Genomic DNA, 71,461 nt, shown 5'->3' with positions numbered 1-71,461 from the left:
TTGCTATGAACTTTTCCATTTTGATATATGGGGTCCCTTTTCTATTCCCTCTGTCCATGGACATAAGTACTTTATTACTGCACTTGATGACCATAGTAGATTTACTTGGATCATTCTTTGTAAAGCTAAATCTGAAGTTACTACTCTTGTCCAACAATTCTTAACAATGATAGAAAATCAGTACAATTGTCATGTTAAAATTGTTAGAACAGATAATGGACCTGAATTCCTTATGCCAGACTTTTATGCTTCTAAGGGTATTGAACATCAAACTTCATGTGTTGAAACACCTCAGCAAAATGGGCGTGTTGAGAGAAAGCACCAGCACATTTTGAATGTGGGAAGGGCTTTACTCTTTCAATCTAAACTGCCTAAACAATATTGGTCTTATGCAGTTTTGCAGGCCACTTACATCATAAATAGAGTCTCTACTCCTTTGTTACACAATAAATCTCCTTATTTCATTAGATTTAATCATGATCCTGATCTAAATGAATTGAAATTTTTTGGTTCATTATGTTTTGCTTCCACCCTTTCAAATCATAGAACCAAATTTGATAGTAGAGCTAGAAAAGCAGTTTACTTGGGACACAAGTCAGGTGTCAAAGGAGCAGTTTTGTTTGATCTTCATACCAAATCCATTTTTATTTCAAGAAATGTAACATATCATAAACACATTTTACCTTATCAAAACCATACTCCACCTTTCCAATGGACTTATCATTCTATTCATTCCTCCACTGATGACATTCCTGCATCAGATACCATTGACAATACTATCACTCCTTCTGCTCCTGTTTTTGATGATGACTTTCTTGTTACCACCCAAAGCCATCCATCTAACTCTGATATACACACCACACCAAATATTCCTGATTCTCCATCCTCACCATCTCCTCCATCTTCTCCTTCTTCTCCATCTCCTCCACCTCTCCCTATCATTAGGAAATCTACAAGATTGAGATCTCAACCTGGTCACTTGAATGATTATGTATGCAATCTCTCTGATGCTCATTCCAAATCATCATCTCAAGGTATGCTTTATCCTATTTCAGACTTTCATTCTTGTGCTAACCTCTCTACTTCCCATACCAAATTTGTTTTGTCTGTTAATAATGACATTGAACCTAGTACTTACAAACAAGCTAGTTTGCAAGATTGTTGGGTTCAAGCAATGAATGCAGAACTTCATGCCTTACAACAGAACAAAACCTGGATCATTGTTGATGCACCACCCAATGTAAAGCCTATAGGAAGCAAATGGGTTTATAAGGTGAAGCATAAGGCAGATGGATCCATAGAGAGGTACAAAGCACGTCTTGTAGCTAAAGGATACACACAGGTTGAAGGTATTGACTTTTTTGAGACATTTTCACCTGTTGCTAAGATCACCACTGTGAGGACTTTGATAGCTTTAGCTGCCATTCAGTCTTGGCACTTGCATCAGCTGGATGTCAATAATGCATTCTTTCATGGAGAGTTGCAAGAAGAAGTTTACATGTCCATTCCTCAAGGTGTTACTACTTCAAGGCCAAATCAAGTTTGTAAGTTGCTGAAATCCCTATATGGTCTAAAACAGGCCAGCAGGAAGTGGTATGAGAAACTTACTGGTGTTTTACTAGCTCAAGGTTATGTGCAGTCTAGTTCAGATCATTCATTATTTACACTTTCCAAAGATTCTAGTTTCACTGCTCTTTTGGTTTATGTGGATGATATCATTTTGGCTGGTGATTCACTTGATGAATTCACCCACATAAAACAGTTATTGGATGATCTATTCAAAATTAAGGACCTTGGCCAGTTGAAGTATTTCCTTGGCATTGAAGTAGCACATTCCAATCAAGGTATCACTCTTTGTCAACGAAAGTATTGCCTTGATTTGCTACAAGACACTGGCTTGCTTGGAGCTAAGCCTGCAAAGACACCACTTGATCCTTCTGTCAAGCTGCATCAAGATACATCTCCCCCATATGCAGATATTGCTAGTTATAGAAGATTGGTTGGGAAATTGCTGTATTTGACTACAACAAGGCCAGACATTGCTTTTGTCACTCAGCAACTTAGCCAATTTTTGACTTCACCTACACAAGTTCACTATGATACAGCTTGCAGAGTGATCAAATACCTCAAAGGCTCACCTGGTCGAGGATTGTTCTTTAGCAGGTCTTCAAAATTGCAATTGCTTGGCTTTACTGATGATGACTGGGCCGGTTGCCTTGACACACGACGTTCCACCTCAGGTTATTGTTTCTTTCTTGGCTCCTCCTTGATTTCATGGCGTGCCAAGAAGCAACACACTATTGCTCGCAGCTCCTCAGAAGCAGAATATCGTGCCTTGTCCTTTGCTGCTTGTGAGCTTCAATGGCTTGCTTACTTGCTCAAGGATTTAAGAGTGTCCTGTGTCAAGCCTCCTGTGCTGTATTATGACAACCAGAGTGCACTTCACATTGCAGCCAATCCGGTTTTTCATGAGCGCACCAAACATCTTGAGATTGACTGTCACTTTGTTAGAGAAAAATTGCAGCAGGATGTTTTCAAATTGCTTCCAATTCACACCAAATCTCAACTTGCAGATTTCTTTACCAAGCCTCTTCCGCCCAAATCGTTTCATTCCTTCATTTCCAAGCTCAACATGATTGACATTTACCATGTTTAGCTTGAGGGAGGGTATTACAGTTCTATGTTGCTTGCTACACAAGTCAGCTTCTTGAGTGATTGTGTACCCGTTGCTTGCTACACAAGTCATCTCCTCAAGTGATTGTGTACCTTAGCTTAGTGTACAGCTTATGTAGAATAGCATAGCATATAGTTTGTTAGAAGTTTGTTAGAAGATTGTTAGTAGTTTGTTAGAGTTTGTTAGAACTATCTTCACCTATATAAAGGTGCTTGTAACTACTTTTGCTTAATCAATGAATAAAATTACTTTTGAAGCTTTCAACATGCTTCTTCTTCTTCAATCTTTCTCTGCCATTTTCGTTATCTTCAATAACTTCACGAATAAGGAGTATATAGAGGCAATAAAAGAGACAAGCCACTGGGGTTCGGAGACTTTTTTAAGGATAATGTTTGCAACATTATTGGTGTCAGATCAGCTGACCAGGTCAGAAATAGTTTGGACAAATACTTCACATCTTTTGATTGATGACATTTTGCACAAACAGAGACGTTTTGCTTAGTGTTCCAGGTATAAAATATTTTCAACTATTTCTATAAAACCATACTTATTAGTTGTTTATTTTTTACTCATGTAACCTTGCTTATATCACTTTTTAAATTATTTATTATGCATTTTATAAATTGTAGTTTTTTAAAATTGGAAAAAGAATTTTGTCAAAAAAAATGGAAAAAGAATTGATATTTTTTATAAATACCCTTTATTTTTACGTTAATGTATCCGAACATAAATCAATTTTGTTTAACTCACTTTTAACCAAAATCAAATCTATCAAACTCAATTCTGCTAAATCAATTTTTTTTGCAATAAAACCAAACGCAACCATAGTCATGTCACTAATCACATTCATTATTTTGATTTTAACATTGCAGATTTAATATTAATCGATGATCAATTGATACAATATGCACTAGCAGATATTGAGATGATGTTACGTAGTTGAGGAAAGAGTTTAAAAGATTATCCTCCAATGCCTAGAGCAGATACATCATTAGTTCCTGATATACAAAATAGTTTAATACATGACAAATTGAATTATAACAGACAATCATTAGCTGAGGAACATGTTAGATTGATGTCAACTATGACTTCAGAGCAACATAAAGTATATGACACAATCATGACAAGAGTTAACGAAAACAAACCTGATGTGTTTTTTCTTTATGGTCATGGCGGTACAGGGAACACATTTATCTGGAGGGACATGTCAACCGCATTACGCTCAAAAGGTGAGATAGTTTTAACAGTTGCCTCAAGTGGGATCGCTGCATTGCTTATACCTAATGGTAGAACAACACATTCAAGGTTTTGTTTTCCTCTAAATGTTGACGAGTTTTCAACATGTACCATAGTTCCTAAAAGCCCTTTGGCGCTATTAATACAAAAAGTAAAACTCATTATATGGGATGAAGCATCAATGATGCACAAACACTGTTTCGAAGCTGTTGATCGAACTTTAAAAGATATTCTCAAGTTTGTTGATGAAAAAAAATAAACATATTCCCTTAGGTGGAAAATTTGTTGTTTTTGTCGGAGATTTTAGACAAATTCTATCAGTAATACCCAAAGGTACAAGGCCATAAGTTGTTAATGCTACTATTAATTCTTCGGTTCTTTGGAATTTTTGTGAAGTTTTAACATTGAGTAAAAACATGAGGCTTCTCGGTGGTGCTTCGAGTGCAGACGTTGAACAAAGAAGATTGTTTTCTGAATGGGTTTTGAGTGTTGGCGATGGAGAAATTGGAGATGACAACGACGATGATTTAGAACTTGACATTCCATCAGATTTATTGATTCCAAATTCAAGTGATCCTCTTGCTTCTATCGTTGAAAGCACTTATCCCCAACTTTTACAAAACATGAACGATATAAGGTATTTCCAAAATAGAGCTATACTACCCCCTAAAAATTCAATAGTCGACACAATAAATGATTATATGTTAGATTTAATTCCTGGTGAAGAAAAAACATATTTGAGTTATGAAACTCCACTCACACAAAATGTAGACGGTCAAACAGTGGATGATGTTCATACTCCCGAATTTTTTAACACGATTTCTACGTCGGGACTTCCAAATCACAAGTTGAGACTTAAAGTTGGAGTTCCAGTTATGCTATTAAGGAATTTGAATAAAAAATAAGGATTATGCAATGGAACAAGACTTATTATTACGAGATTGGGAAAACGTGCTCTTGAAGGAAAAATTATTTCAGGAAGTAATATTGGTGATTGGGTTTTCATACCTAGATTTTCTCCGACACCATCTGACGTGATAATTCATTTTAAATTTCAACGGAGACAATTTCCTATAATAATTTCTTTTGCGATGACTATTAATAAGAGTCAGGGACAATCTTTAAAGCATGTTGGGATATATATCTTCCGTTGCTAGTATTTTCACATGGTTAGTTGTATGTTGCAATTTCAATAGTTACTTCTAGAAAATGGATTAAAAATATTGATCATTGATGACGACGATGAAGATACGACTAAGACTTCGAATGTGGTCTATAAGGAAGTCTTCCATAATATAACATAATTTTCTTTGTATGAATATTTTTCCAAAATTATTGTTGAACTATCGTTTAATGTTACTCAACTTTTTTCATATACCTTACATTATTTGAATTATCATATATTATTTAATCATTATATATCTTACAGGTAATCAGACCCGTGCACCGCACGGGTCGATGTTCTAGTATATAAAAAAAATAGCATCATTCCGAGACTTTACAAAACCCTAGATTGCAAAGTAGTAAGCTACACCTTAATGCAAGACATTATTGGTGCCGATGACCATTATAAAAGGAGCATCATAAATTTGATTTGAACCACTTAAAATCATAAAGCTAATTCTTAATATATCACCATTGAAGATGGTCTAAACTCTAAAATACTTATATTTTCAAATATTTTGTTAGTCAAATATATTTTAAATTTACTATTGTTGCTATTATTATTCCTTTAAAACACGAGTGAGTATAGTAATAGTAAAAATGAAAAAAGGGTTGGCCACTTGACAAATGTAGTTGGTGTTTGTTTGTGTAACCTTGTATTGTATCATTCCACATTTTCAATTTCCTTTCCACTCTTTGTGGCCAACTACCACTTTAGTTTGGTTAGGTTTCGTGTTTTGTGTCCACACAAGCACAAGGTGACATCGCATATTAATAATAATGTCATTACAATATGCCACGTTGCAAAATATTAGCCGCCGATTAAGATCCAACGTTTGTAATAATTTATCCACCAACCCCCTTTATATGCATCGCTACCACCCCTTATTCCCACCTACCAAACACCAACGCACAAGATTTCAATTGGCCCCCCAACACATTATTTTCCTTTATTTTTTATATTTATTATTTTTTTTTATGATGATATTTCCATTATATATTCTCCATTCTCTCTTCCTCACTTCCTCAGGAAATAAATTCATCATTGTACATTATTTCCCACCCAACACCACATAACAAATACATTTCCTTTCCTCTCATCAATTTCATATATTACAATTATTACTTTCTACACCCCTCTCAACTATTATTAACATATAATGGAGGGAATTACCAATGGCCATGCTGAAGCAACTTTTTGCGTGACCAAAAGTGTTGGTGATCCACTCAACTGGGGTGCAGCGGCAGAGTCGTTGACGGGGAGTCATTTGGATGAGGTGAAGCGTATGGTTGAGGAGTACCGTAACCCGCTGGTTAAAATTGGCGGCGCGACGCTTACCATTGCTCAGGTGGCTGGAATTGCTTCTCATGATAGTGGTGTAAGGGTGGAGTTGTCTGAGTCCGCGAGGGCCGGCGTTAAGGCGAGTAGTGATTGGGTGATGGACAGCATGAACAATGGGACTGATAGTTATGGTGTTACCACCGGTTTTGGTGCCACCTCTCACCGGAGAACCAAGCAGGGCGGTGCCTTGCAGAAGGAGCTAATTAGGTAATAAACTATTACTTATTTCCTTTTTAGGTATGCTTAACAAGTGTCCCGGGGGCACTGTTTAGCATGACCCTTATTTTAATTGGAATCGATCTAAGGTTAAGTCTACTAGAGCACTCCTTTAAACTTATAAAAAAAACATTTTTCACTTAAATTTTATAAACAAAATGATCGTTTATAAATATAAAATGTTCAGAATATTAAAATTTATTTTAGTCCTCAATTTTCTTTTGGGGATCTGATTTTAGTTTTTAATAATAGCTTTAGTAAGCATTTCACGTCAACTGTGTGTTGTAATTCATCTAAACATGCATGTCACTAAGTCTCCAATACCGTCAACACTTTGGTTAATAATTTTCTTTGATTAATTCTTTTTAAGAAAATGAACATGTTGCTCTTTCAAAAATAAAAAATGAACATGGTAATAATTAATTAGGAATATTGACTAAGAAATAGTTTTTTTTGTTATATTGACTAAATATTTAATACATTATATACTTTCTATGAACTTAATTATTATATATAAAAATACATAAATTTCTTTAACGTACTTTTTATTATTTAAAATATTGATTAATTCCGTAAAAATAAATTGCTCCCCGGAGTTTAGTTGATAAAAATATCACATTATATAAATAAATGTTGTTCGAACTCCGGACACCCATCAAGACAAAAAAAAAAATCGGTTTGTAATTTGTACGTAATAATGAACATTAGTTGATGATTTTTCAAATTAGTTTTACAATCTTTTTATTTTATTTTATTTTATGAATTTACCTTGATTTAAGTTCTCTCTTTTGACCAAATACGAAAATTAATAATTATTTAGCCAAACCCTTTAAAATATAGTTTGCTTAAAACTATTTTATAAGGAGGTTGGTTGAGCAATCGTTATCGGCCTGCGTATTTGTTTTCACCTATGATGTCAAACGATACTTTTTAAGTTATGATCATGTCAATGGTCTCAAGTATATATCAATTAAGTTTAAGGGATATGAACTTACTTTAATATCACTCATACTACTAAATACTAATCTAATCTAATCTAATATTCTTAATTAGTAAAACAAACGATATTCGATATGAACTTGTAAATATTTTTGTTTATCACAAAACACAAAAACATTGTAGGTGAGCAAAAACATTTATAAAAGGTTTTCAGTAATAAAATAATTAAACGATATATATAATAACTGAGAAAATAAGTATGCACTATGATGATCCAATTGCTTGCCTTAAAACAGAAAGTTAGCAAAAAAAATTACAATTATTTGGTTTTCTTTTGACTAGAAAAAAATCTTTTAGGAAAATTTATTTTAAGGAATAAAAAAAAAATCAATCAATGTAAAGGTAATAGAAATTTCAAATCTCTTTTGCTCACCAAAAGATATTATATGAAAGCAACTATTTTACTGCAAGTATACTAAGATTTATTTTTTAAAATATATAAAATCCTCATTTTATTAATAAAGAAAAATAACTTCCAATTTGTAAAAAAACAAATAAAAACCTTCTAAACTAACAAAAAATGTCTCTGTCAATAAATATTATATATTTTTTTTTACAATATATATACAGTATAAGAAGAGATCAAATTACACCAGTGTAATTTTTAAAGAGTTCGGTACACACATTAATATCTCAATTTTAAATCAATATATTTGATGTACATAGAAACGTGGGTGTAGTAGCTGTAATAGTTGGATGTGTTTTTTTAGTCACAAAAGACAACAAGTAATAAATTTTGTGTACACAACAAAGGCTAGGCTGAGACTTGTCCAGATCCATTCCACACATTCATGTCATGATGTCTTCTCTCCCGACCCCCCTCATTTCTTTTCTACGCCTCAAAAATCCAATTTTGCCCCTTGCGGTTTCAAACATTTTTGCCAAAAAACTTCGGTTCGTATTCACCGAAGCCAAATATTAGACCATTTCGGTAACTGCAAACCGAACATTAGCGTTTTCGGTACACAAAAAACGAACGTCAGCTTGTTCGGTATCTGCGAACCAAAATGTCCTAGATTTCGGTACGTTGGTCGCTGGAATTAGGTCATTTTCGGTAGAAGTTTACCGAAATAATTGTTTCGGTACCTGCGAACCGAAATGTCCCAGATTTCGGTAAGTGGTTACCGAAATTTATCAGCATGTCAGCTTATTTCGGTTCGTATAAACCGCAGTACCCCAAGGGCAAAAACGGAAATTTAGGAGGTAGAAAAGAAATGAGGGGGGTTGGGAGACAAAACATCTCATGTCATGTTTGGATCCTAGCTCGTGGTCCACATTGGCTGTAGTAATTAATTAACCAACTAATATTAAGATTTAGGTTAGCTAAATCTTAGAACAAGACAAGTTGTTTGCACGTGATGTGTGGTTTGTTGACTGCCCAACCTTCTACCATTCTTCAAAATTAGTACTACTAGTAATTCCCAACTCACCATCTTTGACCCCAAACTAATAATTGTTTTTCTTAGTCACCTAACTATATATTATATGACTTTAGTAATAAAACAAAAAATATGTACAATCTAAAAATAAATAAGGGAATATAGATGACAACTTAAGTCGTATTGTGTTTGATTTTAAAATTATTCCTGGTACGAGACAAATTGGGGGTCAAGGAACGGGGCAAAAACTAAAATTCTTGTCCCCCATTGAACCACATGAAATTTTTTTATCCTCTGCACAAGTTATCTAAAATATCAAAATAATATTTTGTCCACCAAACATGGTACAACACAATTTGTTCGATATCTTAAATGTTTATACTGTGCTTTTCTGTGTTATACTGTTCTGTTCAATACTAATATTTTGCAGATGAAACGGACATTATTTAGTAGTACATGATTAGTGAATGAATTAGTTTAGTGTAAAAATGCTACTATGACTTGGTCAATGAATTCATAATTCTTATATTATTTTGGTTACGGTTAATTTCAGGTTTTTGAATGCTGGAATATTTGGCAATGGTACAGAATCTAATTGTACACTACCACACACAGCAACTAGAGCTGCAATGCTTGTGAGAATCAATACTCTTCTTCAAGGGTACTCTGGAATTAGATTTGAAATTTTGGAAGCTATCACTAAGCTCCTAAACAACAACATTACCCCATGTTTACCACTTCGCGGTACAATCACTGCTTCGGGTGATCTTGTTCCACTTTCTTACATTGCCGGTTTGTTAACCGGAAGACCCAACTCCAAAGCCGTTGGACCTTCCGGAGAAATTCTCAATGCCAAAGAAGCATTTCAACTGGCGGGCATTGGTTCTGAGTTTTTCGAATTGCAACCAAAAGAAGGTCTTGCTCTTGTTAATGGCACCGCGGTTGGTTCTGGTTTAGCTTCTATTGTTCTATTTGAAGCAAATGTACTAGCCGTGTTGTCGGAAGTTATGTCAGCAATTTTTGCTGAAGTTATGCAAGGGAAGCCAGAATTCACCGATCATTTGACTCATAAGTTGAAGCATCACCCTGGTCAAATTGAAGCTGCTGCTATTATGGAACATATTTTGGATGGAAGTGCTTATGTTAAAGCAGCTAAGAAGTTACACGAAACTGATCCATTACAAAAGCCTAAACAGGATCGTTATGCACTTAGAACTTCACCTCAATGGCTTGGTCCTTTGATTGAAGTGATAAGATTTTCAACCAAGTCAATTGAGAGAGAAATTAACTCAGTCAATGACAATCCTTTGATTGATGTTTCAAGGAACAAGGCCATTCATGGTGGTAACTTTCAAGGAACACCTATTGGAGTTTCAATGGATAACACACGTTTAGCTCTTGCTTCAATTGGTAAACTCATGTTTGCTCAATTCTCTGAACTTGTTAATGATTTTTACAACAATGGGTTGCCTTCGAATCTCACTGCTAGTAGGAACCCAAGTTTGGACTACGGTTTCAAGGGAGCTGAAATTGCCATGGCTTCTTATTGCTCTGAGTTACAATATCTTGCTAATCCTGTCACCACCCATGTCCAAAGTGCAGAGCAACACAACCAAGATGTTAACTCTTTGGGTTTGATTTCTTCTAGAAAAACAAATGAATCTATTGAAATCTTAAAGCTCATGTCTTCCACTTTCTTGATTGCTCTATGTCAAGCAATTGACTTGAGGCATTTGGAGGAGAATTTGAGAAACACTGTCAAGAACACTGTAAGCCAAGTAGCTAAGAGAACACTCACCACCGGTGTCAACGGAGAACTTCATCCATCTAGATTTTGTGAGAAAGATTTGCTCAAAGTTGTTGATAGGGAATATGTATTTGCCTATGCTGATGATCCTTGTTTAGCTACATACCCTTTGATGCAAAAGCTGAGACAAGTGCTTGTGGATCATGCATTGGTAAATGTTGATGGAGAGAAGAATTCAAACACATCCATCTTCCAAAAGATTGCAACTTTTGAAGATGAGTTGAAAGCTATCTTGCCAAAGGAAGTTGAAAGTACAAGGGTTGCATATGAAAATGGACAATGTGGAATTTCAAACAAGATTAAGGAATGCAGGTCTTATCCATTGTACAAGTTTGTTAGAGAGGAGTTGGGAACCGCGTTGCTAACCGGAGAAAAAGTGATATCGCCGGGCGAAGAGTGTGATAAATTGTTCACAGCTATGTGCCAAGGTAAAATTGTTGATCCTCTTTTGGAATGCATGGGAGAGTGGAACGGTGCTCCTCTTCCAATATGTTAATTAGCTCAATCTGTTTCTTTGAGATGAGAAGTGATTTCTTTATATATTTGTAGTAGACTATACTATATAGTAGTTGCATTGAGAAGCAATTGGTTTGTCTATAAGCCTATGAAAAATGACAAATCAATTTCCTGCTCAAAGCATGTTTATTAAGTTGTCCTTAATGTGTTAAGGAACTTTTAATTGTTTTTGTAATAGAATTTCATTTGTTTGCCACAACTTTGGGTGCAAATATCACGTGATCCATGTGGTGTTTGATGTAAATGGTGTTTTTTTTTATGAATAAAATAATGTTTCAGCCATGAAATAAATTGTCTCTTTTTTTATTAAAAAATTAAGCAATTAATTTTGGTAGAACCTGTCAAAAAAAAATTGGTAGAAAATTACTTGTCATTTATTAATATTAGTACAAATAGTTAAGGGGTTGTGTCTGATACATACAGTAAGAAATAAATTCTTGAGAAATATAGTCATCAATGATAATGGTAGTAGATCACTCATTACAAAGACAATGTCAGAAAATGTGTGTGGGGTGAATAAATGTGCTCCATTTACTGTAATTCACACATGGTTGACTCCATTTACTGCACCAAATAGTAGTAATAGTGACAGTAGTAAATCCTAGAATCTGAAAACATAGTAAATACTCCAATTAGAAGCAAGTTGAATTTTAATTTTCAACAGAGTGAACAAAATAAGTCTGATCTGATGAGAAGCAAATCACATTCAAGGATCAATTTAATCTTGCAGAGGAGAATCTACTCAATGGTCTACATAAAATATGTTGGTCTCTAGTATATTGCAAAGGAGCATTATTGCATACACTGTCTAACAAAACTATGATTGCATTATTGATATAATTGCGTTATTGATGTAATAATATGTATTTTTTAAATGACAAAAGTTAGTTTCATTTTAGTTTTAAATTTTTATGTGTTGGAGATGTGAATCGAATCCTCGATTTGTTTATTACTCGTTAACCTACTGTATTTAACTAGTCCGTATCGGTATCAATTTGGTTCGTGTCGCATCTAGCTCGGTGTCAATTTTTATGCAAGTTTTGTGCAGAATGGTGATAGAACAGATATTGTTATTAGCTTTAGTGGGTGTCTTGAAAATGTCATTTTGCAGGCTGACAATGAAGTAGTTTTTGTCTTATGGTATGAAATTTGGAGGATTAGGGACAAAAGGTGCTTTTGGGTGTTAATATTCCCATGGCTTAAGACATTTGCATGAAATCAATTTAATCTATTAGAAGCTCTAATAATTCTTTTGAGATAGTTTTCCAATCTAAATGCCAATCCAATTCATATACCTCTGCCACAAGTGAGATGAAGGCTGCATTGCACTGTACATTACAAGCTGAATGTCGATCTGGCTAGAAGTTCGCGGTAGATGGCGTACGTTTTTTTCTTCTTTGTGTTAATCCTCCGGTTTCTATGAAAAGATCTCTAATAATCTGAATGTCCGGCCACGAGGTAAGTAAAGTCTAGCCAAACAATTATTCCGAGTTCTGACTAAGAATCAAACTCGAATTCTTCCAAACAATTTGTCATTTGGTGAAGTTCATTAAGTAGTTTTGACATCGAGCTGTTGGTATCATTGGTATTTGGTAATTCCCTGACTCAGACATTGCTAAGTATGACAAGTTTATGGGGTTGAATTTTACAAAGGAATTGTTCTAAAATTTAGAAGTAAAATCTGACCGACAAATGTGATAGGTAGAGGCTCTCGCCTCTCGATGATATTAACACATAAAGTAGTTTTTTTTTTTTTTTTCTTAAATGCACTTTTGGTCCCCCTATTTTCAAAAAAATAAAGTTTTGGTCCCTCTATTTTAAAAACTAACTTTTTAGTCCCCCTATTTTCATTTTTTTTTAGTTTTGATCCACCATCCTATTTTGGGGTTAATTTTGTTGATGTGGCCTTGTAACTAATGATGTGGTAACATTCATGTGGACAAATTTAATATCCATGTCATTATTATATATTTTTAAATTCAATAAAACTTTATTTATAAAATATTTTAATTGTTAGAATTATATATTTAACTAAAATAATAATTGTTAAATCTTATAAAATATGAAATTTGAAACCCTAATTATCAAACCTTCAACTACTAGAATTTTATTCACCGTCGGAGAGAATCATTCCTTACGGATTTCACTAATTCTATGGTTTCCGTTCAAACTCAACAATTTTTGGATTTTTAAAAACGAAAAGAAATTAGAGATGATTTTGTGTTTCAATAGAAATTACTCATACTCTTTAAACTATCTATGACTTTGGATGAGTTTGAATGAAAACCCAAAAATTGTTTTAAGTTTGAAGTTTAATTCTAGATTGGTTTTATATAAAGTTGGATGATGGTGAAAGTTGAAGGTTCTTGAAACACAAAACTTGCTTTCAATATGCAATTGTTTGATATGAATCAAAGAGGATCATGTCCATGTTGTGATTGTTTGTTTTTTCTTAGGTTTAATAATTTAGAGGTTGTGAATTTTTGGATTTTTTATTTTAATGAACTTTCTTAGGTTTAATTAAATTATTTTATAAAATAAGTTTTATTTAATTAAAAACAAATAATGACATGGATATTAAATTTGTCCACGTGGACGCTGATATGCATTAGTGACAATGCCACATCAACAAAATTAGCCTTAAAATAGAATGGGGGATCAAAACTCAAAAAAAATTAAATTTGGGGGACTAAAAAGTTGGTTTTTAAAATAGGGGGACCAAAACTTCATTTTTTTGATAATAGGGGGATCAAAAGTGCATTTAAACTTTTTTTATTAAATGATTTAACAACCATAATTTCACAACCATATCGTTAAACAATAACCGGCAGCAGTCGGCATTGTTATAATAATACAGTAGAAAATGTTGACTAGTGCATCCAGTTAAGAAAATTTAATTTAGTGAAATTATATTGAAATTTGTATAGTTAATATTTGTTAAATATATTTTTTTTAACAGAAAAAGTGTTATTTTTAATATATAAGTTACTTTTTTTTTTGTTTATCTTTAACTAGTGCATCAGATACACTAGTTAGCATGATGATATAATATTGTTTTTCGTCCCGTGAGTTAGGTACATATAGGGATCGTGGTTTGAATTTTGTTAATCTTACATATTTTATTTAAAACGTGTAATTCTAGCCATTGTGCTAATTAACCCAAAAAAAAAATTAAAAATTATTTTTCACATGTTAGGACTTGGGAGCAAAATTGTTTCTTGTCATGGTTTTAATTGGATTAAAATTTCTTAAAAAAACATGGGTTTAATTGGATTAAAATTTCGTAAAAAAAAATTAGGATCTTTCTAACTAGTCTCTCACGCACTAATTAAAAATATCAAAAGATAAATTTTACATTGAAAATAATGTTTTAGATATTTTAGAATTATTAACTACACAAATTTTATTGTAACTTTATTATATTGAGTTTCTTTAACTAGTACATGTGGTATGCATTTTCCAAAAAAGTTAGGTGAAAATCATCGCAGTTTATCTTTTTGGAATCCTCTTGTTGCTAAAATAAAAGAGAAACTTTCTTGGTGAAAGAGCAAAAATCTTTCGATGAGTAATCGTTTTTCTCCTGAAATTTGTTTTGTCATCAATCTCGGTTTTTTTTTCTTCAAAGCTCCCGCAAGTATTATTTTTTCCATTGAATCTCTATCTATATCTTTTCTTTGGGGTGTGAGTGGGGAAACTAGAAAGACTCACTAGATTAAATGGGACACTATTTGTTTAGATAAAGAGTGTGTTGGTTAGGCGTTAGAAGGTTAAAAGAGTTTAATTTTGAGCTTTTGGGGAAATGGTGGTGAAGGATGCTAGGGGAAAGAGAGGGTGTGTGGTTTAAGGTTCTTGTAACTAAGTATGGAGAGGAGGATGGTCGAGTTAGAGGAGGGGAAGGTCATACGTCAATTTGGTGGAAAAATTTGAATTTTATCTGGGAAGGGAGAAGGGTTAGTGAATGGAGATGGATTGAAGAGAATATCAATAGAGTAGTAGGTAACAATGAAAGAGCGTTGTTCTAGAAGGAAGATTTGTTGGGGGGAGGGACTTTAGAGACCAGATTTCCTAGGTTATTTGGCTTGGCTTTGGAGCAAGAGACTTTGGTGGCTGAGATGCGTAGTTTGGGTTGGGGTGTGGGTGGAGAGGGGTGGCGATGGCGTAGACGGCTCTCAGTGTGGGAGGGGGGTTGTTGGAGGAGTGATGTCTTTTGCTTGCTAATGTTTTTTTTGCAGGTTCACGAGTTGGATAAGTGGTGTTGGTTACCAGATTATGTGATGGAGTATATTCGGCTAGTAGCGCTTATTAATGGTTGACGCACCAGGCTCTAATGGATCATTCTTCTCATAAGGATGTTGTTTGGAATAAGTTAGTCCCTCTCAAAGTTTCTCTATTCACGTGGCGTCTCCTCAATAATAGATTGTATACTAAAAACAATTTAATTCAACGCGGGATTCTAGACGGAGATTCCGTCTTATGTTCGGGTGCTTGTGGTAAGGAGGAAACTCTATCACATTTGTTCTTCGATTGCAACTTTTTTGGGGCTGTTTGGTATATGAGGTGGCAAACTGGTTGGGTTTCTCTTATGTCCCCCCTCGTGACGCCATTGTTCACGTTCTTCAATTTGGAGGATCATTGTCTATAGGTTATGATGTTAGAAATATCCTTTATTTGATTTAGGCGAGGTGTTGTTGGTTTGTTGTGAAGGAATGTAACACTCATATTTTTAAGGTTAAGACTTTGTTTAAGGATCACCTAGTGGGATGTATTAAAATGGTCGCTTGGTGGTGACTTGAGATTATGGAAAAAGATTGTAGTTTTGATTGTCATTGTTATCAGTGATGGTCGAATTTTGTTGTTTGTCTGGGCATCTGTTTGTCTGGACATGTATTAGCCGGTCTTTTGGGGATTTCTTCTATCTTCTATACTCTTGATCTTGGTGCGGAGAAATTGGAGTATTATTTTCTTCAAAAATCAATATGTTTTGTGGAATGACTAACCTTCTTCCATTGTGGATATATATATATATATATATATATATATATATTTCCTAGACTTTTGAATTGGTTGGTATTGAACACTTTGTATTTCTTTTTAGGCCTTGTGAATGTTTTAATGTTATTTTTAAAATTCTTAAACAAAATGCATATTCCAAAAAATTATCAAACCAAATAAACCATCCATTTTTTATAGTTTAATTAATTCAATCCTTCAAGACGACCAGACCAGACCATTTTTGCGCACTCCACTCTAGGGGTGATCGTATCCAAACCAATCCAAAAGTAAAACCGCAAATCGAAGCAAACCAAACCGAAAACCGCAAAAACCGCATTTGGTTTGGATGTATTTGGATGACTTTCTTACTGAACCGCAAACCGCAAAACCGCAAACCGCAAAAACCGCGGATAACCGCAAAAACCGCATTAAGTTACTATTATATATTTATATTCCAATATCGTAAAAGAAAATATATTTATATTCCAATATACATGCCCAATTACCAAGTCAGTCAACCAAATTAATCGAACTTCAAGTTGTTTTTATTTTTTGTACTGAAATTTTATTTTGGTGTTGTAATGTTATTTTAAATAAATAAATTTTATCGGTACCGTGATGTTATTTTGAAAATTCAATTTTTTTATATATTTAAAATTGTAAGTTACTATAATGTTATTTTGGATAAATAATTTTTGTTGGTACTACAATGTTATTTTGGAACTTCAATTTTTTATTTTTTTTTTATGCTTAAAATTGTTCGGTTCAATCGTTATGTTTTAAACCGCACCAACCGAACCGATCCAAACCGCATTGGTTTGGTTTGGTTTGGTTTGGATGACTTTTTAAAAATCAACCGAACCAAACCGAACCGCATGCATTTTTATCTCGCGGTTAGGATGACTTTTATGCTCAAAACCGAACCAAACCGCACCGCGATCACCCCTACTCCACTCCACGCCAGAATATATTTTAAACGCGTGTGTAAAATTATTTAGGAAAATGCTAAATAGTGCCCCCGGGGCACTGTTTAAGGAAGCAAATATAGTAATATGACATTGAACTTTGTGCAGTCAACGCCTCGAAAGTCTAAGAAGTATTATTTTCAATTTAAAAATTTCCTTTTTTGGTTTCCTTAACCAGTGCCCCGGGGGCACCGGTTAGCATAACCCAATTATTTAAACCGGTGTAAAATAAAACAAAAAACAAATAATAAATATAATTTGGTTTTGTGCGTTTTGTGTCAGAATCAGAAACCACATAGCGTTTGGTCAAGTATGGCTTCTCAGATCCTCAGACGAACACTCGGAAGCCGCTATTTCGCAAATCAAAGACCCTTCTCTTCCGTTTCCACTCCGATCCGCGCCACTCTTTTCCCCGGCGATGGCATCGGTCCCGAGATCGCCGAATCTGTCAAACAGGTTCCTCTCTCATTCATTCCGTCCAATTAATTCTCTCTTATTTCCAGTGCTCATATAATAATATGTATCATTTTTTTTTATGCCGATACTTTTTTGATGATACTATATAATTTCTTCGATATATTTAATTTTGTATATTCTTTTGATTTGGTTTTTCTGTTTGCACTCATGAATGCTTTTTCAATAAATTTGGATCACTAAGAATATTTAACTTTAATCATATTATCTATTTAAACGTCATATAAATGATGATTTGTGATTGGTTGACCTAATTATGTTTCAGAATTAATCTCTTTCAAGTAAAATCAAATTGGAAATGTTTGCTCTTTTCTTAGGATGTGCCTAATTTGAATTTGGATAAAATAAAATTGAGAGTGAGTGAGACATATTTTGTTCATAATTTTACTCCAAATGTATAATCCATCCATGGTGGCATGTTTAAGCATGCCATGTGGACACTTATTGAGCTAGAGTTGCCTTCTGTTTTAATTTTTCGGTATCAATAGAAAGGGGCGCAAAATAAGTTGGGATCGTCTTAGATAAGTTATGAGAGGCTTCTCTGAGGGAGGTTGCTATTGCTAATGATTATGCATCGGCATAACTATGGCTTTGGATTGGTGTGTGCTATCACTGAGTGATATGATGTGTATGGTTGCTTTGCCTAGACATGTTATTGCAAGATCAAAAGTTTATAAACTGAAAGTGGATTGGTTATCTATAACAAACTATTTAGTATTTACATGTCTGTTTTCTTTTGTCTTCTTTTCTACGTCTAGTGTTAAATTTCACATAAGCTCAAGTTTCATCTTTCCTCTAAATTTTGTTTTGTATATTCTCCAATAATTTAAGCCGTACTTTGAATAGCTTTTTCTAAAAATATACAATGAAACACAAACAAATCAAGGTTTCCATGACAAACCAAATTCTACAAATTGTAGGACTTGGACATGACTCACACATACTCCCTCCGTCCCAAAATATAAGCGAAAATTGGTCAAAGAAAATTGATGTATTTGGTTAAAAATTTGGACTATAACCGGATATTTAATAAAAAAAGGTTTGCAATCCGTAATATCATCACATACATAAGGTTAATGATTTACAATATCTTGATATATGTTACATCTGTCGATATTTGCTATTTTGTATGCCCCTTCCAAAAAGAACATGGTGTATGGACTCATTATTTTCTACCCCTTGGGGTTTCTACCGGATTCCTTATATTTCGGGCATTTTGGTTTGTTTTACTTTCCTTTCTTTGACATGGACTTAAAGTTTGTTTTGCTCCCTTTTAATTTCCTCTGGTTTCCTGTTGAAAGTGTTCACTGACTAATGTTTGCTATAGTTCATTCTTGGTTGTTTCTTGTTATGTATAGTTGCATATTCATAAAATTGAATTGTTATGTTGAATCAAAAGTAATGCTCTGTCAGTTATTTCTATTGCAATAATCAGATATTCCAAGCTGCCGAAGCACCAATAGAATGGGAAGAGCATTATGTAGGGACGGAAGTCGACCCCAGAACACAGAGTTTTCTGACATGGGAAAGTTTAGAATCAGTTAGGCGGAATAGGGTTGGCTTGAAAGGGCCAATGGCCACCCCTATTGGAAAAGGGCATCGTTCACTAAACCTTACTCTAAGAAAAGAACTTAATTTATATGCCAATGTTCGACCTTGCTACAGCCTTTCTGGATACAAAACTCGATATGATAATGTCGATCTCATCACAATCCGTGAAAATACAGAAGGAGAGTATAGTGGACTTGAACATCAGGTAAATTTCACAACAATATATGTCACATACCATAATCCAAATTGTTATTAATATAATTTATTTAGCATTTTTGGGTTACAGGTTGTGAGGGGTGTAGTAGAAAGTATCAAAATCATTACACGTCAAGCAAGTATAAGGGTGGCTGAGTATGCTTTTCACTATGCCAAGGCACATGGAAGAAAGAGGGTGTCTGCTATACACAAAGCCAACATTATGCAAAAGACTGATGGTCTTTTCCTCAAGGTCTTTTAAAACATGCCAAGGCCTAAAAATAACTTGTCTCAATTTTTTTTTGTCATGAATACTAATTATTGACTGTTTATTTTATATTATTTTTAGTGTTGCCGTGAGGTTGCAGAGAAATATCCTGAGATAACGTATGAGGAAGTTGTCATTGACAATTGCTGCATGATGGTAATATTGATAATCTGGATGTTGGATACAACTGCATTTTGAAATTCTTTTTGTCTCTGAAAATGATACACTTGTTAATGTTTGGACCATCCACAGCTTGTGAAGAATCCTGCGCTTTTTGATGTATTGGTGATGCCTAATCTTTATGGTGATATAATCAGCGACCTCTGTGCTGGCTTGATTGGGGGATTGGGCTTGACACCAAGGTTTTTCTCCTTTTCTTTTGAACTTTGGGCAAAGAAGTCTAGAAGTCAGTTATATCATCTGACACCATTTTATACACTTTGCAGCTGCAACATTGGCGAGGGAGGTATTGCACTTGCTGAGGCTGTACATGGTTCAGCACCTGATATTGCTGGAAAGGTGAGTTGTGAAAACACTTTTCAACCATACTGTTTGTTCTAAACCTTTTTGTCTGTTTCATAGAATTTTTGGTTTTTTGAGGCTCTGTTTTGTACTTGTGCATCATATCCCTTTTAAGTCATTGAGTACAACTATTAGGGGAAGCTTTTAGCAGCTGGGTCAATCCTCATAAATCTTGCTGTACTGCAATACTCCAGCCTGAGCTAACTATTATCTATCATTTTTTATTTTTTTTCCTTTTAGGACTGGCTTAAGAGTCTAACATTTGTGCACTGTTTTAGTTATAGATATTATCAGAATTAATTTGTTCCCTCATATGCAATTTTTCTCTACTGCATTTTCTATTTGCTTGCGGCAACACTAGTGTGTCCATGATCAGATTCTGTCCTTGCTTGGCTACTTCCTGGTCCTGAGACTTGTCTTCAAAAGCTTACTACTGTTGTTTAGATCTCTCTCTGTAGCTTGTTCTTGTAGCTTTGATCCCTTGGCTGTCCAAGAGAATCAGCATGGCCTTGACAATCTATAGTTTCAAGTTATATTAATTGATTATCTTTTTCTTTTGAGCAGTATTTTTGTAGCAAACACAGCTTAGTAAGCATTAGCTTGTTAGAGAATGTTAGATGATATGCAAATATCTTCCAGTAATATCGTGTTATCTCAACGTGTCTTTTTAGGATTGGTTTCGTAAAGTATCTTGTATTCTCTGTTAAGATTAGTTTTCACATTGCTTAGTTGTGAGCATGAGTTATTTCCCTGTTTAATTATGATTAGGTGTCTTGTTTTTAAGTATAAAATTAAGTGTCAACGCTTCGGCTTATAGATCATAATTATCCAACCATAATTACGAAAAGGGGTTTATTTCTTTTCTCCTTTCTTATCTAAAACCCCATAACTTCTAGTCTTCATCATAGAACATGATAACTTCAACATACAAATTTGTTCGGGGGGATCGTCAATCATTAGCTGGTCTTTGGATATGCTTAGCCACTTTATCTAAGTAATAATCCTTTAGCAGTATTTCTTTCCCGGAAGAAATGGGAAGTTTCAATGCAGTTATAAACAAAAACATTGAGTTCAATTTAATGCTATGCATAGAATTAGAAACCATTGTGGCACATTACACAGCACATGTAGCCAACCAGTTTCCTTATGAAATGCATCCCTTATATTGGAGTGAGATTTAGACAGTCAGGCATAACAGTAAAGTTAGCTGTGCGATTTGGTGGTCACAGACTCATGGGTTACAATCTTTCTCATGGGAATCAAGGACTCAAGGTTGCATACATTCCAACCCTCCACACTGGGTGACAGCCTGGGCCCTGGGTCACCCCTTTTTACTCTAGAGCAACATTCTGTTTAACCAATTTTCCTGTCGATTTATGCAGAATTTGGCAAATCCAACAGCTTTGCTGCTGAGTTCTGTCTCAATGTTGCGACATTTGGATCTCCATGACAAAGCGGATCGGATTCAAAATGCCATCCTCGACACAATTGCAGAAGGGAAGTACCGAACTGCTGATCTTGGTGGCACTTCAAAGACAACTGAATTCACAAAAGCAATTATTGACCATCTCTGATTTTTTGCTTTGAAGTCAGCAAGAAATTGTTAATTATGATTTTGTTTCAGTCAGTTTCCTTCTATTTCCCCAAATTTTCTGGAAAATTAGTATTACCTCAGTTTAATGGGAGCATCTACTTATTGCTACAATACAATCAAAGATAAGCAATAGACAAGCATTCAAATATTCTTGTCCACTGCTGTCTGATGGCATTGGGAAGGGGCCCTTCAAAATGCACATTGATTGCTAACCCTTGCTAGTCCATTTTAGCATTCATTGTCAATAATATACTTAATTCCTTTGTGATCATTACCCTTATTTTATTTTGGTATTGTTATCACCTTATTTATTTGTGCAAGTTGTTTGCTTGCTCGAATTTTGCAAAATTCTTTTTGGTAAGAATTGCCACTTGTTTATTATGTTCCTAAGGGACAAAGTTGTTAAGTGATTCCCATTTAATCATGTCATGGTTAGGTTCTTTACTACTACCTAGGAAGCACCGACACCCTTAGATTAGGCGTGTCCGTGTCGGACACGTGTCGGTGTCGGTGTCCGACACCAACACTTACGATTACACTAAATTATGGCATTTTTCCAAATTTTGTCAAGTAAGAACTAATTGGTGGAACTTTTGTCTAAGTATTTTTCTTGCACGCCATAAATATATGAGAAGTTTTCACGTGTATAATTTTTTTTTTATCAACCAATGTTACTGGTCACTAATTAGCATTGTTAGATTTTGTTGTGGCCATTAAGTCATCCTTATAGCTCCCTTTCACGTGTATCATTTATCAATTATCAATTATAACTCTTTAAGAGTGTGTTTGGATGGAGGAATTTTTTGAGGTAAAGTAATGTTTTGAGGGAATTTAAATGATTTGAGGTGAATTCCATTGTTTGGATGAAAATTTGAAGAATTTTCAAAATGATGAAAATTTATGAAGTATTTTGTTCAAGTTAAATTTAAAGAATTTCAAAATGACACCTAAAATCAAAGAATTTGAAATTCCAAAATCGATCGAAAACCTAAAAAATCGACTATAAACCCTAAAATCGACCGGAAACCCAAAAAATTGGCAGAAAAACCTAAAATCGGCCAAAATTCCAAAAATCGTCTATAAATCCTAAAATCGACCGAAAACCAAAAAATTGGCCGAAAAACCAAAAATCAAGCGAAAATCCAAAATCAGCCAACATCCAAAAAATCGGCCGAAGAATCTAAAATCGTCCCTAAAACCAAAAAACTCGGCCGAAAACCTAAAATTGACCCAAAATCCTAAAATCGGTTATTAAACCCAAAATCGGCCGAAAAACCTAAAATCAACTATAAACCCATTTTTCGGTCGATTTTTGGGTTTATAGTCAATTTTTGGGTTTTTGCCGATTTTAGGTTTTTCAGCCGATTTTTTGGGTTTAGGGTCGATTTTTGGGTTTTCGATTAATTTTTTGGGTTTTCAGTCGATTTTAGAGTTTATAGTCGATTTTAGGACTTTTGGTCGATTTTAGGTTTTTCAGCCGATTTTGTGTTTACTGTCGATTTTAGGGTTTTTGGCCGATTTTAGGTTTTTCGGCCGATTTTATGGTTTTTAGTCGATTTTAGATTTTTCAGCCGATTTTAGGTTTTTCCGCCGATTTTTTCGGTTTTTCGGCCAATTTTTTTGTTTAGGGTCGATTTTATTAAAATAAATAAAATTAAATGAAAGAAATTCAATTACATTACCCAAACAAAAATTTTTACAATTGATGAAATTTCAACACTTTATCCAAACACTTAAATTGGAAAATCAAGGGAATTCAATTGAATCAATTGAATTGCCTAGTGCTTATCAAAAAAAAAAATTGAATTGCCTAGTATTTAAAATCCCTTGAATTTCTAGCATCCCTCGTCCAAACACACTCTAAAGTAATTGCTGGGACAAAAACCCTATGTTTCTTGTGTTGAATTTTGCTCATTTGGTCTAGTTTAAGGGCAAAAAGATTTTTGGGGGGTTTAGGAGCTACTACTTGTGGACCTAAAGAGCAAAATTCTGCTGTGTTTTGATTTATGTGGTAAATAGAAGCCCAAGGCCCAAGCCCACAATGGATCGTTGAAAAAATCCTCCAGGCTCCATGGTCAGCTATTTATTGATATTTTTTTAAAAAATAAATCCCACTTTTCCATCTAGTTCAATTTTTTTCTTAAATTCTAAGATTACGGCAGACGAAAGCTATTGTAAGTATTTAGCTGACGTCCGTGGTAGGTGTTTTACTTTTCTAAGGTTTGTGGTAGGTGTTGGATCCGTCACTAATGCTTCTCTGTAATTTTCTCGTGTCGGTATTTTCTATACTAGTACTATAGTGTTAAAATTAAAATAAAATACTATTAAACTGTAGCAAAAAAGAGTGAGTGTTGATTTGAGTAATAGGGTTGTCGTGGAGTTGTGGTGTGCCATACATTTTCCACATTCTAGCTGTGGGCCCTACTGGGTTGGTGGATGCTGACCGGTGAGGCTGGCGGACCCAGAATGAAAATAATAAATGAAGAAATACCTAAGTTGTACTGGAATATGCAACTTAATTTCAAAATTATCTAAGATATAGCATGATTCTATAACTAATTTAATGTTTTCTTTTAGGCTCCATTCGGTAAAAATAAGCTATAAGCTAGCTGATAGCTGATAAGCTAGCTTATAGCTAATGACCGATAGCTTATAGCTGAAAAACTAGTAGAATAAATTAAAGTGTTTGGCAAATTTAGCTGTTGTAAGTACAAAATAACATAAAAATACATGGTTAGTGGGTAGTTTTTTTTTTTTGTAAGTGTTAGTGGGCAGTTATTAAAATTTTTAAAAAATAAATAAAATTAATGAGGGTAAATATAGAATAAAATGAAAAAGCTATAAGTTATAAGCTCATACGCTACTTGAAATAGCATCTCAAAAAACGCTATAAGCTAGTTAGAGAAGCTCGTTACCAAACACTTCACATTTTTTTCAAACAAGCTTATAAGCTAGTTCAATAAGCTATAAGCTAGCTTATTGGACTTACCAAAAGTGCCTTAGCCTCTTCAAATGCCACAAAGGGTGTAACCAAAAAAATAAATACCACAAAGGGATGAATTTGATTAAATTTTGTAATTTTAGATCATTTTTTAATATGATAATGTGATACATAATTTTTTTTTCAAGTAATAGTTCAGTAACTAAAAATTCATTGCAAAGATGTATTCCCTCCGTCCCGTAATATATAATATAGGCAAAAAAAAATATTTTCATATTTATTAAAAAAAATAAAATATGATAATTTTAAGAGTGATTTTTTGTGTGTTTGTTGAAATAAGTTTCATGCGAATATGTAAAAACAGTTTTTATTGGTTATTCATTATGTGGAAAAGAAGAAAGAGAGTAAATTAAGTAAAAGTTTGTCTTAAAAATGGTAAAAGTTAATTTTTTTTTCTTATAATTTTGGACATGAAAAAATATATATATTTTTCTTATAATATGAGACGAAAGGAGTATAAAAAAAACATAATGCGACATTCCTATTATTTGAGTTATATTCATACAAACATGTAATACACTAAACTAGATTAATACAATTATACTTAGAACCAATGTTGGAATTAATTTGATTATGAATTAATTGAAGTTAAAAGTCGGAATTGTGAAAGGGATGAAAATGACTTTACCTAATAGTAGCAAAGCATGCCAAAGTATACATGCCCACCCATTTTCTTTACTTTTAAAAAAAAAAAGTATTCTTTGTGTACAATAAATTCTTCGAGTTTCTGTGGGACACAAATGAATGGTAAATTTTTCTCAAGAATTTTAACACTACCGAATCTTCATGTTTAGGATAGAACCCAAAATATTGGTTCAACTATAGGAGACATGCGTCATCTCATCTAAATAGTATTTGGTTAAACTTTTTTTACATCCCTGCGACACTCAATTAATCGATTTTAAAAAAGATTTAATTCAATGAACATAATGTATTTAATCTGATGTCAAAAATTAATTAAACTACATAAACTAGTCAGAATTTTAAAAATAAAATTTGAACTTAAATAAAATATATTGAACTCAGTGATTAATTGGGTGTATTAAAAAATTGGTTTCCATGAATCATTTTATTAGTAAAATAAATTCCATAAAAAATGAAAAAATGGCTTTATAAAAAGCCATTTGTAAGAAGTTGGGTAGATCTACATCGCATTCACTAATAATAATCAGTAGTGTGAGTGTGTGACTTATTTATAAACCTACTACTTCACTCCAATTTCATATCATTCAACACCAAACACCTCTCGCCTCTTCTTTTTCTACTACTCCGTTTTTTCGCATCCATCAATCAATCAATAATAATGGCGTTGGAAGGTGTTCTTCTTGGTATGGGTAACCCTCTTCTCGACATTTCTGCTGTCGTCGACGAAGATTTCTTGAAAAAGTACGTTCAACCAAGAACAACATTCATTTTCTTGCTTTTGTTGTTTTTATTTTTATTGCGCTGTTGATTTGAATAATAAAAGATTAAATGAATCAGATCTCATCGTTCTACTTTTGAATTTGATTTACAGGTTCGATATCCAGTTGAACAATGCCATTCTCGCTGAGGATAAACACAAATCTATGTAAGATTTTCTGCTCTATGCATATTTTTCTCATTTCAGATTCAGATTTGGTGATATTAGTAAGTATCCACGATTTGTTGGTTTTTTTTTTTTTTTTTTTTTTTTTTTTTTATATATAAGGTTTTGTTTGTTTAAGAGTTTATTAAACATGCTAATATAAAAAAGAAGCCATTATTTATTTCGGTTGTTTTAGTGTTATTTAATTAATCATGTTAATTTGGGATAATTTTGACTTTAGCTTATTTGTTTTGGTTGTTGAAGAGTTTGGTAAACATGCTAATTTGATTTTATTTTGTACAATATAATGTTATTTTGGATAATCTCGAGTTTAGCTTAATTGTTTTGGTTGTTTGAGTGTTTGGTAAACATGTTAACTTAAAAGACTTGATGTAATAATTGGTTGGACATTTTTCCATCACTAAGTTTTGGAAATATTTGTAGGTTTTTCTGTCTGCTAAATTCTTTCTCTGTGTTAGTATTTAGAAGTTTTATGAAAAGACAAGATATTTTGTGATGTGATCTCATGTGATGTTACAATCATCTCAGGTACGATGAAATGGCTGCCAAGTTTAATGTTGAGTACATTGCTGGAGGTAATTACACTAGATCTGGATTTATTGTGTTTCAACTTTCAATTTATAGATTACTGCATTACCGTGTTGTTATTTCATGAGATGGTGAAAGGAGCATTTTATAATGATGTTTATGATTTTCTTATTTTCAGGTGCTACTCAGAATTCAATCAGGGTTGCTCAGGTATGTGTATTTCTTTTATAGGAGTTGAACTGAATCTGAAGTAGTTGTGGGGAAAGTACCTTATCGTTTTCCCTTTGTCTATAACAGTGGCTGCTTCAAGTTCCTGGGGCAACTAGTTACATTGGTTGCATAGGAAAGGACAAGTTTGGTCAGGAGATGACCAAGAACTCTAAAGACGCTGGTGTAAATGTAAGTTTAATATTGTGAAGTTGTCTTCTTGTTTTGTTTTCCGACCTGCTAGTTCTACACTGTACTAGACCGTAGAATCCAGCTCTCAAATTAACTTATTCATTTAATGACTAGGTTCACTATTATGAAGATGAAAATACACCTACAGGAACTTGTGCTGTTTGTGTGGTTGGTGGTGAAAGGTATGAGGATCAAGCTTATGTTTTTTCTTATTTTAAGTATTAAGTGCCCGAAACAGTTTTTTGAAGCCTTTTTTATTGCTTCTAAATATATAGGTCACTTATTGCCAACTTATCAGCTGCAAATTGCTACAAGGTTGATCATTTGAAGAAACCTGAAAATTGGGCATTAGGTACATTGGTGATATTATGTTCAGTAATCTTTCTATCCATTTAATCTGAAACTTCAAGATGACTGACATTTGGTATTGTGCATTTTTGTATTTTTAAATAGTTGAAAAGGCCAAATATTTCTATATTGCTGGCTTTTTCCTCACCGTATCGCCTGAATCCATACAACTAGTTGCCGAACATGCAGCTGCAAAAAACAAGGTTGGATATTATATTAGAATTTGGCCTTTTCCCTTTCTACTAGAAGTATTTGATACTCAACTATTTATTTTACTCCCTTGTGCAGGTCTTCCTGATGAACCTTTCTGCACCCTTTATCTGTGAGTTCTTCAAGGATGCACAAGAGAAAGCTTTGCCGTAAGAATCCTTCATTTCAAATTCAAATAATTGTATTTTTATTTATTGATCATTAAGGGTTAGCATTCTGGGATTCAGGTATATTGACTATGTTTTTGGAAACGAGACTGAAGCAAGAACATTTTCCAAGGTTCATGGCTGGGAGGTAAATCATTGCTTTGCAGATCTGTAACCTTGCAGTTAGTTTTGGTTTTACATTTTAGTTTGTCACTCATCTTGGTTCTTTTCCAATTGATCAGACTGATAATGTCGAGGAGATCGCTATAAAGATATCCCAGTGGCCAAAGGCATCAGGAACACACAAAAGGATTACCGTTATCACACAGGGTGCTGATCCCGTGTGTGTTGCTCAAGATGGGAAAGTGACATTGTACCCTGTAATACTATTACCTAAAGAGAAATTAGTTGATACAAATGGAGCAGGTATTGCCCTATTTCCTTATGCACTTTAATGTGGAACAGAGTTATATAAAAGCACTTTTTAGATTCATTGAATAACTAATGTATTTGGTTGACCAGATACATCAGTAATTCAATGAATCTAATTTTATTTTATTTTTTTTATTTTATAATTATGACCGGAGGGTGTATTTTGTAGTGTTTATAAGTAGAAAAAAATTCATTTAAACCGTCAATTTATCATCAAAATTACGTGTGCAAGATATAATTTCCTGTTTGTGTCGCATTCCATTTGGCCCATTCTAAATTGCACGAAATTGTATATAACATAGGGTCCGTTTGATTCGCTAAAAATAAGGGACTGGACAGGACAATTGTAGTTGTACTGTGTTTGATTGTAAAACTGTTTCAGGAACTGGACAAACTGGAAAGCAATGGACAGGACAAAAACAAAATTTTTTGTACTTCACTAAACCACAGCACAACTTTTTGTCCGCAGTACAAGTTGTCTAAAATGCCAAAATACCATTTTATTAACAAAATATCGTATAAGACAAAAAAATGTTCAATATCCCAAAAGTTTGGTCTGTGCTGTTCTGTCATGTGTTGTGCTGTTCTGTTTTGTACTGTTCTGTCCAGTACTTACCCTTTAACAAATCAAACACACCCATAGTCTTGCAATCAATATGATGTTATTTATAATTGTTGGCTGTTGAGCCATTACTTTAAAGGTAGTGGCTAAGTTGCAGCCAAAAGTCCAATTTTCTTCATCCAAATTTTGATGTAAACTTGTTACAGTCAATAATTATATATATATATATATATATATATATTTTTTTTTTTCTTTTGATTTTGTAGGAGATGCCTTTGTTGGGGGATTTCTTGCACAATTGGTTCAGGAGAAGCCTATTGCAGAATGTGTGAGAGCTGGATGTTATGCAGCAAATGTTATCATCCAAAGGTCTGGCTGCACTTACCCAGAGAAGCCTGATTTTCATTGAGTGATTCACCCAGTTCCATTATTATCAATGTTATGAAGTTTTGATTATTGAGAACGATTTTAGTTGCATTTTAATAGTTGTGCACTCTAACTGGTTTGGGATTTTTTGTAAATCCCCGACTCGGGAGAAGGGGTGAGAGTTTCTAAGGGAGACAACTGAAATAAGTTCTGTATTTGAAGTCCTATATGGGCATCATTTTTTCTTTTTGCTGTTTGTTATCACAAGTGTTTTTTTTTTCTTTCTTTTTTTGGTTACAATTAGCTAACGTTGCTATAAGATGTTGCTATGAAATTAGCCAATGTTGCTTTACATGTTCTATCTTATTTGAAGTCCTACCAGGTCATCAATTTATAATGTTGCGGTTTCTCATCGTAGTTATTTTATTTTTTGGTATAATTTTAATATTGTTTTGGCATTTCATAATCGTGAGGATTTGCAAAATACTTTTTTTGGTTTGAGATTGGTTTGGGTGGCCAATGCTACGGTTCACCATCTTCACAAGTGGTCCACCGTTGACAAGTGATCTATCGAATATGAATTTTATGAAATTTACTGTTAGATTGAAAGTTTATATCGTATAGATCATCCTTAAATTTTTTAATTTTTTTTTAAAATGACATGTTATTGAGACCTATCAAGATCTACGTTATTTAATAAACCGTTAATCTTGATGTGTCTCAATAATGTATCAAATGATTTTCAATTTTTATAAATTTTTCTATGAATGATCTATATGATATAAACTTTCAATTCAACGATGAATTTTGTAAAATTCGTATTCGTTATAATGTTATTCATTACTGGTCCATCATGAATCACTTGATGAAGTGGTCCATATTAGAATTTACCTGGTTTTGGTTATTTAATTTATCGACACATGAAAATGAAATTAAACTTCTCCACCAATAAAACAACAACTATTTAATTCTACCAATTTCTACAAAACAATAATCTGAGATTCTCCCTAGTAATAAACAGAAGGGTTGAACTAAGTTTTTAAGTTATAAGTATGCAGTAAATCATCACTTTAAGTTAATCTTACCATACAAACTATTTCTTATTTAGATAATTGCTTTTTGCACCCCCTAAAATTCACCAGTTGCTTTGTTTTTTATTTATTTATGTTTAGATATGGAATCTACATATATAAGAAGGGAGATAAAGATAAAAGACCAACTAAAGGTGTCCCCCTTACCTACCCCCAAGCGTGGCTTGGTTTGAGGCGGATTCGACTGTCGATTAGACCGTTCCACAATTTAATCATGACTTGTACCAACGAAAGCTTAGCTTTTATTGCGTGTTATCCCTTCAACAAACTCTTGGCTTATGGGCTCAAGAGTCGTTTCGTAATAAGGCTTTTAGCATCTTACTAGCATTGCTTTTGTTTGGTAAAGTTTTTTTTTTTAAGTTTTTACCACAAGTTTAATCTGGTTCGGGGTTAGTTCTGGCATCAATTGGTTCCAACCTCTACCCGATCGCAGTTGTGAGGATCGAACTGTGGTCCTCCCTACCACAGTTCAGTATCAATCACCACTAAAACAGCTAACGATTGGTGGTAAAGTTTTGATTTGTACGGAGAGCTTCATTCTCATAGATCGTGCTTTCGAAACCTATGGTTCTGTCTTCATCATGCTTTGTACTCATAGTCCATGCTTTCGGGATCTATGGTTCCATCCTCGTGTATGTTTCTGTGTCTGCCACATAAATACTTGTTTGTAATAAATGCCTCGTCTATTGATAATTTGTTTGCGTACAAGAAAATAAACCGCCAAACTTTAAACCAGTGGATTTGGCATTTTGATCCTTGCTCGTTGCTCCATTCACCGTAGCATTAACCCTTTGGAGGGTCTTTGGACTTAGCTAGTCTTTCACTTGAGTTTACAAATCTTCCTTCTTCTTTGTTGGGGGCTCTTTTCCATTTTGATCCTTGCCTGTTGCTCCATTCACCGTAGCATTAACCCTTTTTAGAGGGTCTTATGACATCTTTTGGCGCCCGTTAGGTCAGCTTTAATAGTTACCACTTCATTCTTATCGTTATGGTACTTCATTTTGAGGTGTACCGTTGACGAGGCATTTTGAGAATTCAAGATGAAAAACTTGGTTAGGTTATTTTGAATCCCTTCCTCATTCCTATTTGGTAAACCGACGTTATGTTTCCTTGCAATTCCTTTTATTACCACGACGAATTAACCCGAAATTAGTATTAGTAATAAGTTATGAAAAGCATTAATTTAGTGCATGTTAAATCGGTGAAACTGAGAAAACAACTTCTCCCTCAATTTCGTCACTACCTCAAGATCAATATTTTTATTATCACTAGTGTTGGTTGATTAATTATCTCAGGTCGAGTTTTAAGAACTATGTTACTAGTCAATTAATTCTTGTGAACAATTCATAAATATGTCTACCTATGAATATAACACGAAGCATAGAGATAATTAAATGAATAATAAACTGAATTGCAATGAATAGTATTAGCGTGATGTGGCCATCTAGTCAAGTGGGTTTGCTTGCAGTTGTCAATCTTCATTTTCATCTTATAAATCATCATAGTTGGGTTACCTGTGCGATAAAAATCCTCTTCAAATATGATTTTTGTTCCCCATGTCTACAAGTACCAACATGCTACCATAAAAATAGTTTGCCACTCAATGTTGTGAGCTCCTTCCATCTTGTTTAAATTGATGAAAATCCAATTCCTACAAAATTCAAAGAAAAAAATTAATAATGTGATTAGACTGTACTAACATTATCCAAATTTTGGTTGCTTGCATGCAATCCCTCAAAGCATGAATAATCGTTTTGTCTCCATTTGCACAAGACGGACAAGTGGGGGAAATTCAACTACCCCATCTGCTTCTGTGGTAATTTGTTACAAGGCGTTCTTATGCTGCAAGTTTGAATTTTGTTAGGCCCCTACGTACCATCTCCAAAACAAATTTCCATACCCTTGATAGGAAAGTTTCCCTGATCAGAAGAGATTATAAGCACTTGACACTGTAATCTGGCCAGTGTTGGTACCCCTCCATCCCAATAGAATATGGGCCATCTATTTCCACAAGTTGATTCACAGTTGTATCAGAAAGATTAGCGGTAAGAAAATTGATATCTCAATCTCTTGACTCTGTGATCGTATCATTCACATTGACGGTCGTGTAACGGTGTGCTGAATAGAGAAATTCATCAGATAGTTTAAACCAAAAAAATAAAATTGAAGCCCCAAAGTGGACCATATACTTTTGGGATGTACATAGCATGAATAAATAAAAAGGGTATACAACCTAACAATTCACATCTATTTCAATTAAGATGTGATTTTTTTTCTTTCTAATAGACGAAATGACAATAATTCTTAAAAATTTGCACACATAAGAGGAGAGCCGAAGCTCGAACCTTAGTAACCATATTCAACCTAACAATTTTAACATTTTTAATAGTTAAATTAGAATTTGTGGACGGTGTAAGTTTTAAATGTGGTATACCAAGTTTTTAGACGCACTATCAATTTTATGGGCAGTAGTGCTATGTTTTTTTGACAACCAGGGCAGTGCTATGTTACTTAGTGGAAAAACTAGCTTTTCTTTGCTCAATGTATATACTAATAGAATCATCTCTCTTGTTGAATTGATGAATTACATCACTTACATCCCAATCTACTTACAACATATATTAATTAATACCATGGCTGCATTACATATATCATCAACATAGTTAGCTACAACTTGAAGAATTTCAATTACATAAACTATAAAGTGATTTGTCAAAGACACAAACACACCCTTTGATTCTGTGGAGAACTAGCACAACGAAGGACACTTAGGAAAAGATGTTCATCACAAGGAATACATAGTTTTGAATCAGCAATGAAATCATACTCTTCTTGAGCTTGATCCAACAAGGCCTTGAAAAGTGGATGATGAAGCAATGCAATTTTAATCACATATCTCTTGTGATTCTCACCTATGTATACAACCATGTGACCTTTTGGAACATCACTTGGTATGGAGCTACTTTCATGAATAGAAGACCATAAACCCCTTTCACAACAATCTTCACAAGTAGCACAAGTTTTTACTACACTTCCCACTTTCTTGCATTTGTTAATACACCCTTTCAAAAATCTTGACTTCATTGTGTTCCAATATGATGTATTGAGAGAGAGAAAGAGATAGAGAAAAGTGTAATGAGTACTTGGATGGAAAGTGATAAGGTTTATATAATGGTGGCATGGGGAAGAACCAATTGTTTGGATCAAGCATTAAATGGTTGACATGATTGATAGCCTGTGGAATACTAATTATGGGATCAACATAATATACATATAATATCTGATTCTGAAGTTGGTTTAGTAGTGATTGACGCTAGACTTGATAGAGATCCCTAAGTTCAATTTCCGACAACTGCGACCAGAAGGGGGTCGGAATTACTTGATGTCATAATTGACCTATGAACCAGATTAGACGGTACAGTGAGCCGAATATTAATGGTGAAAACCAAAAACAAAAACAAACTAAGGTGAGACCTACTCTACCCCTTGATAATTTAGAAAATTTATCCATCAACCAATAAAAATAAACCACGTATATAGATTTGCATGCGATATCTACAACTAACTTATAACCAATTTTTATTTTCACATGCATATGCATTGATCTCATTGGTTATTAGGTAAATACACTCAAATTAGCAAGGGGTTGGTCTTGAAAAAACCAAAATTTAATATACATATAACATTATTCAATCACCGTTTTTATATTGATTTGAGTGAAATTGAATTTAAATCTCTTCAAAAATATTTTAAATTTGAATTTTGTAGATTAAAAAAGGTGATTGAAAGTACGGTTAATGTTACGGTGGACCACCTTCACAAGTGATTCATCATGGACAAGTGATCTACCGAATATGAATTTTACAAAATCCACTGTTGGATTGAAAGTTTATATCGTATAGATTATCCTTAAATTTTTTAAAATTTTTTTAAAATCATTTGATATGTTATTGAGACCCATCAAGATTTACGTTATTTAATAAATCGTTAATCTTGATGTGTCTCAATAACATATCAAATGATTTTCAATTTTTCTAAATTTTTCTATGGATGATCTATATGATGTAAACTTTCAATCCAACGATGGATCTTGTAAAATTCATATTCGTTATAATGTTATTCATGACTGGTCCACCATGAACCACTTGATGAAGTGGTCCATATTAGAATTTACCTTGAAAATACACTTTATAAAAAATGGTTACTTCCTTAATAATAGATTAATTATTGTTTTAGATTGAATCAAGGTTAAGCTCAAATCAAACTTTACCTCATACCAGCCCAACTCGAGTCCACTTGAATTCCCAACTAGCAATCCTAGAGAGTAATAAAAGAAAATGATATAATTAAAAAATATATATAAACTTTTTATTGATATTGTAAAATAACTTATAAATTATAACTTTAGATAAATCAAGTATATTACGGGTGCCCGTTATTGATAGTTGCTGACCTTGTTGGTTAGCTAGGTAGTTTAAAAGCATTGAATATACGAAACTGTACGAACATGCAAGGCAATGATTCTAGTCTCTAGATACAAAATATAAAAATATTATTCATATAAATGATTAATTAATTAACAATATGGCTCCTAGGAAGTACTATTGTTGTAACTTTGTAAGGGCTCTGTCCTTCTCTGCAATTGTTGAAAGGTGTTCTTTTGAAGTTCTCAATTTTGAAGACCCCACAACTTTAGGGAGAAAAAGATAAGATATCAAAGAGGGATGGGATAAGTTTCTTGGGCTAAGTGCAAACCCACTTATTTCATACATAACATGACATGGGGGATGGATCAAAGGTATATCATATAATTAAGCACTTTCTTCAGATTATAGGGAGAAGAGAGGATTGCAAATATGCACCTTCTTTTTTGAGTCGTAATGGTTGACCAATCCATATTGTTAAGTGTTTTAATTGTAGGTGAAACAATTTGTTTAGTGCTAGGGAGTGGATGATGATGCATACATTTGTTTTGTGGTTGGTGTCGCTATTTGTTAGATCTTGTGTTAGCGGGTTGCTGCAGATAACTTGAATAAGAAGAAAGATGAATAAGATGAAGATTGCACATAAATTGCAAATCATGTGTATTACACTATAAGTTTTAAGTTTGATTCACTTCCACCAATTTATGCAAACCACATATAAATGGGATAATAGACGAATTCCTTTAGAATCATTTGAAAACTATAATATGATTTGATGTTTATTGATAGGAAAAGTGGATGAAGTTTCGTGTATTACATGGTTATTGTTATTTTCAAATTAATACAGTATCATGTGCGCGCATTTATAGAGTTAAGAAGTCCCACATCAGTTGCGAGATGGCCTGAATATATGTTTATAAGTGGGGGCAATCCTCACCTTACAAGTCGTTTTTGTAGGGTTGAGTTAGGCCCGACTCCCAATTATAAGATGGTTTCAAACCTCCTCCACGATCTGGCAGGTCGCCTGCTATGAGGTTTCTGATTGGGTCATCCACCATTTATATCTACGTATCAAGCTCAATAGCGCGGGTGCAAGAGAGTGTGTTAAGATGTCTCACATTTCCCAATCCTAAAAATTACAATGAACAATAAACCTTTTTAAGAATTTTAACATTGTTGCATTATCAAAGCTAAATTCGTATCCAAAACCTCTAGTTAAGTTAGAAATGATATGAACTATCTCATCATAGCGCTCTTTGATTGATTATTAATAAATTAATTTCATTTTGTTTAGTTGTGGTGGGGATGAAATAATTAACTTATCTGCCACTTTCTATATGTGTAATGCATTAGTTCTGTCGTCACTATCAATTTCAGTAGCTTTTTGTAAGCACTTGCTAAGATTTGAATTTAATAGTCCCTTTCGGATTGCTATTAGCACACTAATTATGACAAAAATACATGCGTATCTTGAATTTGTGCATGTTACATATGTTTTCTAATTAAGGACTAAATAGGGTAGGGTACTATCCGTACAAAATGTTACATGCAAAGTCTTTTGATATTCTATTACAAATCCTGCAAATCGATCTGTAATACGGTTTTACTGTTCCCTGCTTTAGCTTGCAGGAAATTATGGGCTATGCATTATAAAAGGGATGGAAAATACCTTAGTTGCAGAGTGAAGAATGGAAGTCACAGTTCTTTTGACCCTATCTTTGATTAGATTCCCTCTCTATGTTTTCTCTTAACGGATTTATAGCAATCTTAACCAAAATACATTCTATATAATGGCCTTTACATTCATGTCACATAAATATTAGTCAATGTAACAACAATGAATACAACTTAAAATGTACCTCTAAATGGATCAAAATTGAATTGTCTAATATCGATCCAACGACATACTGACTGCGTAAATGTGTGAGATTATAACTGGTGAGAATCCAAATCCATAAATAAGCACACAAACAAACAACTAGTAGTACAATTGTGACATGCAGCCGCGATTGCAACTACAATATTAAAGTTGGACTGATATAGGTCGACCTAATGAAGAACAAACATCTATGCCTTAACAGGATTGACGTTTGGTAGACTGTGGACTGGTATGGAGGACCATACCATATGCAATCTATTATACTTTGACCATCCAAGTCACCATTAACTCCGTCTTCAACATTCCTAGCTCAACTTGACCTCATGCTCCATCTTCAGTCTAGCTCAACTCGATCATGAGCTTCACTTTCAACATGTCTAGCTCAACTTGACTATTCAAGTCATGTTGAACTCAATCCTTACTTCCACTATGCAAGTCATTAGGACCTCTTCTTGGTCTGCCGCACATCTTAAACGAAGGAACATAGTAATGTGAGCTATGCGTGCTTCAGCTCAACGTGATCTGCGCGGACGAGTGACGTGAGCTATGCGTGTCTCAACTCGACATGTCCTGTACGAACGAGTGACATGAGCTACACATGTCTCAGCTCCACGTACGTGTCTTGAAAGGACGAGCTGGAGGTGGATATCAAAGTCATATCTCATTAGGCCTATATATCCAAATCCAAAGAGAGGCCCATTAAGTCAAGAAATGATAGACTATAAAAAGAGACACTTGGGAGGTAAAAAGAGAGATTCATTCTATTGTAAACAGTATATTTCAACCTTAGTCATTTTCTGAAGTGCTCTAAGAATCTCTAGGACAATTCACCTTTTGTTCTAATCTTGTGGTTACATACGTTAACAAAAGCTTTAGAGGTCTTCCCAATTACAATATGCGGCTACGTTAACCGCGTCTATCTGCAATATTAAGGATCATAATGCAATTTAAATTCATGACATGTACTCTAGTTGGAGAGAAAGTGGAGTGTTATTTGATACTATAATAATTAGGAAATTAAAGTGACATAGAAATGAAGTTCTTTTTGAATAATTGAGCATTTATAGTGAAATAGATAAGTGAAGACAACGTTTGAGGCTAAGCTTTTTTCCGGTGTGGTCATCTAATACAGGTGCTCACAGACAGCACATTGATTCATCCCCTTTAAGACAAATGTGAGATTTGCTTAGTTGGTTGAATTGAAAGTATGGAAAGCGCGTTCAGTTTTACACATGCATGATCATTCATAACAGTTTCATTCTATAGATGAGACACAAAAAAATTGAATGATTTAAAAAAGTCATTCAATGGATCTTGAGAAAATTGCTCAATATGTACTATAAAGTAGAAATGCTATTATTTCATTCAATATCATGTAAAGTACAAACAAATACTATCAATCAGTGTACTTGCGCAGCCTTTGCACCTGTTGCCATGTTTTCAAAACAAGATCATCTATAGTCTTATAATCATTGATTCAACAAGCTGAGTGCCAACTCAAAATAGTTGAAAATTGATTGCATTGTACATTGAATTGAACATGAAATTTAATAATCATTCACTCAAAGTTACACAAACATTCAATTATATCTCCATATTGTTTTTCTTTTTATGAATAACATATATGGGATATGCCCTCTTTTTTTGTAACAAAAAAAAAACAACTTACCATATATAGAGTTGTGATTAATGTTATTTATTTTCAAAAATATCTACATAAAGATCAATGATATATGACTAAGAGTGAGCATAAATACCTAAGACTTAAGCTCTGTATAAGTTCATATGAATAAAAAAATTCTATTTGGTAAATGATTTTTAAAATGAACTTATAGTTTATTTTACTAGTTTCTAATTAACTTATTTTTCGAATGTTTTTTTTAAGTAGTTTATACCTTATAATTTTTTTTCTTCTAATTTTACCCTTGTCATCTTACTTGAAAAAAATGAAATATTAATTAAACATATCTTTTTTATGTCATTTCATACTTATAAGCTACTTCAACCGTTAATTTTGTCAAACACTACAAATTCAATCGGTTAGCTTATTTTCTATAAGCTAAAAACTAGCTTATAAGTTATTAACCATAAGTTCTTTCGCTATAAGCTAGCTTATCAATTATATGTTATTTTTTACCAAACAGAAAAATCTAGGTCTGGTCTAAACCAAATCACTTCAATTTTTAAATAGAGAAGAGAAAGACTTTTTAAAAAGCTTATTTAATGAATTAAAATTGTCAACTGATTATAAAAAAAAAAAACATTTTAGTCCTATCAAGTCAACCTAATTAAATGATTATCAATCATCTTCTATTACTATTATTAATATTCTATTAAGTCAGCATGAGTTAAATTTAGCTAAGTTGGTAGGCACATCACACTATATATGCAGAAGCTCAAGTTCGAATTCGAGACACTTCACTTATTTACTTTTAAGGTGTATTTTCAAGTCACTGGGCTACTTGACAAAAAAAATAATATAAGCAAAGTAATTTTTCTAGCTTTTGCAATAAATTAAGCATAGTCACTTACTCTCTTCGGACACAAATATAAGCAAAAAAAAACTATTTACACGGTGTTTAAGAAATTTAGTTAAGTGTAGTTAATTTTCTTGATTTAATGCAAAACATGAGTTAAGTTTACTATATTATCCATTTTGAAAAGTGTAAAAGTATAAAAGTGAAATAAATGCCTAAAATAAAATAGAATTAAATAAGAGTATATTAGGAATAGTAGTATTAATTAGTTTAAAAGTAGTTAACTTTTGCTTATAATAGTGACTAAAATTTGAAGTGTTTTTTTGGCTTATATTTAAGTCCGGATGGAGTACATTATTTCTTTTGCAATTTCAATGTATATTTTTATAAAATACTCCCTCCGTTCCTTTCTAAGCGTTGTTTGAGAATTGTGAGCATTATTCATATAATCTATTTTGATCATATTTTTTTATTGATATATAAAAATAAATATTAACATATAAGATCTCGTTCAATTTGTCTCGACGAATATTTTTAAAATATAATTTTTTATAATACATAACTAAAGATATTAGTAGTGAATTGTGACACTTGAAAAGAATCGGATGGAGTAAAATTGAAATAATTGTAGTGTTAAATCTACAAATGGGGTTATTCTAATTAGCCTATTAATTCATTAGTCTATTTAAATATAAATTAAATTACTTATTTACATGCATTAACATAAAATAAGTTGTTAAATAGCCTAACCTATATATTATACATTCGAAAAGGTCAGACTCGGGGATAAAATAAACATCTAACAAATCATATGTAACCTTTAATTAGAGTTTCTCCAGAATGCCAAATTCGTTGTTCACATATGGCGGAAGGCAAGATAAGTGCGGACTGGTTAACTAATTTTAACTTTACTTCTATTTCTTGGAATCTTGTTATTATGGAGTTCATTCCTAGCGAGTTTAGGCAACTTCTATTTGATGATTTTTCTGGAACTTGCATGTCTAGGAGCGTTGGCTTAATTCCTTAGTTTATTTTTATTTCTTTTTTGGGCTTCGGTCCTCTTTTGTACCAAAAGAAATATCTAACCTTTAATTTTGTAAACAATTTTTTTATGGTCTAGAAACTGCTTTTAAAATAAAATTAAAAGTTCCTTAAAAAAAAGGTAAGAGCTTTTTCGGTAAAAAAAAAAGGTAACACATGTTAACATTCTCCTTTAGAAATAAAGTTAAAGTTATTTGGTAAGTTTTATTTTTTTTTAAATTTTATCTTTTTTAAAATGTTATTTTTAAGTTAAAAGTCGTTTGGTAAATATTTTTAAAAAGTTTTCAATTTATTTTGATAACATATATACTAAATAAATAAATAAAATTTTTAAAATATAAAATCTAAATGCTTTCAGAAACGTATCTTATCTATTTATAAAAAAAATTTGACATAAAATTTGCACATGGAATAATGATACAAAACGCTTACTCTTATCTATTTATACACAAATTATGACATAAAATTTGCACATGGAACAATGATACAAAACGCTTACGGTGATGGTGATATATCAACATAAAAAAATCAAACTCATTTTTTTGACATACTCACACTTGAATATTTCACGTAAAGTATAATGAAAACTATCCTATATATCCTCATATAAACAAGTAACATACAAGAAACCAAAAAATAGTTAAAACTAAAGAGAAGAAGATAAAATGTCCCTTACTCTGGCAGAAAGAATTTGACGGGAACTGCGAAAAAAGAAAAGGAATTTCTAGGAAAAAAAGAAGTTTCTGAGAATCGAACTCAGGACCTACAACGTACTACCCAAACCCCTCACCACTAAACTATATGTATATATATAAAAAAAAAAAAAAAAGTGGTGCCAGCAATAATCGATCAAGCGACCATAAAATTAAGCTCCGTGCAAAGTCCATGGTTTCAACTCCTTTTGCTCAAAGCTCCTTCCATTCAATTTTCTTCATTCCAAAATAAGTTCTTCTTATAATAATAAGTATTTAATTTATATTATGTTTGGTCCGCCTTCTCCTTGAAATTGTGAAAAAGTAGAAAATAAGTGAGGTTAAACGGTGCCTTGGTTCTTATAAGGTATAGCTCAACCTATCATATTTTTACCCTAACAACAACCCCTATAAAAAGACATGCATATTCGTGCGTGGTGCATGGTAATATTTCACAAGAGTTTCCAAAATCACCAATTTCATTCATATATTTTGTCCAAAATGAAACTTCAATTTTGAGGGGACACGATCACATTAGAAGTAATGCTTCAAGGACTATATTCTCATTATAAATTATTAAAAAAAGTCGAATCTAAGAATGGTGCAATGGGCATGTGATAGATAAGGTAATGATAGATTAGTGATCAAGCAAAACGCTTGCCGCACATGAGGTTTGGGCCATGAGACAGACTCACGGGTGGGTGAATATATTATGTATCATTTACTCTTAAAGGAGGCACAACCAAAGGAAAATGGTTAGTCACACCTCAAGGAAATATATATACACAAATTTGACTAATCGTCGTCGAACCCACCTGATAACCTGCTTAATAGGTCAAAGACTCTTACTACTTAAACCAATGTTATTCTCTCTACATAAAATAGTTATTTGAGATTCAAATTTTAGTTTGATACATTGGGTTAGATTAGTCTCTTCCAGTAATTAATCTCAACTTCAATATGATACAAAATACAAAATTTGCAGCCATTTTGTTTATTTTATGTGTAATGTGAATTATTTGATTTGTCATGGTTAGGTCCAATTCCATGTGCATTTCTGTGTTATATTGAGCTGTCAGTCTGTATTACATTATGATTTTTGTTCCCACTTCTCCCTAACTGTCCCATATCTTCATCCCACAATTAACACCTCTCCATGCTTCTTTCTGGGGAGCAAATTCCCTCCATTCATTCTTCTTTCGAGAATCGGTTATGCTAGAAACCGTTCCAAGTTTAAATTATTGTTTTCGTCGGTTGATATGTGAAAAAACTGAAAACCTTCTGACTCCAAACCTGCTATAACAGTATTGTTTTTTTGTTACAAAATTTATATGCATTGTATTGGACAAAAACATTGATATGTTACATTTCCTCACTTCTTTATCTATATGAATAAAATTTACACTGCCGACAGTGCTAGAGCCAGAGTAAAATGTTAGGGTGGGTCGCAACGGAGCTTGAATTTTTGTTTTATGGGAGAGTGAAATATCAAATACTACTGAAATTTCAAAATTCGTCAAATACCCCATAAAATTTGGAAATAGGCAAATACCCCTTAAAATTGAAAAACGGCAATCAAATACTCCTTCCGTTAGTTTGTTCCGTTAAACGTGATGACGTGGCTAATAAAGGGAGACATGGCATGATGATGTGTACAGAGTTATGATGCCACATCACATGAAGACAATTTGACTGAAATTAGAAAGTTACAAAATTGTTAGAATAATAGTTCTTTTTCTTCTTTTTCTTTTTAACCCTTCAGTTTTCTCACACCAAAAACAAAAGGGCAGTGTTCTTTTATGAGAAAAAAGTTTCCATATCTATGAGGAAATGGAATTTCTGACTCTGCAATATTATCCATTATGCCCACCATTGCATCTTTGGCACCATCTTCATAAAACATTGGCCAAATTCCTTCTAAGCCAATTTCAGATTAAGCAACACTTCGGGTTTTTTTCGGAAATTGAAAAAAGGAATCAACAAATTCAATCCAACTCATTTCAGTACAATCTTCTTTAACCAAACCAAGCTCATGAAACTTTTGTTGCATCAAGGGAATGAGTTTATCTATATCTCCAAGAAACAAGGCTTGAAATAAAGCTAGTATTGTTGATTTCGACTCACCATTTTCACCTGAAGTTGAATTTATTCTTTGTATGACAATATTAATGGCTATGGCTATGTTTTCATCAATTTTACTTGCCAAAGTTTTAAGAAAAAAATGAAACAACTATTAACAAAAACCATAGATGGGTTGATCACCTCAAAAATAAATATCACAAAACATGCCTAAAATTTTCTCTGAACTGAGATAGTTCAACAATTAACAAATGTCAACCAGAGGAGCCAACGGTAAAGCAGCCAGCACCAATGTAAATTTTGATATGTTCCTAGATTTGAATTCCTCAATGAAGATGGTTTTTAAGAGAGGTGAATTTTTTGGTTCAAAGAAGGACATGTATTTGGATTCTAGTACTTCAAGATGAAGCACATAACAATGTTAAGAGTCTCACTACATAAATCACTTCGAAGGCACATCCAAAAAAATATTGTAACGTTTGGATTAGTACACTTCCAAACAAGAGTTTTTGTGATGTATGTAAGATAGGTAAAATTAGTTCCGATTAGATCTCACCATGCAATCAAAAGGGTCCTGCCATAGAGTAAGATATACATGTTCCAAAGAGGAGTATACGAAGAATATAATAAAAATATAAAAAAGCTAACAAGTGTTCTTACAACATTGTTTAAAAGAGCCAAAAGTTATAAGTTTGTATGGAAAAAATGTGTATTTGTTACATTGACAAATGTTTAACTTATATTTCAAGATAAATTTTCTTTTGACTCCTTAACCATTGTTCTCGGAACACTCGTTAGTAAGACCCTAAATATATATAGTTTTCTAACATAAAAGTAATGCACCATAGCTGGGGGTTAGGCATTAAGGATTGGAAACATATGTAGGCTAACCAATGACTCCTCAAGTTTACAATTTGAAATTTCTATGCCTCTGTAGATGTACAAGCAGAAATTGCTTGAAAGTACAAAATTGTGCAAATGTGATACCTAAATTTCAACAAGATTCTTTTGACTATGGATTCACTGGATAGTTTTACACATGGAGTTTTGCTTCTAAGTACACTTCTTCCTACGTACATTTCTTCTTGAACGATTGCTTTGATTAGCAATGCCAGGAAATGATCTCTTTTTGTTTCGTCGATTTGGGTATGGATGAATTTTAGACAATTCCAGCACTCGGCTTGCCACACTAAGAGGTAAGGTTCGAGGGGAATTCTCGTCATCTTGTTCGCCCTACATTCACCAAATGATTGTTTACATTAACTTATCCTCAAAATAAATATCAGAAATCACATATTTACAAAAATAGCTGTTCAGTACACCATGTCACATCAAGTATTGAAGATTATTATTATTATTTATTATATTAATAGAATAAAGTTCTTGACCAAAAAAAGAATAAAGTTTTAGAAAAGGAAAATAGAAAGTTAACCTCTTCTTTCTTGTTGAATCTCTGTGATGAACAGGCTCGTAAAAGGTTACGCCACTTGTCCTGCAAAAATCATATTTAAAAACACGCAATTGGAAGAAAGGTAACAACTGAATGTGTGAAGTTTAGTTAAGTACCCTGATATCTGTGGGAGTTCGGTAGCCTGCAGCAGAAAACAAAAACCTCTGTATATCAGTCCATCGACCAACTCCATATTCAGATATACCATCCATCAACTTCGTCACTTCAGAGGTTGTCCACATCCTTTGATTCTTTCTTCGATCTTTTGTTCTACATCTTTTTGGTGTCAATTCTTCATCCGAGGACTCCTCCGAGGAAAAAGACTCATAGTCATAGTCTAGTTTCTATAAATCAAATTTTGTTTTATCAAACAATGGGAATAATTTAGATTTCAGACCACTAGACATGAATAATAGGCACTTAATTTAAAACTCACAGCATAAGAAACAACTTAATCATGTATATAACAGAACTTAATTTTGTCCAATTACAAAATCAGTTGTAGACCTTCAGAACTGCAGAATTTATACTTGAATATCATACTTTAATGATAAAAAAAATGTACTGCCACAATAAAGTTGGTAAATGATCCTGCAACTGCAAAACATGTACAAGGAAGCCGAGCCTCACCTCAAGCAAAGAGAGGAGGGAAGCACAACAAAGCAAATTCATGTGAAACATGAAAATTAAAACAAACTTCACACATCAATTCATTAGGAGTCATTAGACTGGATTTACAAAGAATACAAGTGGACAAATAAAATTTATATATTGATCGCATAATCATCAAACATCATTATCACACAGAAGTATCCAAAACCAGAAGATAGAAAACGTAAAACTAAAACTTAGACAATTATAAAGATACAAAGGAGGCTATCAGAAATACTTGTGAAAATATACAGATAAACGACCCAAAAAGAAACAGTACCTCTTTCTTTGGATACTTCATGCAGTGTTGTAACTCAGAAAGTGTCACATCACTATCAGAATCGCTAAACTTTTCGATTGGAATATTGTCACTAAACTTTTCGATTGGAATATTTTCCAATCTTTTAGTTCTGGTATGAAGTTCACTACATGACACACTTCGTCGTTTCTTTTTTGCACCAGTAGTTCGTACCTTTTCTTTTGACTTTAAAGTTGAAGATTCTTCAATATACCTCTGTGTAGGCTTTCGGAATCTCTTCTCTCTAGGTGGAGCAGATTGGCAATTTTCAACAGTAACATTTTCCTTCTTACAAGACAATATACCACCAGCTAAAGGATAACCGTTATTCAACTCATGCAGATGCTGTATATCAAGTGAAATGTTGTACATGCAATCTACATTTGATGGTTGACTTGGATTGTTCCTGATGATACCATTTGTATCATGGGGGCCAGTCTCATCTAGAGATTCAATTTTGCATTTAGATTGTGTACTATTTGGTAGTACTTTTGTTGATTCTGATATCCCACCAACAGTGCTACTTCCACTAACTCCAGGAGATTGACTTTCCGAATTTGAGTTTTCCACAGGCGAGTCTTCATTAGCACCAGAACCTAGTAACTCAACTTTGGCAAAATCAAAATCTGTAGAATGCAAAAATAAATTACAATGTGAGAAACAGAAAGGAGCAACAGGGGCAACTAAAAAGAGAAAGCAGAAGCTAATCTTTTTTCCAACGAAAGCATCATAGTAAAATATAGAATTGTTATAGTTGATAATTTACCTAAGAAATACCCTCCACGTGCATCAGAGAAACCATCAGTTCCTTCAAAATTGTCGATTTCAACATCATCCAGGAATCCATCATCCAGGAAATCATCAAGGACCTAATAAAAATAAAGGACACTAAATTTTATGTGAAATATCTTGCAATTGACTTTAATTAGGCACTTGGACAGATAGCAACAAGTAATTAATATGAAGCAGATTAAATTGAAAAATAAATGAACTACTAGCTTCAAATACCACCCCAACAGTAACCGAGTTTAGAAATGTACCTCAAGTTGCAAATCGTCCTTGTCATTCAAAGCTGTATAAGAAGCTAAACTACCTGATGAATGTCAGCACACTAGTGTGAGATATAACATCAAAAGCAAATAGGAAACTACTACCAAAACATGAAAGCCAATATTAAATAAATGTCAACACAACTTTATCAATCATAAGCTATGAAACACCAACACAGATGTTACAAAAACAGCACTAAAACATCGACGCCAGTAATAATTTAAGAAAACTAATTAATTGATTGTAATCACATGTGACTGGGGTTCGACATGTGTCGGTGCTAAAGAGACCATAAGAAGTTACCTAACCAAACATAATATTTCAAATATAAAGCAAATGTTCGGTCCTAAGCAATCTCCATCAACAATATTCATGCTCTCATAAAACTCACTTCTTTTATTTTTCACTTCAGCATTTTACTTCACTTATTCCATTGTTCAGCAACAAGAAACAGGCCAAATAAGAAAATTAACATAAATAAGGCTTGGTTGTTGTTGTAATCAAACTAAAATCTATAAGTCCATTTACTAATAAATAGACTTAAGGTCACAGAATAAAAAAAGAACAACTTTTAGTCATTAGAGAATTTAGAATCATCAATATTTATTTAAATACAATATACCATCCAACGAAACATAATCATTTCTAGGCTCTTCAAACAAATGTTCAACTTCCATTTCATCATCTTGAAGGGAAGGCACATATGATCCCTCCACCTGAACCTAGGAAAAGAGATCTCATCAGTAATATGCTTTAAACAATACCATATCGACAATTACAGCTTATTTAAACAGTAAAATAAGCCAATAAGAAAAAACAACATAAATCTTCACAAGTATCCACACATAAACAACTTTAAAACCCTTCTGTCAAATATAAAGCTTGCGAGCATCTGGAATATTGAAGATCAAGACAAAGAACTAAAATTTGTCATAGCATCGAATCATCCATGTAGTCAATCCCGCTGAGTGAAAAAAGCTTTGTAATTTGTTTCAAGTACCTAATAAATTTTTTCACATAACATATATGGATCCTACAATATAGTGGAGCAGTAAAAATTGAATAAAATTCCCTATATGACTAATATACCGTACATGTCTCAAACAATCTCCCATTAGACACATTTTCCAACAATCAGCTCTAACAGATTGAATGAAATTCTCATAAAATATAGCAATGATTGTAATCTTTAGCCTAAAATAGCATATTAATGTTATACAATATTTAAATTTCTATTGCATGCCCAAACATGTAAAATTGGAATAGAAATCGGAACACAGGGATAATATGATGAATTATTTCCACCCATGAAATGAATTACAATAGTTGCAATCATGATCTGATTTAATCCCAAAATAGTTGATGTTGTGCATAATCAGATACAGTTACGAGATAGATAATCATATATGAACATAGATATTTGCTTAAATGTGGAAAAACATGGAAGAATGGGAAATAAAATAATAGGAAATAAAATAATAACTGAAATCCTTACTCTTTGACATTTCATATTGGAACACTTCCGCAAATATTCATCCCGGTCCATCACATATTCTCTTGAATGTTATCCTACAATTTCAATGTGCATTAGTTTACTCTTTTTTCTCTTGTTTGTAGTACCCACACATGAAATAAATGTTTATGAAGACAACAGAAGCATGCAATAACATTAACATGTATGTGTGCATAACTGAAAAAAAGCAAAATCTCACTCGTGTATATGTTTTATCCTTGATCCATTCCTAATACATGTTACACGTGTATCCAAACTGTAGGGCAGAAACTTGGAAATAATAAGCAGTCACAATAAAACTGTTTGTATAAACTTAAATGAAATACAAAAAATGAAGAATTATTGTAGGCAATCATATAAGTGTGTTTGGAAGCATGTATGCAAATTTTGTATCATCGTAATTGTTATGGCCATCATGGCCAACACCTGATTACATGGGATTAAACAACATCCGCTACTAATCCAAGATAAATCTTTTCTATCCAGAGGACCCACTTCTGTAACTGCATTTCTGCGGCATAAGATCACAAGGAGGAACCCTACTAATGCACCATCATTCCATCTACACAAACAAGTCTAAGGATCCTATGTGGCGCCATCCAAGTGTTCATCCACTTCACCTTAACAAAAGCTCATCTATTTCACTCTATAATAATCCCCAGAAAGATCTCTAACTTGACTTCCCAATTCACAATTTTCATATCTCAGATTACCTACGAGATTTTCGTCAATGTTTATTCACATGCATAAAAATCAATGGATTGCAACCAAATTTGTTTCCTAACTTTGTCAAAATGCAGAATAAATGCTACTAAAGAGATGAAAAAAGAGAGAAATGAGACCAATTGAATGACAAATGACCTCCAAATATCAAAAAACAATAAAAGTCATAAACACAGCACAACATACAAATTCCCCCACTCATTTTATAGATCCTTGACAGAAACTGTGAGGCCAAACAGCATATAGAGGCCACAATAAAGCACTACTACTGACATAGTTTATTGAAAATCCATTAAATGCTCACAATAAGGATTCGATCCATAAAAAATTTAAGTATCGTTTTAATCCTTTAAATTTTATGAAATTGCAAATTAATCCCTGAAATTGAATGCCATTAATCAATTTAGTCTGTCATCAAACGGAATTATAAATGTTGAGCCGGCACATTGCTTAGGGCACAATCAGCAAAAACATGTTTCCAGAAATTTGTTTAGTTGCTTTGATTCATCAGAATTTATTATAACGATTGACAGTTTTGATTTTATGGACTACGTTTCATCAATTTGAAGGACCAAATTGATTATCCTTACAACACACTCAGTCACACTAAGAGCTACTGACTAAAATGACATGGTCATCGCCACTCTATTAAATCATAACCCAGATCAAAACCAAAACATCGTGATAAACATACTATGAAGCAGAGACACTCCTCGGATTATCTCATTCCATGTCAGACACATGATTACAATGAATTATGTTTTTCCTCAAATTATTATCTGTGTCAATGTGTCAGTCGCATCCTGATGTCTGTCAGAAAACACATTAGAACAAAAAAAAAAAAAAAAAAAAAAAACCTAGAGTTTTCAATTGGCAGCATTATACGAACAACAGATTAATAAACATCTACGATAGCTAAGTCTATCTGGCAAATAAAAAAAAAACACATGAAAAAAATTAGGCTACGATTAAAATGAATTAAAAATGAAAAACAGTGAAAGCATTACTGCGCCGCCTTAACGAAGCAATCGAATTATTTTTCGGGTTTTTTTTTTATTAAACTTGAGTTAAACTAGAAACTGCATGCAAAGGTAGTAAGATGGTAGAAACATAGAAACAAAAACAAAATCGAAAATCGGACATGATTGAAGCAAAAGAACATCGAACGAATCGATCTAAACTGAGAAATAAAATAAAAAACGATAAAAATAAGAAGACAGTAAAGATCGAGATCTAACCTTAGCAGTAGTAACGAGCGAAGATGAAGAACTAGGTTTTGAAGATGGAATCTCGCACAGCACAGTGTAGAGGAGAGAGAGAGAGATAGAGAAATAGAGAGAGGAGTGAGTGAGTGAATCTTCGAAACCGAAAAAAAAAGAAGGTTAAAACCGCCAAAAGGCGACACGAAACGGAGGCATCGAAAATGCGGTAGCAAAAATAAAATGTGATTTATTAATTAATTTTATTTGTATTTTATGATTTTGTGAAACGGGTTGTCATTGATTGTGCGATTCGAGTCCGCTGAGAAAGGACACGCGTACGACATTCAATGGTTTTGTTTGGGGTCACTTTCTTACACGCGACTATGTGTAGTGTAGTCTTCTGTCTGTTTAAATGCTGTCAAACGCTCATCCCACTTGCTCAACGGATTACCAATGTGTTTGGTTATGCGTCAGAAATAATTGATTTTAACATAATTGAATTTGATAAAATTGATTTTGGTTAAAAGTGAGTTGAGCAAAATTGGTTTATGTATGGATAGATTAACGTAAAAGTGATTCTCAACATTTGATGTTGTTTGGATAATTTGAGTCAAAATTATTTTTAAAGGTATAAATTACCAAAAGGGTCTTTAACATATATAAATTTATAAGTTATATTATAGGTTTTAATTGTATTTAAAAATAATCATAAAAAACAATTATATTTAAAAAATTAATAAATAAATTTGATATATACCTTTTTAATAAAAATTTAATAAATTTGTATGAAGATAAAAAAAAAACATTTGCGTGAAAAACACATTATAGAGCAAAAAAAAAGTATTTAACATCAATATCCTCGAGAACAAAAAAAAAAAACCAATTAAAATCAATTTTAATGGGCCGCTGTTTAAAAAAAAACAAATGGGCCATAGCAGAGGCAAAGAAGCAGCAAGCCAACAACAGTTATCTTCTTCAACCTGATAGCCGCAAAAACAGAGAACCACCACCATCGCAAAGGGGATGAGGGTAAAAGTGGAAAATTAAAGAAAATCATACATGCCCCACATCATATAAATTTCAAAAGCGATTTTACTAAACGTAGAAGCTCGGATTTGTAGCTTTGGCCAGAATCAAGTCTGGGAGGCAAAATCGATTTTCATTAATTTTCCCAAACATGTTGCAGAAGATTGAAATCACGTCTAGGAAGATGAAACGCGCGTTTATGGCTTCCCAACGTCAAACCAAACACACGCTACACTGCGTCATTACTCTGCGTATATTGAGTCTCATTTATAAAAGAGATATGTTCAATAAACAACTATTATTTTGTTATGTCATATTAAGAAAGTGAAATGATGTGACGGAAAACATGATTCGATAAAATTCAATTTCATTTATGGAAATGTTAACTAGTGTCCCGGCCGGATACCTAGTTAAGAAATTCCAATATAATAAAAATACATTAAAACTTGTGTAGCTAATGTTAGTAAAATATAAAAGTGGTATTTCCTAGCATACCTGTAGGACCCGTTTGGTGCGCATGATAGCATAGTGACAGGATATGATATAAAACAGGATAATGATAGGATATGATAACAGCAGGATAACAGTTATACTCAGTTATCATATCCTATGTTTGGTGCACACAGAATAACAAATATGATAACTATTATATTTTGTTTTTAATACATACTTGCTCATAATAATATGATAAGATATATAACATATTTAATTGACAAAATTACTCTTGTAAAACAATTGTTATTTTTTTTAAATTATTTTGTAATACTTTGAATTTTATAAATAAAAAATATAAATAAGTAATCAAATAACTTTATATAATTTAAAATAAAAATAATGAGAAAATAATCAAGTTTAATTTTTTATATGAATCATGATCAAATAAATAACTCAATAATATATACATGTTAGATAAGCCAAATAAATATATGATATATCTCATACGTAAATAATAAAATTACTATTGCAAAAGAATTATATTTAATTTTTATAAAATTTAAATTAATATCCCTATTTGTCAATTTTTTAATAATCATTTTACTTTAAAATATTGTAATTTTAGTAAAATTTTGATTTTTTAGAATATATAAATTACAAAATTACCCATATGAGAAAATCACATATATATTTAAAATTAATTATTTTATTATTTATATTTTATTAATTTTATTTTATGTATTTTAAAATATATTTTATAAAATAAATCAGTAATTTTTTTTTTCTTCTTATCCTATCCTGCTGGTAACCCAGCTCAAATTCATGATAAGAATTATAACTAGAGAGACAGGATAGGATAAGCTTCAGGATTAACTTATCATATCGTGCTGGATCACCAAACACTGGATTACGGCAGGATATGATACAGTTATCCTATCCTGTCTCTTATCATGTGCACCAAACGGACCCTTAATTTATATACATGAGTCAAATAATATACCACCAAATCATTGTTTAAAATGACAACACATTATCAGATAAATGTGTAAAAAAAACTATACACTAATAGTGCATACAAATTAAACTCTAAAATTGGGAGTTCACCGACAATGTATATAAATTAAGTGTCATGCTAACTTTTATATTAGAAATATCACTTTTTATATTTTACTGACTACACAAGTTTCAATGTATTTTTATTATATTGGGATTTCTTAACCGGTGCTCTGGCACTAGTTACCAATTTTCATAAATTAAATTCAATTTTATCCAATTTATATATACCCTTGCAGACACACTTGGACTCAAAATACGCAACGTAACGATGCGGTGTAATCCGCTGAGCAACCAAAATATTCTCTCACATTTTAGAAAGTGAACTATGTTCATACAGTAGACAGGGCCGGTTTTGGGTCAGGGCAACCAGACTCCCAGCCTAGGGCCTCCAAAATATTGGGGCCTCAATTTTATTTTTTTGGGTCCATCATTAATGTAATTGGTTAAGTATAATTTGTAACAAAAAATTTTCAACTAATCTAATTTGCTGCAACGGTAGTGTGCGTGGGTTCTGAGACTCCTACATGGAGAGGTCGTTAGTTTGACTCTCTCCTAAGTTATATTTTTGTTTTTTTTTTCCTTTTGTTAAGGAGTTTTTTTTTCTTTTGGTAAGGAGTTGCTTATCTTTTCCTTTTTTTTATATATATTTTATTTTAAGAGTCTTTTTATTAAAGAAATTAAGAAACTAAAGAAAAGTTGTGAATCCATTGAACATTTAGGTATTTTATTATTTATTTGATTTGTTGTGTAAATATTATTTTTATTTATTAATTATCTCTTAATTTTTTATTTATCGGTTCAATTTCAACGATGCAGAATATGATTTTTTTTTATGTTAGTTACACGGATAAATGATTATTTTTTATGTTTTTAATACTATTTACAATTTAAATAAAGGATGTTCTTTTAAAAAGAATTATATTTTGCGTAAAAAAAAATATTTTTTTTATTAGGTATTCATTTTTATTATTTGCCCTGGGCCTCCAAAATCTTGGAACCGGCCCTGACAGTAGATAGCGAGTGACAAATTTTTATGACTCAACGCCAACACCTCTACCACGTCTCCTGGTTGAAAATTTGGAAAAACAACATTGGCACCTTAGGAGGCGAACACTTATTTTATCTATTCGCTTTGTGGAATACGAACGCACCTCCTATATATAGCTTGTCCCACCACCTTCCCTCCATTTCTACAGTTTACAAAAAAAAAAAAAAAAACCTCCAAAAAGTCTCACACCCCAAAACGCGAAAAATACGTCCAAATCGAAAGATTCTTGGTCATTTGCGGTCATAATCAACAAACAAGTGAAGATCAAACTCGTTTAACATAAGGGAAGCCCACATTTCATCGTTTGATTTGTGTTTTTGCGTTTTTTTCTTGACTGGTACGTTTTGCTTCTTGGAGAGCGAATTGGGTATCAGGTGTTCGCAGCACATAAAGTGGACTATATGATGTTGAAGCTTTGTTTGATGATTTCCTGATTGAATTTTTATTTTTATTTTTTCATGTTTAGATATGAAAAATACATCTCAAGAGCATGACAAAGGCAAACGCCAACTACGACAAATGTATCTGTCAGGAGAACAAATGCGCTTGAGAATTATTATTTTTTCGCCTAAGAAGAACACACACATTCTTTTTGAGAGATATTTTTTTCAAAATAAGTTTGAACTAAAAACACAACAAATGAAAAATATCAAGCAAGTAAGGATAGAAAATCACCCAATGATTTTATTACTAGTTCAACACTGAGCCAAGTAACCATGTCTTACTACTAGAGAAAAGGTATCTACAAGACTCCAATATTTACATGATAATTTCTAATAAATTTAAATCTTTATAAATATATTTTACCAAATAACTTTTAACTAAAAAATAACTTTAGAATAAAAAAAAACAAAAATTACCAAACAACCTTAACTTTAATTTTAAAGCACTTACTTTTAACTTTGTTTTAAAAGTAACTTTTATACTATAAAAAAGCCGGGCCAAACAGATCCTAAGCACCAAATTCAATCAGAAGGATCAATTTTAATTCTCTTAAAACTCGTACATTTCGTATCTGACAGTACCTCAAATAGAATTACATTTGATCAAGGAAGTCTATGACAAGCCATAATTAACGTTTGAAATACTCTTCACTTAATTGTTATTGTTGTCTACAATAAATGCCATCAAGAATAGTTAAGAAATGTATTGTATTTTTTATATGAATAAAATTAAATGGCTTTAATTAACATCTTTAGTTAATTTTGCTCATAATTGAGTCCAAAGGGAGTATATTGAGTAGCTGATTCCATTGAGTGATTTAAATGAAGAGCTCTATATTGTATCCTTTGCTGCTATAAATTGTTTACAAACCCACCCTGAGTAAATTTTACTTACACAGACATTAGTAGAAAAATGTACTTAAACTAAAAATATCCTACAACAACAACCTACTGCTAATCCCAGATATTTGGCCGAATCTTGCATCATGTATTTTGGTGGAAAATTGGAAACTATCCCTAGTTGCTATGACACAGGTATATTATGACATCTTAAACATTCATATCCTACCTAAATCACTTCTTTTGGGTGATCATGAGACAAATAAAGGCCACAATTCGGGCAACTATACCATAAAAAATGAGAACAGCTAGACAAATAGGCCAATCACCGACATTATAACCGCTATTCATCAGTGAACTACAACGAGTTATCAGCCACACCCCAGTGTACCTGAAAAAAGGGAACTTTTAGTGAAATTTGTACCATCTTATTAAACTCTTTAAAGACTTAATAGGCAATGCAAGGTGAACAAAGGTACGGAAATTATCTCAATAATAAAATGTTACTGATAGGAATAGGAACTAGAAATAGATTGAAATATAAACTGAACTAGAAGGAGATGGCTCGTTACCACCAGAGAATAGCTCCTCTGTTATAGATTGAAATGTTAAAACTCTTTGAATATAACATAAATCAATTATTAGAAATACCAATCGTTCATTTATGAACTAACTTAGTTTCAAACTTTCAATTATATTACGTTGCTAACCAAACATTGAAGTTTATGCATTTGTATATACAGAAACATAATGAATGTCTGTGTAATTTCCTTTTTTTCCAGATGAAAATGCATGGATGCACTCACTCAGTAGTCAATACTGCATTGGAAAGAGAGGGAACAAGAAGTCACTAATTAAAACGGACCTTTCAGCATTTGCAATAATAAAGGCCTCCAAAGCCCAATTTGGGTAACACAACTTTATTAGGATCTTCATAAAGAGAGTATCTCTTGTCTGGTTTGCAATGAGAGTCATAACAACAGGGAGAAGCACTGCCCACTACAAGTGTCGAAAAAACAATACCCAAAAGAGGAAGAAAATAAAAAATGATTAAAGTGCAGTTGTTATCGGTAACCCCACGTAAGAAAATGTGTATAAATTGATATGATCCATACCAGCTGAGCAGGAGCAGGCTCAAAATAAATTGCTAATGCGTAAGCCATGCCAGTCACACAGTATACAAGGCATACCAAAACCGCATAATTACTTCCGAAGCTTGACCTTGGATTGCTAAAAAAGTAGAACATGGATAGATAAATGAGAGGTTTGATTATTGTACTGAAAAGATCAATTGTATCTTTGGACAAAAAATGAGCCAAATTGCTGATCCCTGATGCACTCTCTCTCCAGTATTGTAATTTATCCAGAGAAAATGATCTCAGAGCTGCAATCTTGGAAAGTAGAGCTGCATATATGCAATATAAATGAGGGGAGACACATATAGAAAGACTTTACCAATAAAAAAGTATATTAATTTTTTTTCTTCTTTCTAACAAGATTTTTAGAATTTTGGTCGTTTCTAACTCAACTCCACAGAAGCAACTTATAAGAATGGATGTCTGTGATAAGTATTTAAGCACTTGGGGAACCCTTCCTGAAAAGCTATCTATCAAGGGGGAAGAACCAAGTCACTTAAATACTCCACCGAACATCCCATCCTACCTATGAAGCACTGACACATACAAAAACATCAGACATGATACTAACGCGTAAACACTTGTCATAATTTGAAAGTAATGTGAACCACATGCGTCAGTATTGTGTCGGACACTGATATGTGTCAAACACAAGACACACCTTCAATCTAAAGTGTAGGTGCTATATAGCATACTACTCTTTGGGACTTGAGCACCGCTTAAAACTCAAGTCCCTACCATAGCTCCTCCCTTGAGAGCCGACACCCTGGAGGCTGCACTCTACAATGCTTTACTCTACCTTTTTTATCAGCCTTTCTGTAGGTAGCCCTTTTCGAGCCGTCAACAACCAACTCTCATACCAACAGATAAGTATCTAAACACTTGGAAACCTTTAAAGTGTTGATGCTATATAGCATACTGCTCTTTGGGACTTTGGGCACCACTTAAAACCCAAGTCCCTACCATAGCTCCTCCATTGAGAGCCGACGTCCTGGAGGTTGCAGTCAACAACGCTTTACTCTACCTTTTCAGTCAGCCTCTCTGTAGGTAGCCCTTTTCGAGCCGTCGAAAACCAACTCTCATACTAACTAATTCGTATCTAAGCACTTGGCAACCCTTCGTTAAAAGCTAGCTATGAAGGGGAAAGAACCAAGCCACTTAAATACTCCTTGAGTATCTCATACTACTCAATGTGGGACTTGGGCACCCCAAAATAGCCAAGTTCCCGTCAGTTTCTCACTTATAAACACTTTAAGAGACCATATTACATCCAATATGGAACTCATGAACACCTAGACTCCTAGAGCATTATTTGAGTGACCCAATAACAGGTGGCCCAACAGATCTGAGACAACCTCTAATACCATTTTAGAATCTGGGTTAGATCTAACCCAATCTCGCGAGGGATGTCTTCACCTTATAAACATTTTTTTTTCTGGCCATGATTTTTTTTATGGAAACCAAAAAAAGATGAATAATAATATAAAAACCACTCAAACTTCTTACAGGAATCTAAAATGAGATGTTCAATTAACTGAAGAAAGAAAAGAGTGGTTCAGTTTTAGTGTCTGAAAAAGGAGACTAATTCAATAGGGAGCTTTCAAACTTACAAACCGCAATGACAGTATATGTATATCCAAGAGACCCAAATGTTTCATCATTTACTTTAGTAAGAGTTCCCAAGATAGCACCGGCAACTAATAAAAGGAGATAGTCAACTGCTTGTGATTTTGCTTCTCGCAGCTGCTGCTTACCAACCCTGGAAGTAATGGACCAAGTTAATAAATAACCAATGTCATTCACAGTATGATTCATATGTACCAAGTCAAAATATAAACAACTCAATCTGTTCAAAATAAGATATTGAGGTGCGGATACATGTGATTTTACATTATATTTCTAAACTGGCCTCATGCAAAAGTATATTGGGCTTGAAACATGGACACTGTATGGGTCTACCTACCTCGAGTTGAAATCCAACTTGTTAATAGCAATTGAACTCTAGAGACCACTTGGTCATAAAGGCTCTTATACCATATTTAAGACCAAAATATTTCAACAACCAACTCATGAACTAACCATCTAAAAAGTTTAAGCTATTAGGTGAAGATACAAAAATGATTTTATATCATTTTTAACATTGATAAAGACTAGACTAACTCAAATATCATGTTTCATGATGAAAATTCTACACTATATCTTCACTTATTTATATGATATTTATATGAGATAAAATACATAGGCCAATATTTTAAATTTATTTATTGTCAAAACTCAGTTTTCTTTAAATGACAAATATTAGAAATTAGTTGTGAGTAATTATTTCTTATAGGAACCCAAAGCTGAGAAGCCTGATTACTAGAAATCGAGCCTTGTTAGTTAGTTGGGCTCCAAAGGGCAATTGTATCAATATTAAAACATAGGATTTCATACCGCCCAACGTAGTATCTATACTGCCGAGCTACACCAGGAGTTCTTCGGCCAGATAAGTCCTTAATCGTTAAGAAGGTTGCCTCGATATGATCTTTTCGCAACTGTACATTACTTTTCATATCCTCCCAAAACTCTCCGGCAAATGATTGATCAGAAGCTTCATCAGCAGTCTTTATTGCTTGATTTGCATTTGAGGAAGACGATGAAGCAGAAATTTCATCAGCATAATGAAGCATATCTGGTGGTACTGTGTAACCATTATGAAGCATCCATCTGACAGGTAGTTGTTGATAAGTCACAGTTTCACTTGGTTTCACTAAACCTTCCAAAATGTCAATAAAATGATCCGGAGGATTCACACGATCAGGAACAGGGATACCAATGCCAGCAAAGTATTCTTCTACTTTTTTTACAGGACCGTGATATGCAGTAAGGCCACCTTTTGCTAGAAATATTATATCATCAAACATTCTGAATAAAGTATAGCTGTATCACAACAAAAATAAAAAGTAAGATTTTAACTTTATGTTGGAATGGTTGAAGAACATTTTTATTGTAAGTTTTAATTACTTTGGATGTCCCTGAACTATTTGGAGATTTTTAAATAGGTTCATGAATTAAAAAATTGCTTGCTGAACTTGTCAATAAATTATAATCAGGTCCCTTAACTAAAAAAAATTAATTGGATCCTCGAACTTTTAATTAACATGTACTTGAGTCCCTAAATTTAGAAACCTAATTCAAAGTTATTTAAAAGTTTAGGGACCTAAATAAAGAAACAAGTTCTAGTAATTAATCACAAATTATTACAAATAGTTTAGGGAGTCCAGAGTATTTAAACATTTATTATACATAAGTTATGTTAAATACACCAGGTCGTTAGGCATGTATATTTGACCAAAACTAAATTGGGATTTGGGAGAGTGAGAGAGAGAGAGAGAGAGAGAGAGAGAGAGAGGGAGGGAGGGAGAGGGAGAGGGAGAGGGAGAGAGAGGTAACATTACCTAGGTTGGTGAAGCACCATGCAGATGTTTACCCCTTCAGCAGCTTCACGGCGAAGTGCTTTCAGCAGTAAAGTCGAAGATGCACTGTCTAGACCAGTTGTAGGCTCATCTAAGATTAACAATGAAGGCTCCATAACCATCTCCAACCCTACATTTACACGTTTTCGTTGCCCACCAGATATGCCTCGTCTCTCTACTGTCCCAACAAGGGAATCTCTTATTGCCTGGAGTCCCAAGGTTTCAATTACTCTTTCAACAATCAGAACCTTATCTGGTTTTGGCATGTCATCAGATAGTCTCCAGTAATAAGAAACAGACATTTAAATGAAATAACAATTAGAAAGGGGTAAAAACTCAAAATAATATACAGAATCAACAGAAAAATACAAACACTTTGTTGGAATACATGAAAAATATCTAATGAAAGTTTAGTTGTATCTTAGAGTAATTTAGAATATCTTAAATTATCTCTAAGGATTGGTTTTGAAATTTATTTTTGCTTCATTATTTGTTCCTTGTTTAATTAGAATTAGGAGAATTGTATTGGTTTGACATTCAATAGTCCAGTCTCTTCAAGAACATCTACAACATATTTCCTTTGTTAAATTACTAGACCATTCTTAGATTGAGCTATTTCAATACCCAAAAAGTAACAGATTTTAAAGGTCTTCAGTATGACACTAATGAGAGGGATGTTGTTTCAACTGATGTATGTCATTATGAACATTATCAATTATAACCATATCATTCACATAAACAATAAGATATCCATTTGATGATTCTAAAATAAGGATGTCCTAACTAAGAATGGAATAGCAAAATATTTCCTTTATGAGAGAGTACACTACAGACCCTATGCAATGAGCGAGACTAGTAGTTTTTTGTTGTGGAATTCACAACAACTGTTGTGAAAAATCAAGGTACAAGATAAATCTTTTGAGTTTCTGTATATATACAAGGATGATGGATAACTTTAGACATGAGAGACATTTTTTAAGGTTATGGAAGGATTTATTTGAATGTCTCCAATGCCAATTATAGTTGTGAATAGGGAAAAAGGTGGATACTTAGTTGTGAATTAAATAGAAAATAGTTACAAAGGAAAATAAAAGGAAACAATAGAAATAAAAGGAGAAAATGCAAAATAAGTATGTGCAAATTAAGTTATGCACAGAATGTGAGGTACCTGCATCTTGCACTGAAACGAAGATTTTCCTCCACTGTCAAGTTCCCATGCACAATATCATCTTGTGGCACATATCCAATAATTTTCTGATAACAGTGAATGGATTCAGGTTTTCCATTGACTAGAATTGAGCCTGTCATAGTGCACCCTCTTATTTTCCCTGCCAGGGCAGAAAGAAATGTAGTTTTTCCAGCTCCTGAGGGACCCATCACAGCTGAAACTCGACCAGGCATGATTTTACCTGTCACGCACCTCAGTACATGTTTTCTTTTCCCTTTCAAAGTAAGAGTTAAATCTTTGAAAGCTACCTCGATCTCAGGCCTTGATCTAATCTCTTCACCTTCAGCGGCCATTGAAATCACTCCTGAGAAGGTTAAGTTATTTTGTTTCTCTTGTTGAGCTTTCTCTTTCTCAATCTGACCATAAGCATACCTTAAAATTTGGCTTTGTGTATGTAACTGTTTTCCCTTTGGCATCTGCTTTTTAATATTTTTGTCCCCAATTTTTAGATTGAATCCTTCATTACTAGCAGGGTCATTCTCAAAGGAATTCATCATTTTAGTAAGGTTGCTAGGTTCCTTTGTTTGGCCTTTTGTGGCTGCAGATGACTGTTCTGGAGGTACAGCAACTTGCTCCCCTTGCTTTGCTGATTTTTTGCGAGAAAAAGTGCGTACTAGCTGATCTTGCAATCCCAGCTTATTCCTTTTAGCAGCTTCTTTTGCCATCTTCCACCTTTCTCGAGCTTGTACGGTTTCTCTTACCTGTCTTGCTGCAGCTTCTCTGGATTTAGCTTTCCTTCTTTCTCGTGTAGCAAGAACTTGATCAGAACAGTTATAAATGATGATCAGGACAGTACTCAATGCAACCTACAAGGGGAAATTAATGATGCCAAATATGATAAACTAGAAATAGAGAGAATGAATGCTTGGCAAATATTTCAAATTACTTCATGCCCTTTCATAGCATATGCATAAATAAGAAAACCAAGTAAACTTTTTGGGACATTTTTCTGCTGATCTACTGTGTTTCTTCATATGCTATTATGGGACAAGACAGCAGAGTTTGAGCAAAGAATAGAAAGGAACAAAAAGAATGAAAAATCTGTATTTGAGAAAAACCACAAAATCTGTGCAGTCAGACCATCAAGAATAATCATTCAAAAAGTAAATTGCAATAAAACCCCTGATAGAACATGAAAGGAAAAAGTAAAGTTGAATGGAAGTCTTTCAAATTGCCTAACCAATGAAGAAAATTTAAAGAGAAAAAGATCTAAAGCAATCATGATTTCATCCAATGCTACATCGTATTCTACTTACAATAAGCAGAGCGCCATAAGCATGCATATTTTGCGTTGCGGTGTTTGGATTACATTGGCTGAACTTGGAGCATACTGCAAAAATGAACAATACAAACTAAGCTTCTGAATAATATCCTCTAGTGTGTAAACGAGATAGGAAAATTAAATTCAGTAACAGATAGATACTTTTTTTTACATCTAACTCATTTTATCATGTCAACTATGCTGTGATGTATTCACCCCCAAGGGATAAAGTTAAAATATTAAATATGAGGTCTTATTTTTCAGTCAGTAAAATTTACGGTAAGTTGTCAACTAGATACCTGAGTTTTTTTTTTCTCCTTAAGATTTACAACCTGACACATATATAGTTCTTTCTAACTGTCAAAAAATGAGGTTTGTACCTAAAGAAACTCTATTTTTTGTATTTTCTCAAAACATTTCCATTTAAATTTTTCATGAGCATTGGGTGGAGAGCAGGGAATTTAGAGAAAGGCAGAGGATAGATCCTAAAATGGTTGCTAAAGAAATAGAAAGACAGGGCATAAATTTATAAATTATAATAATTAGAAAATATTACAAACTTTATCAAGCACAAATTAAGGATGCAATGATGGCATAAATTAACCAAATAAACAAAGCTACAATATATGCAACAGCAGAAAAAGACTTACGGTTCTGATGAGTAGAACCCATCCTGCAGTAATATCTGAAATTGAAAAGGCATAATGAGTAAGAATGTTGAGCAATCAATATGAGTTTGGTTGTGATGGACATGAAAAGTATTAGTGCATAATAATGGAGTTTTGGAGAGCATTATCTTGTGAGTTGTGACAAAAGAATTTTAGACAATTTAGACAGTAACAAAAGTAGGAATGGAATAAATCAATACCCACGATCGCAAGAAACTTTACGTGTTGTAGTTGGGCAGTATGATCCGGGAGAACAGAATATATCACTACTGTTTATCACACCAGACCAAATATCAGCACCGCCGCAAGTATGATCTGGTTCTCCCTGAGGTATCTGGTAACTATATCTGCAAATTCGTTTTTACTTCTTAGGAATGAAACTTAGACAACAATGAATAAAAATTAACATTTAGGTGGAGCTTACGGTTCACATAGTCCAGTGTCGCTGTTCAGTTTTGCAAGTGGACAATAAGAACCTAGTGGGCAAGCTTCACTCAGAGGAAAATGAGAAAGGTTAAAAAGTTATACTTGAGCAGAAAATTTTCATCCACAATAGATAATTTGAGATATTAAATGAAATAAAATTTGCTTTCTGTAGAATATGGAATTTAGCATGATGACTAACATAAGAAAAACAGCAGGGGAAAACACGCACACTTTTCAAACTTTTTTATAAAAAAAAAAATAGTCAAACACTAATCATGAACACATATAATGTCTCTATTATAGGGGCTCATTCATGACCATTGTACTAATAGACTCTAACTTGCATGCACTATTATATGGTCACAGTCATTTCTTGTCACATATAATTTATGCTAGTTCAAACTTAAAATCCCAAAAAATGCAACAAATTTTGTTTGTAATCCATTTTCCTTTGATTTCAAAAGTTTATACTTTTTTCAGGCTAATTTTTTCTTAACAAATATCATCCTCTTCACAACTCGGATTATTCTTCACATCATTTTAAGTAGTCATACATTTCTAGGAATCATTTTTACATGCAACCAGTTTGATTTGTCAAAAAAAAAGTTTGATTAACAAGGTATATGTGTATCTTGATACATGCAATTATTTGGGGCATACATATCTCATATTAACAACATGATGAAGGATCCATGCCTATTTTCTCAAATTTTTACATATATATTATGCGTTAAAGCTGGAATAAGAATATAATTAATTGATCAAAAGACCGAAACATTGGAAGAGATCACATATGTAAGGAGTATCTGACAGATACATGCATCAACAAGAAAATAAAAAAAGTAGCATAATCTCCACCTTAATTCCTAATTCTAAGTAACATTTCAAGAGGTGTCACATACTTACGTATCATACAAGTCAGTCCTTGAGGACAAAAAAAACCCTCGCAACAAGGTTGACAGTTGTTGGTTCTCTTTGGAATTTCCTTTAATTCCTTTTTTAGGTCAATATTCTCGCCCGTACTACAACCCCATCCAGGTTCACAACCATCAACCCACGAGGTCAAATTGCAATTCTTATTAGGTTCTACATAATTGTCAGATGATGCTCCCTGTACCACGAAACCATGGAAGTAGTACCTTATTTCAGCTGCAGTACATATACGATCCCTGAAATCTCCTGTCAATCAAAACATTATATTCAGGAAATAGTATAAAATGAATGATATAGATAGTCCTCAAGAGGAAAAAATATACAAGATAAGAACAATGCAAGATTCAACTATTTGATAGATTTCCTCAGCCAACAAGTTTCCAATGCCTCAATTACACTAAAGAGCGACTTTGGCACCACACAGTGGATAAAAAAAAAAAACAATATCAAGAAAGTCTGGTGATGTTGGGCAGGTCAGTGACAAATTTCATGCAACATGAGGATTGTGACTTCCTTGTAATATAAGGATAACGGTAAATGTTATAAACAACCAGTATATTAAATTATGTTCTTAACACATAATGGATGCATTTCTGTTTGTGTGAGTTACAACTTGCAATTGAAAAATTAAACTCTACACACTATTGAGCTGTAATCCCAATGGAAGAACTTGAACTATTTTTTCTTATCTATCACCTTCCGAGGTCCAAAGACAGCCTATTAAATAATAGTCATAAATTTTGTGCAAAGGGTCCTAATACTATTTTATTAAAAAAAACAAAAATAATCATTTATGTGCCTTCAGCTAAAAACTCAAACATTTAGGACAGTTGATTTTCTGCTCCTGTTCTTCTAAATGGAAAGTTGAATTTTAACACAAAATATGGAGAACTAATGGGTTTTAACGCAAGGGATTGCTAAACATACAACCTATTTATGAGCTTCCGCCTAACAACAGCTTAGAATTTTGAGTTCAACTTTTTCAGATGCTAAAATGTCAATATGAGAGCTAGTACCTTTTTTCTTAACACATGAATCGACGAAATCCAACTTTCCTGTAAAATCAAAAGCTTCCTCCCAATCTTTTTTCCTGAAAGAAAGTAAGAAGTATGATCAACAAAGAAAATGGATACTTCAAAATGGTTGTTTCAATGCAGTTCTCAACAAGTGTCTGTCATGTTGGATACTCTAGTATGCTGCGTACCACAAATTTCCCCCCAATTGTTATATTATAACAATGAGTTAGGGATATAATGTTGGAAAATCTAGTATGATGCATACTAGAATTTATTTTTATTCCCAATTATTATATTATAATAATGACTTTAGGGTACAGTGTCTACAATAAGTTATATCTACATATGTAGCACATAGCACCGAAACTTCAGATTGAAGACATTTTAAGGGTATACACAACACTAAGCATCAATACGTATGATTACATTCAATCCCTCCCATTACCTCAAACTATTAGCGGTATCTACGAGTTGGTAACAGTGTCATGTAAGGGTGTGACTATGCTTAGTCTGAAGTAAATAAGCTAAGGTTTATGTATTTTATTTTTTTTCCCTGCTTTTTTTCTCGGAAACAATACACAGTATACAAATGTTTAGTTTTTTGGCTAAAGATATACAAAATATTTACCTATTTTCTCAAGAAACAATAAACTATCAGTACCAAATTACCAATGTCGTGTCTGGTGTCTGTGATTCATATATACTAACATAGTTTACAAATGTGCATGTGTTATGATTAAGACTATGCTTAGTGTTGTCAAGTATACAATCTAAGGTTTATCTATTTTTGTGTTAATCATATCAAATTATCAACCTTATGTGAAAAATGAATAATAGTAAATACCTAGGGAAATGTTATTGAAATAGTAAACAAGTAATGAATAATAAGACTCACACATCCTTAATGCAGAAACCTAAACTGGATTTAATATCCTTATTCAAAAGAACAGCGATATTTTGAAGTTCCTTGTAGATTTCATCGGTGTAAAAGGAAGGGGCAAAAGTTTCGGCAGAATGAATTGTAGGTAACAGAGTGAAGGAGAAGAAGAAAAAGAGAGGAATGAAGGTAACATAGTTCCTCATTTTTCATAATTTGGCACCGTAAAATCGAGGATCGTTTGAAGAAAACCATGCCATGAAGATGATGAATTGATGAAAAATGCGAGAGAAAGTGATTCAAGGAAAATGTGGAAAGAGGTTTGCCTTGGTTTTTGGATGAAGAAATGGGCGAGAGAAATGGATGCCTAGATTCAAGGATTTGCATTCTTTCCTGACTCTCTCTTTCTTTGGTTGCTTGCTTTTCAATTTCAATTTCTACCTTCGAGCAAAGAAAGTGATGACACTTGGCCTGCGTTTTTTTTTTTTTTTTTTTTTTTTGTAGAGAGGCCTGCGTTTTTATCTATAACAATATATAAAGGGGATAAGGGAGTTTGGGCTGGATTTTTTTTGGTCCATTTTGCCCTTCACTATCATTTGAAATACCAATAATACCCTTGATTTTTTTTTAGTAGCAACAAAAATCTTTTATTAACAAACTAACCATAACATAAGACACTTTTTTTTAGTAGCAAAAGTCTTTTATTAAAAAACTCATTATAACATCAAGCATTTTTTTTTACATAAGTTAGACACAGGCAGGCGCGGAACGCGCTTGCCTGGCCCGCTAGTAAGAGAGAATGAGAAACCACATTTTTCTTTTTATAATTTATCCTTAACCACACATCCTTCAGTGTAATTTTACTTAATGACAAAAAAAATATAAAAAATATAAATACAATATAAAATAATCTATATCATTATATAAATAAAGAGATATTTGCGTGAACTTTTCATAACTAGAAACAAGATGACACCTGAATTTGGAATCAATAAATTTGATGGAATGTCAAGTTCTAAATCTTCGTCGTTGTCATCTCCAATTTCTCCATCGCCAACACCCAAAACTCATTTAGAAAACAATCTTCTTTGTTCAACGTCTGCACTCGAAGCACCACCGAGAAGCCTCATGTTTTTACTCAATGTTAAAACTTCACAAAAATTTCAAAGAACCGAAGAATTTTAATAGTAGCATGAACAACTTCTGGTCTTGTACCTTTGGGTATTACTGGTAGAATTTGTCTAAAATTTCCGCCAAAAACAACAACTTTTCCACCGAAGGGAATGTGTTTATTTTTTTCATCAACGGACTTGAGAATATCTTTTAAAGTTCGATCATCAGCTTCGAAACAATGTTTGTGCATCATTGGTGCTTCATCCCATATAATGAGGCATGAGCTTTGCTTTTTTGTATTAATAATGCCAAAGGGCTTTTAGGAACTATGGTACATGTTGAAAACTCGTCAGCATTTAGAGGAATAAAAAACCTTGAATGTGTTGTTCTACCGCAAGGTATAAGCAATGCAGCGATCCCACTTGACGCAACTGTTAAAACTATCTCACCTTTTGAGTGTAATGCGGCTGACATGACCCTCCAGATAAATGTCTTCCTTGTACCGCCATAAACATAAAGAAAAAACACATCAGCTTTGTTTTCGTTAACTCTTGTCATGATTGTGTCATATACTTTACTTTACGTTACTCTGAAGTCATAGTTGACATCAATCTAACATGTTCCTCAGCTAATGATTGTCTATTATAATTCAATTCGTCGTGTATTAAACTATTTTGTAAATCAGGAACTAATGATGTGTCTGCTCTAGGCATTGGAAGATAATCTTTTAAACTCTTCCCACAACTACGTAACATCATCTCAATATCTGCTAATGCATATTGTATCAATTGATCATCGGTTAATATTAAATCTGCAGTGTTAAAATCAAAATAATGAATGTGATTAGTGACATGACTATGATTGTATTTGGTTGTATTGCAAAAAAAATTGATTTAGCAGAATTGAGTTTGATAGATTTTATTTTGGTTAAGAGTGAGTTAAAGAGAATTGAATTATGTTTGGATACATTAACATAAAAATAAAGGGTATTTATAAAAAATATCAATTCTTTTTCCATTTTTTTTTGACAAAATTCTTTTTCCAATTTTAAAAAACTACAATTTAATAAACTGCATAATAAATAATTTAAAAAGTAATATAAGCAAGGTTACATGAGACATTGAAATGTCAAAGATGTTTTTTTTAATAGATTTCAATATTGTTGAAGTTGTTATAATATGAGAATATATATATATATATATATATATATATATATATATATATATATATATATATATATATATAACTTTCCAAATCACACGTGATAACAACTTTCCAAATCTCACATGATAATTATTCTCTAAATTTATGATCCGGTAGAAAAAAAATCATTGATCAGGAAAGACATAAAAATATTTCGTAATGAATAATATAGTCAACAATAATTTTGATATGATATACTTTTAAAATTGATGGTGCTTATCAATTATTGCACATAATTTTAATCACAATTGGTATACTTGCCATAGTGGTTGGAAATATTTCGTGACGGCGTATTTTTTTTTTGTGTAGAGAGGCCTGCGTTTTTATAAGAGAGAATGAGAAACCCCATTTTTCTTTTTATAATTTATCCTTAACCACACATCCTTCGGTGTAATTTTACTGACAAAAAAATATAAAAAATATAAATACAATATAAAATAATTTATATCATTATATAAATAAAGAGATACAAAAAAAAAAAATTTGCGTGAACTTTTCATAATATCAATAATACTTTTGACTTTTTTTTTTTGAGCAGTAAAAATCTTTTATTAATGAACTCATCGGCATTTTTTTTATTTACATAAGTTAACACACACAAGCGCAGAATGCGTTTGTCTAACCGCTAGTATACGATAAATACAATAAAAAGATGATATGTTTAAAAATATGAATAAAACAAATTATAGATATGTTAAAAAAAGATTATAGATAAAAACAAAACATAACAATCTATGCGCATAAAAAATTATGTTCCGTGTTCATCTTTTTTTATTAACTAAGCTTTTGATAATTTTTTATTGTTTTGTTTCTATTTTTATGGATATATTCTTTTTTTTTATTGTTTTGTTTCTATTTTAATAAAATAAAATTACAATAAAGGATATAAAATTTGGAATATTATTCAAACTAATAAGGACAAATTAGTAAACATGATAGTATTGTTAAACCATTAGTATTGATTATGAGGGTAAAATAGATTTTTGAAGTAAACAGATTTCAAGATGTTGTTGTGAGTTTATACCTTAAGAATTTTATTTTGGTTATGTAAATTTAGTAGATTAATAAATTGCTTAATATAGAAGTATGAATTTGTCATAACTTATAATCATTGGAAAATGTATTTGTTTCATTCGAATACTTAGCAACCTATTCCGAGGTTCTTACTGTTCTAGCCTGTCTGTCCAGCCATAATGATCACTAAAAATTGAACCCTTATATGGTCAATATTAGGTTTCTGATGAGCCTGCATTTTATTATTGAATAGAAAGTTCATCAGTTAATTATGGCTCTGTTTGGTAAGTCCAATAAGCTAGCTTATAGCTTATTGGACGAGCTTATAAGCTTGTTTGATAAAAATGTGAAGTGTTTGGTAACGAGCTTTTCTCACAAGCTTATAGCTTTTTTTGAGATGCTATTTCAAGTAGCGTTTGAGCTTATAGCTTATAGCTTTTTACAGTTTTTTCCATTTTTAACCTTTAATTTAATTTTATTATTTTTTATAAAATAAAAAACTACCCACTAAAACAAAAACTACCCACTACATATAAATGTCCTTTTATGTCTTTTTATATTTATCAATTATTTAAAAAACTAATTTTACCAAACACTTTAATTTCAATCAGCTAGCTTTTCAGCTATCAGCTATAAGCTAGCTTTTCAGCTATCAGCTAGCTTTTCAGCTATAAGCTAGCTTATAGCTTTATTTTACCAAACAGAGCCTATATGTTTACACATGATTTTAATGGGTTAATATCTGTCTGCAGCAGTCAAGCAAGAGCATACAGATAGAAGCATTTCATGTTTTCAAGGACGACAAGTCGACAATTACATAATTACATAATTATACATGTTGAAACTGTTATTCTTAACCTTTTTCATCAAAAAAATTGAGGGGAAATAGTCATTTTGGTCACTTAATGTGTAACCCGCTGCATTCCGTTAATCATTTTAGTTCCTGCTATTAAGTTTGACCGTTAAATCAACAAAAAAGTTGATGTGACAATTTTTTGGACACACACCAGCTTGTTGAGTTGGCACTAGGGACGAGAAACAACTATTTTGATCCCTGAATGTGCAACTCTCTATCATTATGGTCCCTTACTTAAGAAAAAATACAAAATAGTCTTTAACCCTGCAATCCGTTAGTCACTTTGGTCCCTAATGTTAAAAATGGTCGTCAACTTTATAAAAAAGCTTATGTGACACGTGGCACGTAGAGTTAACACATTTGTGTGACAACTTGATGGATGATATGGTCATGGACTAAAATAAGTTTACTTTTTTTCTCTTCATTTCTTATTCCTCCCATTCTTCTTCGTCTTCTTCATACATTCAATAACCTAACAACAACTTATTTCTGCTTCTTCTTTCACATTTTGTTGTTATGCATACTTTTTTTTTCTTAATTTATTTATCATCTTCCTCTCATTCTTCTTTACCTTCTTCATACATTAATTAACCTAACAGCAACCCCTTTTGCTTCTTCTTCTTTCATTTTTGTTGGGTTTTTGTATGTTGGCTACATTTTACAAAAACATATTTTAGCCAAGTGTTGAGACATATGTGCCTACCCCAAGTGTTGTGACAAATGTGGGTACACTTTGGAACAACACCTGTCTGTGTATCTGTGCGCGCCAGCTAGCGGGTTTTATTTTCTACTCAATCTTTTGAAGATTTGATTGAAAAATTGTTTCAAGGTTTCTTACAGAGGAAGGCGCACGTGTTTAATGTGTTTCAGGAGGCAGCCAAACCCTAGTTATATTTTCTAAAGGAATTATATTTTTGGAAAATATATTTTTTGTGTTTCAAAAATATAACTATTATTTTCAAAAATATACCAGCTGCTGCCGCAATTCTAGAAGCCCTAATTTTGTCTTGAAGCCCAAGTTGTTCTACTACTATAAATACGAAGGCAAGCATATGGTTTCAAGTATCTAAAATTGTGTTCTTACAAAGCGTGTGTTTTAGGGATTTTAGAGTGTTAATTGTGAGCCTTTCTTGTATCTCATTGATGCAAGCTTAGGACCTGTGTTCATTGAGTTGTAAGTGTGAACTTCTCCTAAGCTTTGAAGTACGGAGATTGTTCTAGTGTGTTGTGTGGTTTCCTCGCAAGCTGTTAAGCAAGAGTGAATCCTAGTTTCATAGGAGTGTGTCTCTACCTTTTGTAATCGTTGAAGTTTATAACAACGCTGAGTGTGTTGTTAAGGTGGGAATTGGGACGGGGTCTCATATCTAGGAGTTCCTAGGTAGA

The 71,461-nt window shown here is 32.9% G+C and overlaps 6 protein-coding genes across 13 annotated transcripts; 3 read left to right on the top strand and 3 right to left on the bottom strand.

The window, feature by feature from the left end:
• Nucleotides 1-5,967: 5,967 nt before the first annotated feature.
• On the top strand, nucleotides 5,968-11,620 carry LOC123907091 (phenylalanine ammonia-lyase). The gene is made up of 2 exons (XM_045957194.1): nucleotides 5,968-6,623; nucleotides 9,564-11,620. Exons 1-2 carry the CDS (start codon nucleotides 6,235-6,237, stop codon nucleotides 11,311-11,313), a joined length of 2,139 nt encoding a protein of 712 aa, XP_045813150.1. The 5' UTR covers nucleotides 5,968-6,234; the 3' UTR covers nucleotides 11,314-11,620.
• Nucleotides 11,621-17,542: 5,922 nt separating this feature from the next.
• Nucleotides 17,543-22,323, top strand: LOC123907079 (isocitrate dehydrogenase [NAD] catalytic subunit 5, mitochondrial-like). Of its 2 annotated transcripts, XM_045957182.1 has the most exons (7): nucleotides 17,543-17,746; nucleotides 19,200-19,520; nucleotides 19,602-19,763; nucleotides 19,860-19,934; nucleotides 20,031-20,140; nucleotides 20,225-20,297; nucleotides 21,683-22,323. In XM_045957182.1, exons 1-7 carry the CDS (start codon nucleotides 17,603-17,605, stop codon nucleotides 21,872-21,874), a joined length of 1,077 nt encoding a protein of 358 aa, XP_045813138.1. In that variant the 5' UTR covers nucleotides 17,543-17,602; the 3' UTR covers nucleotides 21,875-22,323. The 2 variants fall into 2 exon arrangements, with proteins under 2 accessions (XP_045813138.1, XP_045813129.1); XM_045957173.1 differs by having other exon boundaries at nucleotides 17,550-17,746; nucleotides 20,031-20,297.
• Nucleotides 22,324-25,977: 3,654 nt separating this feature from the next.
• Nucleotides 25,978-29,825, top strand: LOC123907069 (adenosine kinase 2-like). The gene is made up of 12 exons (XM_045957161.1): nucleotides 25,978-26,281; nucleotides 26,412-26,465; nucleotides 27,012-27,058; nucleotides 27,190-27,221; nucleotides 27,309-27,410; nucleotides 27,525-27,592; nucleotides 27,686-27,762; nucleotides 27,864-27,961; nucleotides 28,047-28,117; nucleotides 28,196-28,262; nucleotides 28,357-28,540; nucleotides 29,375-29,825. Exons 1-12 carry the CDS (start codon nucleotides 26,199-26,201, stop codon nucleotides 29,515-29,517), a joined length of 1,026 nt encoding a protein of 341 aa, XP_045813117.1. The 5' UTR covers nucleotides 25,978-26,198; the 3' UTR covers nucleotides 29,518-29,825.
• A 3,452-nt stretch (nucleotides 29,826-33,277) lies between these two features.
• On the bottom strand, nucleotides 33,278-33,716 carry LOC123907060 (indole-3-acetic acid-induced protein ARG7). Its single transcript, XM_045957152.1, has one exon. It carries the CDS (start codon nucleotides 33,647-33,649, stop codon nucleotides 33,278-33,280), a length of 372 nt encoding a protein of 123 aa, XP_045813108.1. The 5' UTR covers nucleotides 33,650-33,716.
• Nucleotides 33,717-44,012: 10,296 nt separating this feature from the next.
• LOC123913371 lies at nucleotides 44,013-50,360 on the bottom strand. 6 transcript variants are annotated; one of them, XM_045964127.1, is made up of 11 exons: nucleotides 50,081-50,296; nucleotides 48,554-48,832; nucleotides 48,319-48,375; nucleotides 48,102-48,175; nucleotides 47,229-47,322; nucleotides 46,597-46,649; nucleotides 46,323-46,425; nucleotides 45,539-46,182; nucleotides 44,724-44,951; nucleotides 44,590-44,649; nucleotides 44,013-44,390 (listed from the first exon to the last, which is right to left on the bottom strand). In XM_045964127.1, exons 4-11 carry the CDS (start codon nucleotides 48,150-48,152, stop codon nucleotides 44,211-44,213), a joined length of 1,413 nt encoding a protein of 470 aa, XP_045820083.1. In that variant the 5' UTR covers nucleotides 48,153-48,175; nucleotides 48,319-48,375; nucleotides 48,554-48,832; nucleotides 50,081-50,296; the 3' UTR covers nucleotides 44,013-44,210. The 6 variants fall into 6 exon arrangements, with proteins under 6 accessions (XP_045820083.1, XP_045820059.1, XP_045820075.1 ...); XM_045964103.1 differs by lacking the exon at nucleotides 48,554-48,832 and having other exon boundaries at nucleotides 47,229-47,328; nucleotides 50,081-50,307; XM_045964119.1 differs by lacking the exon at nucleotides 48,554-48,832.
• A 4,506-nt stretch (nucleotides 50,361-54,866) lies between these two features.
• Nucleotides 54,867-66,389, bottom strand: LOC123923034 (putative white-brown complex homolog protein 30). 2 transcript variants are annotated; one of them, XM_045975689.1, is made up of 14 exons: nucleotides 65,911-66,389; nucleotides 65,016-65,089; nucleotides 63,973-64,245; nucleotides 63,065-63,128; nucleotides 62,841-62,987; nucleotides 62,623-62,657; nucleotides 61,968-62,041; nucleotides 60,652-61,517; nucleotides 59,466-59,762; nucleotides 58,462-58,947; nucleotides 57,639-57,787; nucleotides 56,008-56,297; nucleotides 55,758-55,891; nucleotides 54,867-55,283 (listed from the first exon to the last, which is right to left on the bottom strand). In XM_045975689.1, the coding sequence occupies exons 1-14, from the start codon at nucleotides 66,096-66,098 to the stop codon at nucleotides 55,127-55,129; spliced, it is 3,234 nt and encodes a 1,077-aa protein (XP_045831645.1). In that variant the 5' UTR covers nucleotides 66,099-66,389; the 3' UTR covers nucleotides 54,867-55,126. The 2 variants fall into 2 exon arrangements, 1 of the variants encoding a protein (XP_045831645.1); XR_006814258.1 differs by lacking the exon at nucleotides 54,867-55,283 and having other exon boundaries at nucleotides 55,763-55,891; nucleotides 56,008-56,122; nucleotides 65,911-66,361.
• Between the last annotated feature and the right edge of the window lie 5,072 nt (nucleotides 66,390-71,461).

Source organism: Trifolium pratense, linkage group LG1, assembly GCF_020283565.1.
Source record: "Trifolium pratense cultivar HEN17-A07 linkage group LG1, ARS_RC_1.1, whole genome shotgun sequence".
NCBI classification, from domain to species: Eukaryota; Viridiplantae; Streptophyta; class Magnoliopsida; order Fabales; family Fabaceae; genus Trifolium; species Trifolium pratense.
Note: the sequence above shows the minus strand (reverse complement) of the source record. Positions and strands in the feature narration are given on the sequence as shown.

Excerpts from the sequence above, each read along its gene's own strand:
- LOC123907069 (XM_045957161.1), top strand. The coding sequence starts at position 26,199 with ATGGCGTTGGAAGGTGTTCTTCTTGGTATGGGTAACCCTCTTCTCGAC. Across the intron at positions 27,222-27,308 it reads ATTCAATCAGGGTTGCTCAG|TGGCTGCTTCAAGTTCCTGG; the intron begins GTATGTGTATTT and ends TGTCTATAACAG. Across the intron at positions 28,118-28,195 it reads GCACAAGAGAAAGCTTTGCC|GTATATTGACTATGTTTTTG; the intron begins GTAAGAATCCTT and ends TCTGGGATTCAG.
- LOC123913371 (XM_045964091.1), bottom strand. The coding sequence starts at position 48,152 with ATGGACCGGGATGAATATTTGCGGAAGTGTTCCAATATGAAATGTCAA. Across the intron at positions 47,329-48,101 it reads CCAATATGAAATGTCAAAGA|GTTCAGGTGGAGGGATCATA; the intron begins GTAAGGATTTCA and ends CTCTTTTCCTAG. Across the intron at positions 44,391-44,589 it reads GATTCAACAAGAAAGAAGAG|GGCGAACAAGATGACGAGAA; the intron begins GTTAACTTTCTA and ends TGGTGAATGTAG.
- LOC123907091 (XM_045957194.1), top strand. The coding sequence starts at position 6,235 with ATGGAGGGAATTACCAATGGCCATGCTGAAGCAACTTTTTGCGTGACC. Across the intron at positions 6,624-9,563 it reads TTGCAGAAGGAGCTAATTAG|GTTTTTGAATGCTGGAATAT; the intron begins GTAATAAACTAT and ends GGTTAATTTCAG.
- LOC123923034 (XM_045975689.1), bottom strand. The coding sequence starts at position 66,098 with ATGAGGAACTATGTTACCTTCATTCCTCTCTTTTTCTTCTTCTCCTTC. Across the intron at positions 65,090-65,910 it reads GGTTTCTGCATTAAGGATGT|GAAAAAAGATTGGGAGGAAG; the intron begins GTGAGTCTTATT and ends ACTTTCTTTCAG. Across the intron at positions 56,298-57,638 it reads ATATACTGTCATTGCGGTTT|CTCTACTTTCCAAGATTGCA; the intron begins GTAAGTTTGAAA and ends GCATATATGCAG.
- LOC123907079 (XM_045957173.1), top strand. The coding sequence starts at position 17,603 with ATGGCTTCTCAGATCCTCAGACGAACACTCGGAAGCCGCTATTTCGCA. Across the intron at positions 19,521-19,601 it reads ATAGTGGACTTGAACATCAG|GTTGTGAGGGGTGTAGTAGA; the intron begins GTAAATTTCACA and ends TTTGGGTTACAG. Across the intron at positions 19,764-19,859 it reads CTGATGGTCTTTTCCTCAAG|TGTTGCCGTGAGGTTGCAGA; the intron begins GTCTTTTAAAAC and ends TATTATTTTTAG.
- LOC123907060 (XM_045957152.1), bottom strand. The coding sequence starts at position 33,649 with ATGAAGTCAAGATTTTTGAAAGGGTGTATTAACAAATGCAAGAAAGTG.